At 41.9% G+C, this 72,089-nt stretch overlaps 2 protein-coding genes across 2 annotated transcripts; both read right to left on the reverse strand.

The window, feature by feature from the left end:
• Positions 1-5,312: 5,312 nt before the first annotated feature.
• LOC130837218 (protein kish-A-like) lies at positions 5,313-19,857 on the reverse strand. The gene is made up of 2 exons (XM_057710036.1): positions 19,840-19,857; positions 5,313-5,615 (listed from the first exon to the last, which is right to left on the reverse strand). The coding sequence occupies exons 1-2, from the start codon at positions 19,855-19,857 to the stop codon at positions 5,313-5,315; spliced, it is 321 nt and encodes a 106-aa protein (XP_057566019.1).
• Positions 19,858-20,228: 371 nt separating this feature from the next.
• On the reverse strand, positions 20,229-59,844 carry CD70 (CD70 molecule). Its single transcript, XM_057710037.1, is given in 7 exon segments — positions 20,229-20,617; positions 22,813-22,846; positions 23,849-24,049; positions 24,052-24,176; positions 24,179-24,337; positions 53,255-53,305; positions 59,835-59,844. Coding segments are annotated over 7 exon segments (969 nt in total).
• Between the last annotated feature and the right edge of the window lie 12,245 nt (positions 59,845-72,089).

A 72,089-nucleotide genomic window follows, 5' to 3' on the forward strand; every position in this document is an offset into this window, starting at 1 on the left:
GACATATATAATGTAGGGGAGGAAAAATTCTCTACCCTTTTTGGGGTGTTACTTCTAGCAGTTTTAATTACACATATTAATTAAAAATCTTAACTCTTAAAAACCTTAATTTCGAGTGAAAACTAGGAAGCAAGAAGTTATGAACTGTCTGTTACATACCAACCATTCTGTAGATTAACAAATTTATGAATACACTATTTCATATTTCTAGAAGCATATGCTTCCTCAGAGTACAATTTTTCAACATGGCATAAGATGTGTTTACTAAAAGACCTCCAAAATCTTTAGTTCAAACAGGAAGCCTAAAGCAGGTAAACTTAGATTTAGCAATTAATGTTTCAAGACATTATCTTGTTTTTTAAAAATTTTATTTATTTATTTTTTATTTTATTTTATTTTTTGGCTGCACCACGTGGCTTGTGGGATCTTAGCTCCCCAACCAGGGACTGAACCCAGGTCCTTGGCAGTGAAAGCATGGAGTCCTAACCACTGGACCACCAGGGAATTCCCACATTGTCTTATTTGGAAGTGATCTGGATATTTAATGAATAGCCATCATTTAAGTTAAGTTAGTAGAACTTTAAAATTACCAAAAAGATTTTGGAAACTATTGTAAAGTAGACATATTTTATAAAACATCATCTTTGTTGAAAAGTTAAAAATTTCATCTCATATTCATTTAATTTGCTTGTTCTTAACAACTATGTTTAGATTACTCAGGAAAATTTCATGAAACATTAGACAAAGTTAGCCATCATTTTATTTTTCTTGCTGACAAATTTTGTTTTATATATATATATATGGCAACATATGTAATATTAGACAAACATCCAAGACGATTTTGCTGGGAATCTCACAGAGACTTCTAAAAGTCTGTTTGCACATGAAGAGGGAACTTGCAAGTTTTCTGTGTTTTCAGCCTGTATTTGAGCCTGAGAGCCCACACAGCATTTCGGTCTAAAGAAAGCAAGGGCATGTCTGAACTTGCCTCGTTTCAGGGGCCCAACCTCTCTGGGTGTATTTGCATAACGATAATGAACAGTCCTTACAATACAGAGCTTTTTAAAAGGGAAAAAAGAGCCATGCAACTGTAATACCCTGTGATGAGGGGAGAGAAGAGGAAAGTCGGCCTCAGATATGCCAGCATGGATTTTTGCTTTCTCTGGGTCTTGGGTGACGCCCATGGGAATGGATGGAACATGGTGGAGAGTTCGTAGATCAGTTTTTCTAAGACCAAACAAAGACCTGCTGACCTCTCTTAGAATGCCATGTTGGGGGAAATCCCAACTTCCAATAGCTTTAAGTCTCACAGATTTTAATTTCTCCAGGGCTGAGCCTCTGGATATTTATGGGTTCACCAAGAAAGTAACCGTGTTCATAGGTGCACCCCATACAAGTTCAGAGAAATACAGAGTGTGGAGACTCTCTGGGGTCTTGCATCATACTGAGGGATGTGGTTACCCCGAGTGGGGAAATTTGAGCTATTTTTCTTCAAGTGATTTCATTTGGTTCTAGGGTTGGAGAGGTTTACAGGAAACACAGTTTATATACCTATGCCAGCACGGTCTTTGAATCAGAATATAGTGAATTTTAAATAAATATGTTTTCTTCCTCAGCTTAACATATTTTCAGGCTTTTATCATCATCAGAAGAACATGTAGAGAATGTTAAAATCATGAAACATGGAGTCAGATAATTTGGGTTCAAATCCTGACTCTGTGAGTTACTAGCTGGTGACTGTGGACAAGTCTTTAAACCTCTCTGAACCTGTTTCCTTCTCTGTAAAATGGGAAAATAATGGCACCAGCATAACTCAGTTGTTGTAAGGAATGAGGTATGGGCTATAGAGCCATACTGCCTGAGCTTGAATCCCAGCTCTGCTTCTTCCTAGCTGTGTGATTTCTGGCAAGTTACTTAACTTCTCTGTGCCACAGTTTGTTATCTGCAAAATGGCAGTGACAATACAAGTACAGACATCCCTGAATGGGTTAAAGAGGGTAATGCACTTAAAATGATAAACATGAGCATAATGCTGCATGGATTTTACTGTTATTATCACAATGCAGGTAACATTTTTACACTTGTACCTCAATAAATGCTTTTGCTAGGCTAGGGGGTGGGCTGAAAGGGCAAGGTCTGAGAGAAAAAAGGGAACTGGGACCAGAGGGTAATGATATCATTTTACAAGGAAGGGGGGCAGAGGAGTCATTCACAGGACAACTTTCAGAAGTTGTGGAGTTTCATGAGAATTTCAGGCTGGGGACCATTTCCCTGAAGGTCCTAAGTTCTAAATCTCTCTGTAAAGAGCTATTCTGCCCATGGCTTCTTTTTATTTTTCATTCAAAAAAAGGTTTATTCTTTTTATTTCTATGGGAAATGAATAGCTGAGAACAATAGCTAATTAATACTATCTATAATGGGCAATTAAAAATTTTATTTATTTATTTGACTGTGCCGGGTCTTGGTTGCAGCACGCGGGGTCTTCATTGCCCAGTGTGGGATCTTTAGTACTAGCATGTGGGTTCTAGTTCCCTGACCAGGGATTGAACCTGGGCCCCCTGCGTTGGGAGCGTGGAGTCTTAACCACGGGACCACCAGGGAAGCCCCCATCAAGGGCAATTTTTAGCTAAGAAGTTCTCCTTAGCTTTGAAATTTTAACTGGATTTTGGTTGAGCCTTAAGCAATGTTAACCATAAATGTGTAATAACTGCTTGACTACAAAATTTATGTCACATTTCCAACGTTCCTCTTGCCTCTATGAAAATTACTGAAGGTTTTCCTTTATCATCAAAACTCAAAGACATTTATGCATGGCATAGGGTAAATAGATTTGAAAACTGTTTATCATCACTTTACTAAGTTACACAAGATTCCAGAGCAAGCTGTTAGGCAAGACATGAACTAGATTTTGTCAGCTATAAATTGGAACTTGCCATCTGCCTGTACAAAAATTAAATCACTTTGTGCTGCTGTAGCTACTGACCTTCCACATCCCTTGAAGGGAATTCAGGGTGGAGACCAGGAATGAGGCACTCTGTGCTTTGGAGGATGGGTGGAACAGGTCTTCAGATAGTTAGATGTTTTCAGGAGCTGATTTTATGAGCCCAACGCTTGCATCTCCTCATATCTAGAAAAGCACTAAATCCCTACATGGTGACATCAGCTCCTCGTGACTAGCAGAAACCCCCGACAAAAAAGTGTGTTTGATTGCATGTACTCCTCCTTTACCAAGAATACATATATACTACTCCTCCCCCCTGCCTCTTTGGAATAGTTTCTCAGAGCTATCTGGGATGCTGTCTCCTGGGTTGCGGTCCTAATTTTGCCCCAAATAAACTCAACTCGCAACTCTCACGTTGTGCAATTTTTTTTTTTAAGTTGGCAATTTAAAATGCTGTATTAAAAAACAAAAATGCAGTTTGCATCTTGAGGTAATTAAAATATAGAGACCTAACACTAAAAAACAATGAAAAACACATTAACATTATCATTCTGTAATTGTTCTGTTTAGCTCTTTTTACTTTAAGCGTGTAGCCTTATTTAGAGAATGACAGTTAGCTGCTCAGATTTATGTTTAAGACATTTATCCATACCTAACCAGAGGTTTCAGAGACAATAACACCAGTCAGGTATACTGAATTCTTTCATGCTAAATAGGAATATTTTCTCAATAGTACTCTAAAGTCACATCTCATTTATCTTCCTCCTTAAGAACTGCATAGTTAGTTTATTTTATTTTAAAATTTATTTATTTATTTATTTATTGGCTGTGTTCAGTCTTCGTTGCTGCACATAGGCTTTCTCCAGTTGCGGCGGGCAAGGGCTAGTCTTCATGGTGCATGGGCTCCTCATTGCGATGGCTTCTCTTGTTGCGGAGCATGGGCCCTAGGTGCGTGGGCCTCAGGAGTTGTGGCACACGGGCTCAATAGTTTTGGCTCACGGGCTTAGTTGTTCTGTGGCATGTGGGTATCTTCCTGGAGCAGGGATTGAACGCGTGTCCCCTGCATTGGCAGGTGGATTCTTAACCACTGCACCACCTAGGAAGTCCAAGGCTTCTTTTAAATAGCTTAAACACCTGTAATAAACTACAGTTTGCTAAGACTAGAGGTACTCCGGTCAATGATCAGAATGATGTGGCTTTATTAAATATGAGTGCAATCCTTACCAACACAAATGGAACCTTTTTTTTTTCAATAATAATGCTAGTCCAAAAAAAAAAAAAGTCTATATTCTATAAAGATTTATTGTTTCCCAATCACAGTGAAAAGAATTTGAGTAATTTAGCAATTTTTTTGTTTTGTTTTTTAAAGAATTTGGATTTTTTTTTGTAGACTAGCAAATATTTATTTTACTCCTACCAAGGATATGGTACTGTGCTAGATCTTGAATTTCCATATGTGATTGTATGTCTGTGCTTCCAGGTGTGCGTGTCTGTTTGCAAACATGAGAATGTTTCACAGTGTGTACATACTTTTCTGTGTCTCCCTCTCTTTCTTTTTTTTTTCTTTCAATATTTATTTATTTATTTGGCTGTGTTGGGTCTTAGTTGTGGCACAAGGGCTTAGTTGCCCTGTGGCATGTGGGATTCTATTTCCCCGACCAGGGATTGAACCCACGTCCCCCTGCATTGGAAGGCAGATTCTCAACCACTGGACTACCAGGGAAGTCCCCCAATTTTGTTTTCTACTATGTGCCTTAAAGATACCTCACTAAAAACTGGTATCTGACACAACGGAATGACATATGCAGAATGTAATACTGTAGGGACAGTCCTGAGGCTGATTGTTGCAGACATATTTAAACTCTGCGTATTAAATGGTTACATCCTAATAATTTATATAGAACATTGGTCTGATAACAAAAACAGAGAACGGCAGCTGAAACTTTATCTCATTCAATGTTCAGAGATAAAAAGGTTAACCATTCTTTCCAATATTTTCTGCAGAGAAGCCTTTTTTTTTTCATATTTAAATCTGATGGTAGGGGCTTCCCTGGTGGCGCAGTGGTTAAGAATCTGCCTGCCAATGCAGGTGACACGGGTTCGAGCCCTGGTCCGGGAAGATCCCACATGCCACGGAGCAACTAAGCCCGTGTGCCACAACCACTGAGCCTGTGCTTTAGAGCCCAGGAGCCACAACTGTTGAGCTCTGCAACAAGAGAAGCCACTGCAATGAGAAGCCTGTGCACTACAATGAAGAGTAGCCCCCACTCTCCGCAACCACAGAAAGCCCCCACACAGCAACAAAGACCCAACGCAGCCAAAAATAAATAAATAAATTAATTAATTAAAAAAAAATCTGATGGCAACTGAATTATGGCATTTTCCCAAGCTCCTGTATGAGGAGTGTGCTGCAGGCCATCACAATACAGCGCACTGCAACATAAGGACAGTTCTGTTCACCTATTCTGGCACACTTCCAACATACACCCAACAGCCCACTTTTATTTCTGTCCAGGAGGCTGGGTGCCAAGGATGGAATATAAGCACAGGTACCTATAAGCAGCAAGATTACAGTCAACAGACTCTGAAAATTGAAAATGGCAGACACAGGGAGGCCGGGGAAGCCCCAGCCACATCCACTCCTTGCTTCTTTACACTCTTGGGCCAGTTTCTGCTGTACAGCAAAGTGAATCAGCTGTATTTATACATATATCCCCATATTCCCTCCCTCCCGCATCTCCTTCCCACCCTCCTTATCCCAGCGCTCTAGGTCATCACCCATCATCTAGATGATCTCCCTGTGCTATGCAGCAGCTTCCCACTAGCTATCTATTTTACAATTGGTAGTGTGTATATGTCAGTGCTACTCTCTCATGTCGTTCAAGCTCCCCCCCCCACCATTCCTTAAGTCTGTTCTCTACATCTGTGTCTTTAATTGTCCCTGCCACTGAGGATATAGTACCATTTTTTTAGATTCCTTATATATGTGTCAGCATACAGTATTTGTTTTTCTCTTTCTGGCTTACTTCGCTCTGTATGACAGACTCTAGGTCCATCCACCTCACTACAAATAACTAAATTTCATCCCTTTTTATGGCTGAGTAATATTCCATTGTGCTTCTTAATGCTCTACTTCACTTGCATGGGATTGTTGCCTTAAAGGAAGACACACCATATAAGAGTTGTGAGTTTAAGTTTTCTTCAGGGTCTTACTAAGGACTCTAGCCCAGGAGACAGCTACTCAGCTCGGAGGAAAATTCTCTGACGAGGCAGGGGAGATGTCAGTGCATACGCGATTTTTGGCTAGAGAATACACATGGTCAGGCATACATCTTGGTGAAAGATGACTGCTGGTCACAAAGAACAAATATCTCAGGTAAATGCATTTAGTGCTTTTCTGCATGTGGGAAGATGCAAGAACATTAAAATTTAAAATTAATTAAAAAACTCTTAACCTTAAAAAAATTGTTCCTGAGATACTAAAATTCTTCCTGAGATATATATCTGACTATCTGAGGGATCTGCTTGCCCAAAGCACGGAGTGCCTCATCCTGCTTTCCATCCTGAATCCCTCTCAGGGTGTACAGTTGGTCAGCAACTGCAGTGGTTTATGACTTCATCCTGGTAGCAATGAGTGGTGAGCAAACTCTTTCTTCTTTATCTACATACGTCTCTGCTTTAATATCTCTTTTGGCTGCTCTTGGTCTTCTCAGCTGTGCTCAGGCTTTCTCTAGTTGTGATGCGTGGAGGCTGTTCTTCGTTGCAGTGCACGGGCTTCTCACTGCAGTGGCTTCTGTTGTTGCGGAGCACGGGCTCTAGGTGTACAGGTTTCAGTAGTTGCAGCACTCAGGCTCAGTAGCTGTGGCACATGGGCTTAGTTGCTTCTTGGTATGTGGGATCTTCCCAGACCAGGGATTGTACCTGTGTTCCCCACATTAGCAGGGAGAGTCTTAACCACTGTGCCACCAGGGAAGTCCCTCTGCTTAAATATCTTTTCCCCATTCCTCCCTCCCTCCCTCCTTTCCTTCCTTCCTCCCTTCCTTCTCTCTATCCTTCCTTCCTCCCCTCTTGTATTTATTTTTTTCCTGTTACACTTGAATTAAGAACAATTTATGAACTCCATGGACATTTCTCATAATCCAGAAGTTCTCTTTGTAATTCCTAGACGATTTTATTTTCACTAAAAGCGTAAATTCTGAATACCTCGTTACAGGATGGGGTTGGTGGATAAAGAACAGTTTTTTAGCCTGTGACCTAGAATTAGCTATATTACAGCTGGCTATACTTTATCTGTGTGTAAGTCACTGGACTTCATGTTGATTCCCCTCCCCCTTCCAGGTCCAGAGTCATTGACTACTAAAGCTGGAGGTCATCCAATCCAGTCTTTTTATTTAGTAAAAACTGAGACTAGGCAGGGACATCCCTGGTGGCACAGTGGTTAAGAATTCGCCTGCCAGTGCGGGGGACATGGGTTCGAGCCCTGATCTGGGAAGATCCCACATGCCACGGAGCAACTAAGTCCAGGCACCACAACTACTGAAGCCCATGCACCCTAGATCCCACGTGCCACAACTACTGAGCCCATGTGCTGCAACTACTGAAGCCCGCATGCCTAGAGCCCTGCTCCATAGCAAGAGAAGCCACCGATCCGAAAAGCCCCAGCACCACAACGAAGACCTAATGCAGCCAAAGATAAATGAAACAAAACAAAACAAAATAAAATGTCAACTGCAATTTAAAAAATGCTCTTCATTTAAAACAAACAAACAAACTGAAACAAGAGGTAAAGAGATTTTCATTGCAGCAAAGTTGTCAATTTTTTCCAACAGTGAACATGACAAAACAAAACAAGAATAGAACAGGCTAACAAATAGCAAAAGGGTCCAATTTTTGTTTTATCTCCCTTCTTAATTTCTCTGCCTCCTTTCACCTCCCACACTGCGGTGAAAAGCTCAAGAGGTGAGAAAAAAGAGGAAAGAAAGGGAGAAATAAAAACTGGGTTTTGGATGCCTGAAAAATTGAAACTTGGATATCATAGATAAATTTCAGAACCCACACATCTGAAACATCAAGCTTATAGCATATGACAGCACCTTTTATGCTTGGTTTTATTTATCTTTTTAATTTTTTTCAAGATCTGTGAATTTTATTCTTTTTTTATTTTTAAAAAATTTTATTGGAGCTGTTTTACCACAACTGGCAAAACCTAAGCCATTCCAGAATAATGCTACTAAACATCGTTTTTACAAAGGGTGTTTTTTTTTTTTCAGTGATTTTTTTTTTTTCATTTTTTTCTTGAGGTATCTTATATACAGGAAAGTGTTAAGATATTAAATGCACCAGTTGATGAATTTATACGCAGTTACATCCGTGTAACCAACTCCCAGATTCAAGATACAGAAAACATATTGTAACCTAGAAGGATTCCTGTGTTCCCTCTTAAGAAACACATCTCTCTATCCTCTATCACCATAGTTTCCTCTTGCTGGTCATTGTACTTTATATAATTAAAATCATACAGAATAGAAAAAAATTTTATTGGAGTGTAGTTGATTTACAATATTCTGTCCCCTCTTTTATTTTTGTGACAACTTTATTGAGATATACGCATACCTCACATACTACACCAGAAAATCCATCCATTTAAAGTGTATAATTCAGTGTCTTTTAGTACATTCACAGAATTGTGCATCTATCACCATAATAAATTTTAGAACACAGTCATCATCCCCCTCCTGAAACTCGGTGCCCATCAGCCTTTAGTCCCCAGTACCTCCTCCCTCGGACCTAGACAATCACTGTGCTGGTTATTTTTACATATTGACTTGACTGGATCACAGGGTGCCTGGGTATTTGGCTAAACACAATTGCAGGTGTGTCTGTGAGGGTGTTTCTGGATGGTGTTGACATTTGAATCAGTAGACTGAGTAAAGCAGATTGCCCTCCCTAATGTGGGTGGGCCTCATCTAATCAGTTGAAGGCCTGAATAGAAAAAAAAAAAGCCTAGTAAGAGGAGACTCCTCCTGCCTGACTGCATTTGAGTTGGGATATTGGTTTTTTTCTTGCCTTTATTTTTATTTTTAAATTTCCTGCCTCTATACTCAAACTGAAATATTGGTTCTTTCTGTTTTCATACTCAAACTGAAATATCAACTCCTCCCACTGACTGGAGACTGTGGGCCTTTGGACTGAACACCATGAGTCTCCTGGGTCTCCAGATGACTGCAGATCTCGGGACTTGTTCAGTTCCATAATTACATAAACCAATGCCTTATAATAAATCTCTCTATTCTGTACATCCTATTGATTCTGTTTGGAGAACTCTGACTAATGCAGCCACTAACCCACTTTCTGTCCCTATGGATTTTTCTACTGGGGACATTTCACATAAATGGAACCATGTATTGGATTTTGTACCTGACTTCTTTTCCTGAGCATCGTATTTTCAAGATTCATTAATGTTGTGCCATGTGTCAGTACTTTATCCCTTTAACTGCCAGATGATCTTCCATCATACTGATGTATCACATTTTGTTTATCAACCATTGGACAGACATTTGGGTCATTTCAACTCGGGACTATTGCTAATAATGTTGGGGTGGACATTTGTGTCCAAGTGTTTGTGTGGACATAGGTTTTCATTTCTCTTGGGTACATACCTGGAAGTGGAATTGCTGAGTCAAGTGATAACTCTATGTTTAACTTTTGAGGCACTGCAGAACCATTTTCCACTGATGCTACACCATTTTATTTATTTATTTATCTTAAAAATATTTATTTACTTATTTATTTGGCTGCGCTGGGTCTAAGTTACAGCACGCAGGATCTTTGATCTTTGTTGCAGCATGCGGAATCTTTAGTTGTGGCATGCGAACCCAGACCAGGGATTGAACCTGGTTCCCCCTGCATTGGGAGGCTGAAGTCTTAGCCACTGGACCACCAGGAAAGTCCCGCTACACCATTTTAGAATCCCAGCAGCAGTGTATGAGGGTTCCTATACTAGCTGGGGTGTTCTAGAGAAACAGAACCAATAAGAGATGCATATTTATAGAGATTTATTATGAAGAGTTGGCTCGAGTTGGCTCATGTAAATTTGCCCCATGACCTGCCATATGCAAGCTAGAGTTCCAGGAGAGCTGATGGTGTAATTCCAGTCCAAAGGCCTGGGAACTAGGGCAGCTGTTGGTGTGAATCCCAGTCCAAGGGCAGGACTCAAGCAGGCATGCAGGAAGGGCAGGCATCTTCCCTTTCTTCCCTTTCTCTGCTTATGTTCTGTTCAGGCCCTCAACACATTGGATGATGCCCACTGACACTGGTGAGGGCAGAGCTATGCACTCATTCTGCTGATTCAAAGGCTAATTTCTTCCAGAAATACCCAGCAATATTGCTTAACCAGACATCTGGACATTCCGTGACCCAGTCAAGTTGGCACATAGAATTAACCATCACTGTTCCAATTTGTCTCCATCCTTGACAAAATTTTTTATTGTCTGTCTTTTTGGAATATAGCTATCCTAGGGGGAGTGCAATGCTGTCTCTTGATGGTCTTGATTTGCATTTTCTTGATGACTAATGATGTTCCTTCTTTTCTTTTACAAGCATTTCTCCTTTCTTCTCTGTTATTATTACACTCATTCCCATGCCATACTGTAGACACTCTAACGCCTGAAGTAAACAAGGCCCGCCTAGTCTTGATAGAGAGTTAGCAAATATCTCCGTGTACAGCTGTTTAATTGTAAACAGTGCTGTGAAGGAAAGTACCAGTAGTGATATGGGTGCAAGAGGAGAGAATTTGATCTAGTCCTGGGGTTGGAGAGAATTATGTAGAAGGTTCCTTGTAAAACTATAAATCCAATCGGGTCCCTCCTCACTCTAACACCTTCAATGGCTCCCTCTTACCTGGGCAATAAATCCTCAATTCTTAGCCTGGCATTTTAGCTCTGAATAACCTGGTTCTAGCCTTATTTTCTATTTTATTATTATTATTATTATTATTATTATTATTATTATTATTATTATTATTTTTTGGCCACACCAAGGCATGCAGGATGTTAGTTCCTTGACCAGGGATCAAACCTGTGCCCCCTTCAGTAGAAGCATGGAGTCTTAGCCACTGGACCACCAGGGAAGTCTTCATTTTCTACTTTACAACACACATGAGCATCCACCACTTCTGCCATACTGGGGCTCATGATCCTGACAGGGGTCCTTTGCTTTCAAGTTAGGTGGCATTTCTGGAAGTGGATGATGGTCCTTTTGTTAAAAAAAAAAATCTCTTGATGGGTTCTGGTATACAACTTTAGTATGATTGTTGAGAAATGTGAAGTTCCTTAGGCATTGATAAAGGCAGATCTCAGGTGCTCTGTGAAAGAAGAGAGTCAGATCTATGAAGAGAGGTGAAAAGGGGAGAGATGCAGGGGCTAGTGAGAAAATGGAACCCCAACCACTATGGCGAAGAGGAGGAGTTCCTTGTGGCTGCTGTGAAAAATGACCACCAACTTTGTGCCTTAACACAACACAAGTTTATATTCTTATAGTTTTGAGTGTGAGAGTCTGAAATGGGCCTTGATGGGCTAAAATCAAGGTGTCGGTGGCACTATGTTCCTTCCAGGGTGAGAATCCATTTGCTTGCTTTTTCCAGCTTCAAGAAGCCACCATGTTTCTTGGCTGGCGGCCCCTTCCTTCATCTTCAAAGCTAGCAGTGCAGCATCTCCTGTCTTTCTCTGACTATGACCTCTGCTTCTATCATCACATCTCTTTCTCTGACCCTCCTGCCTCCCTCTTATAAGAACTTGTGGTGACATTGGGCACACCTGGATAATCCAGGCTCACTTCCCCATCTCAAGGCTTAATTGTATCTGCAAAGTCCCTTTTACTATATAAGGTAACATATTCACAGGTTCTGGGGATAACCTCTGGGTTACTCCCAGCTCAAATGCCACCTTCTTTTTTTCTCTTCTTGTTTCTGTGTCTTCCAAGGAACTCAGAGTACAGTGGGGGAAACAGCTGCCTAAAAAATTGATTGATGTGGAATCTAGAAAAATAGTACAGATGAACTTATCTGCAAAGCAGAAATAGAGACGTAGATATAGAGAACAAACTCATGGATACAAAGAGGGGAAGGGAAGTGGGCAGGATGAATTGGGAGATTGGGATTGATGTATATACACTACTATGTATAAAATGTATAACTAATAAGAACCTACTGTATAGCACAGGGGACTCTACTCAGTGCTCCGTAGTGCCCTAAATGGGAAGGAAATCTAAAAAAGGAAATCAGTTATATGTATAACTGATTCACTTGGCTGTACAGCAGAAACTAACACATCATTGTAAAGCAACAATACTCCAATAAAAATTAAAGAAAAAAATCTTTTGAAATACTGCGTGGTAAGTAGTTGATTTTGGAAGCAGAGAGAGTCAGCCTGAGTGCTCAGGAAACACCATGAAGATGTGAGATGTGTAGGATAGTCTTGTGAGGGATGACTTTGATATCTGGCAGACCTGGGTTTCAATTCCAGCTCCACCGCGGTTAGGCGGTCTTAGGGAAATTGTATAATCTCTTTGAATCTCAGTGAAGTATGCTAAACCATACAGACTTGTCAGCATGTGACCAATTTGCCATTTCATATAGGTTGACCTAAAATTGTGCCCTGGGCTGGACTGCAGTATTCAATTTGCCATCTGTGTATCTCATCCTGGCACTTGGCAATTTTCTTTTTTCTTTTTTTCTTTTTTCCCCCCAGCTCAGTTTCTTTCTCTTTCTTTCTTTATTTTTTTCATTTTAAAATTTATGTATTTATTTATATATTTATTTATTGGCTGTGTTGGGTCTTTGTTGCTGCATTTGGGCTTTCTCTAGTTGTGGTGAGTGGGGGCTACTCTTCATTGCAGAGCACGGGCTCTAGGCACTCAGGCTTCAGTAGTTGTGGCTCACAGGCTCTAGAGCACAGGCTCAGTCGTTGTGGCGCATGGGTTTAGTTGCTTCACAGCATGTGGGATCGTCCCGGACCAGGGATTGAACCCATGTCCCCTGCATTGGCAGGAGGATTCTTAACCACTGCGCCACCAGGGAAGTCCCTGGCGATTTTCAATTTGCAACACTGCAGTTTTCAACTTGCCATTTCACATACCTCAACCTACAGCCCACCCCATAGATTTGCTGTCACGTTTGTATAAAACAAGGTTTGTATAGTGGTCAACTGCTATGGGTTTAATTGTATCCCCCGAAAATTCACATGTTGATGTTCTAACCCCCAGGACCTCAGAATGTGATGGTATTTGGAAATAGTTTGTTGCAGATGTAATTAGTTAAGGTGAGGTCATACTGGACTAAAGGATCCCTAATCCAATATGACTGCTTCCGTATAAAAAGGGGAAATTTGGACACAGACACAGAGGAGACTGCTATGTGAAGATGAAAGCAGATATCAGGGTGGTGCTTCTATAAGCCCAGGGACACCTAAGATTGCCAGCAAACCACCAGAAACTGGCAGAGTGCCATAGAACAGTCTCTCTCACAGCCTTCAAAAGGAACCAGCCTTACCGATACCTTGATCTTGGACTTCTGGCCTCCAGGATGGTGAGACAAAAAATTTGTTTTTTAAGTCATCTAGTTTGTTGTTCTTTGTTATGACAGCTCTAGCTAATTCATACACCAGTACACAGAAAGCTCTATATACAAAGTAGCCATTCTTTCAGTTGTTAGGAAATGGCTCTGCTGAGATTTTTTAAATTATAGTAAAATCCACACAATACAAAATTTACCCTTTTAACCATTTTAAGTGTATAGTTCAGTGGTTTTGCAACCATCTCCACCATCCATCTCCAGAACTTTCTCATCTTCCCAAACAGAAACTCTATTCCCATTAAACACTAACTCCCCATCCCCCTCCTCCAGTCCCTGGCTCCACCATTCTACTTTTTGTCTCTATGGATTTGACTTCTCCAGAGACCTCTTATGAGTGGAAGGACACAGTATTCTGTGATTGGCTTATTTCACTCAGCATAATGTCCTCAAGGTCCATCCATGTAGCATATGTCAACTTTCTTTTTCAGCTTGAATACTAGTCCATTGTATGTATATATCACATTTTGTTTATCTGTTCACCAATTGATGGACACTCCAGTTGCTTCCACCTCTTGGCTATTGTGCATATATAGTGCTGCTATGAACATGGTTGTGTACAAATATCTCTTTGAGTTCCTGCTTTCAATTCATTTGGATCTATACCCAGAAGCGGGATAGCTGTGTCCTATAGTAGTTCTACTTTTAATTCTTTTGAGGAGATGCCTTACTGTTTTCCATAGTGGCTGTACCAATGGATATTTCCACCAACGGTGCACAATGATTCGCTTTGCACCACATCCTAGCCAATATTTGTTATCTCTTGTCCTTTTGGTGATAGCCATTCTAGCAGGTGTGAGGGGATATCTTGTGGTTTTTCTTCTTCTTCTTCCAGTTTTATTGAGATATAATTGACATACAGCACTGTAAAAACTTAAGGTGTGAAGCATAATGGCTTGACTTACATACACCATGAAATACTTATCACAATAAGTTTAGTGGACATCCATCATCTCGTATAGTTACAAATTTAAAAAAATAGAAAAAATTTTCTTTGGTATGAGAACTTAGAATTTACTCTGTTAACAGCTATCATATATGATGTACAGCAGTGTTAATTATGTTCATTGTGTTGTACATCACATCCTTAGGATTTATTTATCTCATAACTGGAAGTTTGTACCTTTTGACTGCCTTCCTCCAGTGCCTGCTGTCCTCTCCCCCGCCCCCCAATCTTTGGTAGCCACAAATCTGATCTCTTTTTCTGTTTGTTTGTTTATTTTTGAAGTATAATTGACCTGCAACACTCAGTTCCTGGTATACCACATAGTGATTCAATATTTCTATACATTTCAAGGTGATCAACACTCCAAGTCTAGTTATGAGATGTCACCATACAAAGATATTACATAGTTATTAGCTATATTCTTTACACTGTATTTCATAACCATGACTCACTTATTTTGCAACTGAAAGTTTGTACCTCTTAATCTCTCTCACCAAATTTATTTCCTTCCCCCACCCTGCTCCCCTCCAGCAACCAACTGTTTGTTCTCTGTACCTATAACTCTGTTTATTTTCTGTTCTATTTGTTTATTTGATTTGTTTTTTAGATTCCACATGTAAGTGAAATCACACAGTATTTGCCTTTCTCTGTCTGACATATTTCACTTAGCATAATACCCTCTAGGTCTATCCATGTTATCCCAAATGGCAAGGTTTGATTCTTTTTTTTAATGGCTGAGTAATATTCCATCATCTATCTATCTATCTATCTATCTATCTATCTATCTATCATCTATCTATCTATCTATCTATCTATCTATCTATCTATCTAATCTATCATCTATCTATCATCTTGCCATCTATCACATCTTCTTTATCCATTCACCTATTGTTGGGCACTGAAGCTGTTTCTATGTTGGCTATTGCAAACAATGTTGCGATGAACATAGGAGGTGCATATATCTTTTCTAATTAGTGTTTTTAAATCTTTGGATAAATACCCAGGAGAGGAATTGCTGGATCATATGGTAGTTCTGTAACAGGGAAGAGCTAAATCAGATTCCATGTTGGATCTGTTCCTTTGTCTTTAACCTTTGCTTTTTGCTACTTTTGTTATCATGGTTATATGTGATGGCCAGCCTCAGGGAACCCTGCCCCTCTGCCTGGATGTTAAACTGAAGTGCCTCTATTCAGCTCACAGGCAGACAATCTGCCCTGCCCACCTGTGTGAATGGCTGCAGAAAAGAAGGAATTAACACATCCCGTCACCGAGGCTGGTCATTCCCAGAGATGTCTTGCAAGACTGATGGCCATTTCACTTTACTTCCTCACAGCCTATCGCTTTCTGATTCTATAAAAGAAACTGGCATCCAGACCCCAATAAGATGGTTTTTTTTGAGACACTAGTCTGCCATCTTCTCAGTCTGCTGACTTTCTGAATAAAGTCATATCCCTTGCCACAACACTTCATCTCTGATTCATTGGCCTGTCTTGTGGTGAGCAGAGCAAGCTTGGATTCCATACTGTTTTCCATAGCAGCTGCACAAATTTACCTTCCCATCAACAGTGGATTCCACTTCTCCACATGATTATGGACACTTGTTATTTGTTGTCTTTTTGATAATTGCCATCTGACAGCTGTGATGATTGTGGGTTTTTTTTAATTTTATTTAATTTTTTTAACTTTTTTTTTCCCCCAGACCTTTGTTGGAGTGTAATTGCTTTACACTGTTGTGGTTTTGATTTGCATTTCCCTGATGATTAGTGATGCTGAGCACCTTTTCATGCACCTGTTGGCTATTTGTATGTCTTCTTTGGAAAAACATCTATTTAGTCCCTCTGCCCATTTTTAAAATTGGATTCTTGGGGGCTTCCTAGGTGGTGCAATGGTTGAGAATCTGCCTGCCAATGCAGGGGACATGGGTTCAATCCCTGCCCCAGGAACATCCCACATGCCACGGAGAAACTAAGCCCGTGCGCCACAACTATTGAGCCTGCGCTTTAGGGCCCGTGAGCCACAACTATTGAGCCCATGTGCTGCAACTACTGAAGCCCATGTGCCTAGAGCCCATGCTCCACAACAAGGGAAGCCATGGCAATAAGGAGCCCGCGCAGCACAATGAAGAGTAGCCCCCACTCGCCGCAACTAAAGAAAGTCCGCGCACAGCAAAAAAGACCGAACACAGCCAATAAAATAAATAAATTAATTAATTTTAAAAAATTGGATTCTTTTGTTTCTTTTTCTTTCTTCCCCCCCGCCCCGCTATTGAGTTGTATGAGTTCTTTATACATTTTGTGTATCAACCCATTGTCAGATATATAATTTGCAAATATTTTCTCCCATCCCCTAGGTTGCCTTTTCAGTTTGTTGATGGTTTCCTTTGCTGTGCAGAAGCTTTTTAGTTTGATAAAGTCCCGCTTGTTTATTTTTGCTTTTGTTGCCTTTGCTTTTGAGGTCAAACCCAAAAAAAATCATTGCCGAGACCAGTGCTAAGGAATTTACCACTCTGTTCAGGTCTTTAGTCCATTTTGAGTTTATTTTTGTGTATAGTGTAAGGTAGGTATCCAGTTTCAGTCTTCCATATGTGACTGTCCAGTTTTCCCAGCATTGTTTATTGAAGAGGCTATCCTTTCCCCATTGTATATTCTTGGCTACTTTGTCATAAATTAATTGATCATATATGCATATATTTGTTTCTGGTCTCTCTATTCTATTCCATTTACCCATGTGTCTGTTTTTATGCCAACACTATGCTGTTGGATTACTATAACTTCATAATGTAGTTTGAAATCAGGAACTATGTTGCCTGCAGGTTTGTTTTCTTTCTTAAGATTGCTTTGGCTAATTGGGGTCTTTTGTGGCTCCATAGAATTTTGGGATTGCTTTTCTACTTCTGTGAAAAGCACCATTGAAATTTTGACAGGGATTGCATTGAACCTATAGATTGCTTTGAGTAATACAGACATTTTGACCACATTAATTCTTCCAATCCATGACCATGATATATCTTTCCATTTGTTTGTGTCCTCTTCAATTTCATCAGTGTCTTCTTGTTTTCAGGGCACTGATCTTTCACCTCCTAGATTAAATCTTTTATACAGTTATAATTGGGATTGCTTCCTTAATTTCTCTTTTTGATAGTTCACTGTTAACGCATAAAAACAGAACTGATTTTGTATATTGATTTTGTATCCTGCTACTTTACTGAATTTTTAAATTAATTCTAACAGTTGTTTTTGGTGGCATATTTAGGGTTTTCTATGTATAAAATCACGTCACCTACAAATAAAGACAATTTTTCTTCTTCCTTCCTGATTTGGATGTTTTATTTCTTTTTCTGCCTAATTGCTCTGGCTAGGACCTCCAGTACAATGTGGAATAAAAGTGGTGAGAGTGGGCATCCTTGTCTTGTTCCTGACCTTACAGGAAAATCTTTAAGCTTTTTACCACTGAATCTGCTGTTAGCTGTGGACTTTTCATATATGTCCTTTATTATCTTGAGGTACCTTCCTTCTATATCCAGTTTGTTGGGAGTTTTATCATGAATGAATGTTGAATTTTGTGAAATGATTTTCCTGCATCTATTGAGATGATCATATGTTTTTTATCCTTCGTTCTGTTAATGTGGTGTATTACATTGATTATTTGCATGTGTTGAACCATTCTTGCATCCCTGGAATAAACCCCAGTTGATCATGGTATATGATCCTTTAAATGTATTGTTGAATTTGGTTTGCTAATATTTTGTTCCTTCCAAACCCAGAGGAAAATGAAGATGGCAGTTTTTTTTTTAAATTTTATTTATTTATTATTTTTTTGGGGGTACACCAAGTTCAATCATCTGTTTTTATACACGTATCCCCGTATTCCCTCCCTTCCTTGACTCCCCCTCCCTCGAGTCCCCCCCACCCTCCCCACCCCAGTCCTCTAAGGCATCTTCCATCCTCGAGTTGGACTCCCTTTGTTATACAACAACTTCCCACTGACTATCTATTTTACAGTTGGTAGTATATATATGTCTGTGTTACTCTCTCGCTTCGTCTCAGCTTCCCCTTCACCCCCCGCCCCCTCCCAAACCACGAGTTCTCCAGGATGGCAGTTTTAATAATTCAAGATGATTAAATCTTGAATAATCTAAGTCAGCATAAGGTCCTAGGATCAGACATTCATTGGTTAGATGGTTGCCATGGTGATGGGAGGAAAGTAGGGAAATGATTGACACCTTTAACCCCATTAAGTTGCATAAGCTTATGATGACCATAAGTTTCCAAAGATCTTCCAGCTACAAGGTCTCTGCCTCCTACTGAGGAGGAGAAGTTATTCGAAGATCTCTGAGGATTTTGTGAGCAGGCAACGGGTGGGCATGAGGTTGGTTTCTAGTGGCTGTAGCAGAAGGAATAAAGGGGTGATTGTTTTGAAGAAGAGAAGAGGGAAGAAAATAAATGTGGGAAGGAAGAGGTTAGGAGAAGTTTGGCAATATCTGAGAAGCCAGAGCTCTGTAAGCCCAGGTGGTTTTTATTTAATTAAATTAATTAAATTATTTTGCAGGGAGATGTTGGGGAGGGGTAACCGTGAAAATGCCAGGACAGAGCTTAGGTCTCAGCCTGCACGTTTCAAGCCAGGTAAAGTGAGAACAATTTTGAGCAGTGTGGAATTTTGGAGGGTGTTGTATCAGGAAATCCACAAGCCATTAAAGAAGAAACAGATATTTACATACAAGGATGTAAAATTAAAAGAATGCATAGCAAAAAAAAAAATCATAGACAACATCAAAAGTTAAAAGACAAACTGAGAAGATATTTGCAACTCCTATTATAAAGGGCTAAATTCCTTAACATATAAAAACTGTACAAAACAGTAAGCAAAAGGGTGATGACAATTAAGAAGAACTGGGCAAGGAGTGGACACACTGCAAAACTATTTGGTGGTTTCTCAAAAAATATATATATGTATTTCACATTATTTCATATTGTTTTCCATTCTGGTTTATTACAAGATGTTGAACATAGTTATGTGAATGTACTAATGCCATTGAACGGTTCACTTTAAGAGGGTTAATTTTACATTATGTGGATTTCACTTCAATTAAAAAAGAGTGTATACTCATGATTTTACAGAAAAGAAAATACAAATGATTGAAATGACTCTGAAGTACAGGGTGTGTGTGGGGGAGTTAGGCTCCTCTTTTACTAGAAATAAGACAAATGAAAAGCTTCCTTCCATCCCACAGATTAGCCATGCTCACACAGATCAGATTAAAAATCTAAATTGTTTCAACTCCTGTGGGGGCCGATTCGTTGACGAATATCAAAATTATAAACATACCCTCTTGGACCCAGCCATTCCACATCTAGGAATTTATCTTACAGAGATGGGTGCAAAATGAGATATGTATTGTACAAGAAGTATCAGATGTGGAAAGGAAGAAGTCACCCTTTATTTTTATGAGGTTTTTTTTTTTTTAATACTTTAACCAAAAACTGTTGTATTTAACAAACAGATTTAGTAAAGTAAAAAAAAAACCCCAAAACCCAACAGCCCCCATTAGCAATACACTCTCAAGGTGGTCCAGTGGTTAAGACTCTGCCCTTCAAGCGCAGGGGGTGCGGGGTCACTCCTTGAATACAATACAATGTATCCAAAAATAATGAAATACTTACAAATAAATTGAAGATAAAACAAAGAAAAAAATCTGGGCCGGGGAAGCGCAATGGTCAAGGGCACACCCACTGAATCCCAAAAAAAGTCTCATCAGCATTTCTGGAGGGCAGCAGAGGCAGAGTAAGGTTGGTGCAGAGAATGTCCCCATGGGCTAAGAACGTTAGGCGCTGGGAGGCGACCGAGCAGCTGCGGTGAAAGTTGAGGCGTAAAAGGCTGATGCTGTGGGCAGTGGGGGAGCAGATGGCCACAGTCAGGGTGGCGCTATGGGGCTCGGCGGTCCACGTGGAGGAGGAGCAGTTGGTTAAGGTCACCTGGATGTGCAGTCTATAAATGCCATCACGTTGGATACGCAGCTGCCCGTTGTCCAGCTCTGGCCCATGCACGAAGGAACGGCCCAGGGCTGGGCTCCCCTGCCAACGCAGCCTGGGGTCCTGCCGTGATCCTGGGAGGGTTGTGGGAGACGGGTGGAAGGATGGAGGTTTAGGGAAACTGAGTGCTATAGAGGGAATGCCCCAAACTGACATGTTGAAACCTAACTCCCAAAGGGATGGTATTAGAAGGCGAGGCATTGGGAGGTGATTAGATCATGAAGGTGGAGCCCTTATAAAAGAGACCCCATATCCACTGATGGATGAATGGATAAAAAAGATGTGATACATATATATATACACACACATATATGGACACACATACACATGTATTGTGCCTGCATATATATATGTATACATATATACACACACACCATACACACACATATATATAAAATGGATAATGATGTGATATTATATATATAATATATAGTATATATGTGATATTATACACATATGTGTGTATATATATTATTCAGCCATTAAAAAAAAAAGGAAATTCTGTCACTTGTGACAACATGGGTGGACCTAGAGGTCATTATGCTAGGTGAAATAAGTCAGACAGAGAAAAACAAATACTGCATGACTTCGCTTATATATGCAATCTAAAACAAAACAAAATCCAAACACATAGAGGCAGATACAGAGAACAGACTGGTGTTTGCCAGAGGTAGGGAGGGGAGTGGGCAAAATAGGTGAAGGTGGTCGGAAGGTACAAGCTTATAAAATAAGTTAGAAAGCAGGTCCTGGCGATGTAATGTACAGCACGGTGACTAGAGTTCACGATACTGTGTTGTATATTTGAAAGTTGCTAAGAGAGTAGACCTTACGAGTTCCCATGGCAAGAAAAAAAAAAGTAACTATGTTAGCTAGACATTGTGGTGATCTTTGTAATATATACAAATATAGAACCAGGTTGTACACCTGAAACTAATACAATGTTATATATTAACTATATCTCAATTGAAAAAGAGAGAGGGATTTCCCTGGTGGTCCAGTGGTTAAGACTCTGCACTTTCAATGCAGGGGTGAGGGTTCTATCCCTGGTTGGGGAACTAAGATCTGGCATGCCCCGTGGGGCGTGGCCAAAAAGTTAAAAAAAAAAAAAAAAAAAAAGGAAAAGGAAAAAAAGAGGGAGAGAGAGAAAGAGCCCGGAGAGCTCTCTCCCCACCTTTCCACCATGTGAAGACACAGCAAGAAGATGGCTGGCTAGGGACCTCCCTGCTGGTCCAGTGGTGAAGACTCCGCGCTTCCGATGTAGGGGGCGCGGGTTTCATCCCTGATTGGGGAGCTACAATCCCACATGCCTTGCGGCTAAAAAAACAGAAGCAATATTATAACAAATCCAAAAAAGACTTTAAAAAATGGTCCATAAAAAAAAAAAAATCTTGAAAGGAAAAGAAGATGGCTGGCTGTGTACGAACCAGGAAGCGGGCTCTCACCGGACACCAGATCTTCTGGTGCCTTGACTTTGGACTTCACAGCCCCCAGAACCATGAGAAAGAAATGTCTTGTTTATGAGCCATCTGGTCTCTTATTGTCATAGCAGCCCAAACAGAAAGCACCCAGAGAAAAAAAGACAAGAAATGGAATAAACACACACCCAAACCTCCGTTACAAAATGGAATAAACACACACCCAAACCTCTGGGGATGAGTGTGGGAGAGACCCAAAGAGGAAGACGGTTAGAGAGAGGCTGGGAGGGGACAGTCAAATGGCACCCTCCCTCACATTCCTTCACGTCCTTGCTTTCGAGCCCCTTTCTCAGGGACGCCTTCCCCATGATCCCGTTTTCAAGGGCAAACCTCAACCCTGTCCTGCCCCTTTCCCCTCCCTCAATGACTCCCCAAAGTACCAGGTGCGTGTTTTCCTCTACTCGGCACGCTACACTCTTCACTTGTTTAGTTACTTATTTTCTGATCCCCTTAGTAGAAGGGAAGAACGCACAGGACAGGGATTTCTGTCTGTTCTGTTGGCTCTTGGGGCGCCCAGAACAGGGATTGCCTCACAATAGTGGGTTAGTTCATGTTTGTGGCCAGAACGCGGCATGTTAGTGATGGCTGTTAGCTTGGTTTGGTTGATCTGGGCTCGCCCAAGAGAGAAAATAAAATGGCGAGCAGGGAAGCAGGCACTCAGAAACAGACCACCATATCTCACTCTCTTTCTTTCTTCTTCTCGGCCTTTTTTTTTTCAATTTCTATTTCGCTGTCTCCCTCCCCCACCCTCCTCCTTTTCGCTTTCTCCATCACACACGTGCATCTCTTTTTACCTGTGTGATTCAGCTGGAGCTCCGCTAAGTCCCACTGGAAGAAAAGAAAAGAGGGCTAAACACCTAAGCACCGGGGTCCGGAGTGCTCCCCCCATCCTTCTATCCACCCCTCATTCCACCCGGCTGACTTGGGACCTTTGTGAAGCGCTCTTAAAGAGGAAATAGGTTTGAATTAGCTGTGAGCATAAAGAGAAGACCTCCTGAAGAACTTCTTAGTTTCCAGGATATAACTAACACGGGGCACCTCGGCACATCTGCCTCTCTCCCCTGCAAAGCAACCCCCCCCCCCAACCAACTCAGCCCCCAAAGCCCGACCCCATGGTAGGTGTCCAGGGTTCCTTCTGTCCTTGGAGGTCCCGGAACCACCCCTTCCCAGCTTCGTGAAGCCCCCAGCAGCCTCTGAGTCAGCCTGCTGGGGGAACACCGAAGACGAGTCATTTTCCAAGCCCGTATGGGACGTATCTTTCTCAGATGCCTTCTCCACCCCGGGATCTCCACCCGGGATTTACCTCCTGGTGGAGGCAGAACTGACTATCCCAAGCAGGAGACCCCCGGGGGCAGCCTTGCCCGCTCCTTACCTCCCTGCTCTGGTCTCTCTCTTGCTCTGTTCTTTTCCACCAGATCTTTCTTCCTGGCAGATTTTTTGTTGCTGTTTTTTTTTTGTTTTGTTTTTTTTTCTTTTCTTTTCCTTTCTTTTTTTGGCTGCACCGCTGGTCATGCAGGATATTAGTTTCCTGACCAGGGATGGAACCCGTGCCCCTGCATTGGAAGCACGGGGTCTTAACCACTGGACCTCCAGGGAAGTCCCCCTGGCATATTTTTAATCCATCTCATGCTCATTCTTTCTTTTCTTTTTCTTTTTTTCTTTTCTTGGTCTTGCGTCTGTTCATCTGTGCTCTAGCTCACCACCCCGCTGCCCTGACTAATTCTTTTCTCAGTTACTCAACTGCCTTGGTGCCGGCAACCCCTCCCCAGGGTCCGGCCCCACCTGGAGGAGGCGCGTGAATGTCTCTCTCAGCCTCCCTTATGGACTTACCCCAGTTGAATCCAGCTGCTGCTTTGGGGTGACTCGCAGATTGCAGGCCATCAATATGCCAAGAAGAACCAGCAACAAAGCCCCCCATCGGATGAACATCCAGGGCAGGCGGGGCACCTGGCAGCCCGTGGCCTCCTCTGCCATCATGACCCTCTGCAAGCACTTCATTAGCTGTGTGGCAGGGCAGACGGTGCGCAGAGGGCAGGCAGGAAGAGGGAAGGAACTTCAGCTCTCACGCAGCTACAGGGCCCCTCTCTGCCTGTCTGAACCTGCCAGGGACCAACAGTGCCCCACCCTGGGGATGTCCGGCAAAGGGAGGGACCAGACTTGTTCTACAGTATAGGGAAGTCCCCTCCAGCTTCTGCCGGTCCCCAGCCTGCAGAATAGGTGGGCCAGGGTGCCCCACAATTTTTCTATTTCCCTCCCCACTCTCAGTCTCCTCATTCAACAAAACTTCACTGAACACCCATGTATGGACCAGATGCTCTGCTGGACCCCAGGGGTACAGCCACAGCACCCAGGGATGGAGGAGGGGTCCCCAAATATCTATGTGCTCCTCTCCATCTTTTCAGCCTCCCTGGCACCCAGTGGTGGGACCAGCCCTAATGGGGTCCTGTGACTGACCTGCCCAATAGGAAGAGAGTAGATGCTGACGAAAGGTCACTCCCATAGCCTGGTCTTGTAAACGTGGCACATTGCCTTTCAGTTCTGTTGCCTCGTGGTCTTGGAGGACACCGGTTCTTAATGACTGGGGTGGCTTGAATATGTCACCCCCAAACTCATGTCTGCACAGAACTTCAGCACGTGACCTCATTTGGCAATAGGGTCTTTGCAGAGGTAAGGATGAGGGTGGACCCTACATTCCATAATGTCTTTATAGGAAAAGGAGAGGACACACAGAGACACAGAGGGAAGTTGGAGGCAGACCTTGGAGTGAGGCAGTACACACTGAAGAACCCCAAGGATTGCCGGCAAACCTGAGAAGCCAGGAAGAGGCAAGGAAGGATTCTCCCCTAAAGCCTGTGAAAGGAGTGCAGCACTTTGGACACCTGTATTTCAGATCTCTGGCCTCCAGAACTGTGAAAGAGTACATTTCTGTTGTTTCAAGCCACTAGTTGGTGGTCCTTTATAACGCCAGCCTCAGGAAACCAGTAACAATGGCGTAGCTACAAGATGAAGAGAGACTACCTGGGCTTTGTAGGGTTGTGACAATACTTTGTTAGTATCAGTGAATCAAACCACTCACGAGTAGCACGAAAGCTGCCATGGACCGTATATGCCAAGTGCACATGGCTGTGGTCTAAGAAGCTTTACTTGTAGACACTGAGACTTGAAAATTTCATTCCAGGGTGAGGAGTTATAGTGGCCTGGCCTGGGGTGGGGGTGGTGGGGGAGAGAAGAAGGTGGGTGTAGAATAGATTTCAGAGCTGGCGCTACCTGCGTTTGCTGATATGGGAAGGCAAGTAGAAGAAAGAGGGGAGGCAAAGGTGTCCAGAATTGCTGGGAGCCAGGTGATTGTGTACACCCTGAGACTTCCAGCTACACAAAAAATTTCCTTTATGAAAGCCCTAGGATTTCCATGCCTGGGGATTCAGCCAGAAGCACCCTCAAAGGGACCTCAAGCTCTCCTGGGCTTGGGGATGTGATCCTCAGGACGGTCCCCAACCTTTCTTTTTCTTTTTTTAAAATTAATTAATTAATTTTTATTTATTGGCTGCCTTGAGTCTTCGATGTGGTACTTGGGCTTCTCAGTGAGATGGCGTCTCTTGTTTCAGAGCACGGGTTTTTGGTGGGTGGGCTTTTGTAGTTGTGGCACGCGGGCTTAGTTGCTCTGAGGCATGTGGGATCTTCCCCAGCAGGGATCGAACCCATGTCCCCTCCATTGGCAGGAGGATTCTTAACCACTGCGCCACCAGGGAAGCCCCTTAAGCGCCTTGTTTGTCGTCCTCTGCTAGAATGCAAATTCCTTCCAGGCAGAGGAGGGACTTCTGCATTCAGATTATTTAAGCTTAGAATTTCATTCTCTAATTTTAGCTCTCCGTTATTTCTAACATGAAATTTGTCATCCCAAGCTGTAAAATCAAGCCAAAAATAAGTTTTTAAAATGTTACAAAAAAAAAAAAAAGGGCTGTGAAATACAACAAATGACTGAACATAACATAAGAGAAGCAGACTCACAGATAGAACAAACTCGTGGTTTCCAGGGTGTATGTGGGGGTGTGGGAAGTTCAAACTGTTGGGTGTAAGATAGGCTCAAGGATGTATTATAGAACACGGGGATTATAGCTGATATTTTGTAATAACTGCAAATGGAAAGTAACCTTTAAAAATTGTATAGAAATAGAGACACAGATGTAGAGAACAAACATATGGACACCAAGTGCGGAAAGTGGTGGTGGTGGTGGGGGGGGGGGGGGGTTGAAGTTGAATGAATTGGGAGCTTGGGATTGCCATATATACATTACTAATAAGAAAAAAAAATCAAATTGTACACTTTAAATATATTCAGTTTATTGTATGTCAATTGTATCTCAATAAAAGTTCTAAAAAATTGTATAAAAATAAAAAATTAAAAAAAAAAATAAAATGGGCTGCAATGAGATTTTACAGAGAGATACATGCAAGGCCCTTAGCGTAGCACAGGCACACAGCAAGTGGTCAGTAAAAGCTAGCTTTTTTCTTTTAAAGAGAACTTTTTCTATTTATTCACTTATTTTTTGGCTGCATTGGGTCTTCATTGCTGCACGTGGGCTTTCTCTAGTTGCGGTGAGTGGGGGCTACTCTTCATTGTGGTGTACGGGCTTCTCAGCGTGGTGGCTTCTCTTGTTGTGGAGCATGGGCTCTAGGTGTGTGGGCTCAGTAGTTGTGGTGCACGGGCTTAGTTGCTCTGTGGCAGGTGGGATTTTCCCGGATCAGGGACAGAACCCATGTGCCCTGTGTTGGCAGACGGATTCTTAACCACTGCACCACCAGGGATGTCCAAGGCCAGCATTTAACTTTGCTATTTCCCCCCAGGAAAAGCTCATCAGAACAGTGGGAAAGGGCACAGACAATTCACAAAGACGCTCAGGTGGCTGATCAACACAGAAAGATGACATTAGCCGCTCTTGGCGATACAACGCAAATTCCCTCACTTTCACAGCCACGGTTAAAAGATGGCTAAATCCAAGGTAAATTCCAGCTGGATCACAGATTTAAGCGAAAAAGAAAAACAAAAAAAGCCTTGAAAGTGAAATGGAGCAGGGCCCTATGGTCCTTCTGCCCCACGTCCTCTGCCTGCCCTTTGTCTGTAGAAAAATTTTATCCAAAGAATAAATTTCATCAGAGAAGTGAGAAAGTGCAGAAACAAAGGAAAACTGTCCGATAGGACTAAATAGTAATATTTTAGTCAATAAACAAAGTCAAGGACTTTTAGATCCATCTTGTGGGCTATAGATAATATTCCGAGGCATATCCTGTGAGCTGTCTTATAGAAACTGAAACCCCCACCAGGTGAAGTTAACTATATGGTGACCAGCCTGCAGCCATGACATAAACTGCCACAATGGTGAAAATTGGCTTCAAGGAAATGGGAACAAACTGACTCTGGAACTGAAGATTAACTGTACTTAAAACAGTCAAGGTGACACTGGTCAGACCACTGATGACAAATTTCAAAATGACTGTCAGAACTGACCGTGCTGTTTCTGCATGTAGCCCCTTCCCTCCATCTATAAAAGCTCTTGCCCACTGAATGTGGAGGGAGGACTAGGCCTTTGGACAGGAGTCTGCCCTCTTCCTCCTGCCACCACCCCTCCCCCATTGCCGGCATCTGAAATAAAGCAAACTTTCCTTTCTAACAACCTTGCCTCTTTATTGGCCTTTGAGCGGCAAACAGCCGGACCCCAGTTTCGGTTATGAAAGTACTGAAAGTAGGATACGTTCATAAAAATTCATCTGGGTGCAGTGAAGACTTTTTAAGTATGTTAGAAAAAAACTAAGTCATAAGCGAGAATGTTGCTATGTTTCACATATAAATTAATAATATCCCCATTAAAAATATCTTCCAAGTTAAAGGCATATACATACACACACAAGCAGCGAGACAGAAAAAAAAGAAAGGTTTGCAAGGCCAAAGATAGACAAAGCCGTTCTTCTTAAGATATAAATAACTTAGAATTTAAGCAATTAAGAGGTGACTAATACTTTCTAGAAAATGAAGTGAATATGAGATCAGGTTATAAAAAGAAATGCAGTTGAATGTGAAACACGATATTGTCTCCGTTCCAAATAAGATAATTAAAAATTAAAAGCACATGGAATACAACTTTTCTTTTGCACCTGTCATAATTTGGTAACTGATCAGAATGTTGGATGAATTTGAAGATTCATGGTGTTGCAAGCGTGTAGGTGAAAAACGTCCACTATATCTGGATGCTGGGATTTGAATGGATCCAGCCTTCGGAAAGGACAGTTTGGCAAATCAATCAAGATCCCCAAATGCACCTCCGCTCATGTCAGTCAGTTTCACTTCAAGGATTTCATTAGCACACTGCATGAGTCACAAAGACAGATGTACTGCACATAAATTCAATGTGGCACCTGTTGTGGTAACAAAGAAACAAAAAACCCAAAGACTCATTCACTATCCAGGGCTTATTCCCTTGCTCTGAACTGGGCAGGTATCAAGTTTTGGAATCTTCAACCAGAGCCCCAGGAACTGGGTGATGCTGTGATTCCCATTTTCCACTGAAGCAGGCTCAGAGAAGTATCAGCTGAATCCACACAGCAAAGAGCTGATGGCAGGATGTACCTGGCTTTCATTTCACACTTGCATCACTTGCCTGGGTTTTCCCACTGCCCAGGATTACTGGGCTGGGGACCATAGGGGGGCTCCATTGATTGATTGCTCTCTAGACTATGCAGCTCTGCTTAGGGTGGCTTGCGGTGTTTGAGGAAGTACTCAAACCAGAGCTTCCTCCACCTGCAAGCAAGAAGAGGCTGCGGGGAGGGGATGTGATGGGCTCCCTTCCCCTTGCGAGCTAATTTTCCCCCTTTCTCACGACTTCTGAGAAGCCAGGGGAGTCCGGGCACAGTGTCGGGGAGGGGATGGAGGGGAGCGGCCCCGGCGGCGGCGGCGGCAGCGGCCGTGGGGGTAGGCGTGAGCGTGAGAATCTGGACGCAGAAAGTAAGATCGCCCCTGGGAACTGCCGGCAGCTTGAAGGTGCCAAATCGTGTATCCTTTTTGTCCAACTCGTCTGCCCTTTTGCTGTCGCTTTGCTGTAATTGTCCCTAGGTGGCCCTAGGGCCATACCGCTTGGTGCTGTCTTTGCCAGAGTCCTAAACAGGAAGAGAGGAAGGTCTCTCGGCTTACAGCTCCCCCTTAAGGACATATCTTCCCACTTCGAAGATCGCACCTGGGAAAGGGGACATCGGGACACCTCTGTCTTAGCACTTGTTTCCCCTACTCTGTTCCTGTCCCCTTCTCCATGCTATGAACTAATCTCGGGTGGCCTTGGCCTGCAGCAACTTGAAGCAGGATTTTGGTACCCCAGCCAGAGACTGAAGTCAGGCTGTAGCCACGATAGCACTGAATCCTAACCACTAGACCACCAGGGACCAGTGGCCAGTGATAAGGCTTTGGTCCATCAGCTGTGAAGAAATAAATTTCCACAAAGAGATGGAAAGTAGCGAAACAAGGAAAGTGTCTATTAGATGGAAAAAGAGTACATGTGGCTAGACACACGGTGGGCTCAGAGAGAGTCTCACCCTTGTGGTAGTTTGAGTCACTCACGTGGGGCATTTTTTCTGGATTTCCTTTGGCTAATCTCTCTCTTCTTTTTTTCCCCTGCACCACGTGGCTTGTGGGATCTTAGTTGCCCGACCAGGGATCGCACTAGAGGCCATTGCAATAGAAGCTTGGAGTCCATGGGACCACCCTGGCCATCATCTTGCTTTGCCTGGTTGTGAGTCTGTATGTGGTGTATCTCAGGGTCCTCCCATGTGTGCACGCGCATCTCTTAGCCAAGATGGATTCTAGCAAAGAGGCCTATGGGGAGTTGACATCATTTACTATGAGGTGACACCCCCTCCCTTTTGACCTTCAAGGAGCCTTTCTGCACATGTGTAGTTGGGAAGATCTCCTTGACTTTGAGAATGCGGAAAGTGTGGTCTTTTATCTGGGCAGGACCCAGCCTCCTCTCTCGCTCCTGCTGTTATGCAGTTTCTGTCCACAGGGCATGGACTCCAGCTGCTCAGCCTGGGGCCCATCTATCTCCTGCCTCAAATCCCCCCCAAGAGATGTGAACCCTAAGAAATCTTTATTGGGAGGATGAAGGGCAAAGGTCTGTCTTGTGGAGCTTCTTCGGGCTGGCAAGGGGCTTGTAGACCTTACCTAGTTGGGGTCATGGAGCTCTTGCCTTGTCTCGTTAAGGAACCCAGGGTGATTTCTGTTGTTATTCTGGCAGAATCTGTTCCAAGGAGTGGCTGGAATCTCTGCACCTGTCACCTTGTCTGGAAAACCCTTGTGTCCTTAGAAAGAACAAATTAGACGAGTAGATTAAGAAGGCAGGGGCCAAAGATCAGTAAAAGAATTATTGTAACCAGGCACCCAAGCAGGAGTAAGAACCAGGTTACATTTGGTAGCAATTTTGGTCCTGGTCCAGATAAGAGTCAGCCTCTGGGTTACCCTGTCCAAAGGAATGGAGCTATTTGGCATGGTCATATACATTTTTGATGTCCACTTCTATTAGCCCAGTGTGATTGATGTAGGTGTTACAGAGCCAGTTAGAAGTAGTTGAAGGAGTGACATCCTGAATGTTAACAGAAAAAATAGATCTCATTTCTTTTCAGGAGAATAAGCCTGAAACCCAGTCTGAACCTGGCACTTTGGGGAGACTTGTAGCCAGTTGTCTAATTTTATCTAAGTAGGTTTTAACTTTCAATGTGGTATTAACACAAAGATAACAGGTGCTATTGGTCACTACACATGTGTTTTCTTGAAAACATACAATCTAAAGCAGTTTCATTGTCTAAAAATATAATATTTACAAGAAGACACCTTTAAAAACTAAGGATGTAGTCACCAACTGCCTGCAGACATTGTTTTGAAAGTGGCTGGTGGCATCCCAAGTCTGACACAGCTCAGAAAACTCAAGTTCTTAGCAATACAAGGACTTGTCTGAAATCACATACATAGTAGCACCTAGTTATTTCCTTGGATGTCTGAACCACAGCTACTCCATTTTGACATTTAAAAAAATTAATTAATTGGCTGCAATTCATTGCTGCACATGGACTTTCTCTAGTTGCGGTGAGTGGGGGCTACTCTTCATTGCAGTGTGTGGGCTTCTCACTGTGGTGCCTTCTTTTGTTGTGGAGCATGGGCTCTAGGTGAGGGGGCTTCACTAGTTGTGGCACGTGGGCTCAGTAGTTGTGGCTCACAGGCTCTAGAGCTCAGGTTCAGTAGTTGTGGCACACAGGCTTAGTTGCTCTGTAGCATGTGGGATCTTCCCGGCCCAGGGATTAAACCCATGTACCCTGCTTTGGCAGGCAGATTCTTTTTCTTTTTTTTTAAGAACTTTTATTGAGATACAGTTAACATACAATAAACTGCATATATTTAGAGTGTACAATTTGGTATCCCAATCTCCCAATTCATTCCCCACCAACCCTCCGCGCTTTCTCCATTTGGTGTCCATATGTTTGTTCTCTACATCTGTGTCCTATTTCCACCTTGCAAACTGGTTGATTTGTACCATTTTTCTATAGTCTGCATGTATGTGTTAATATACGATATTTGTTTTTCTCTGACTCACTTCACTCTGTATGACAGTCTCCAAGTCCATCCATGTCTCTAGAAATGTCCCAGTTTCCTTGCTTTCTACAGCTGAGTAATATTCCATTGTATATATGTACCACATCTTTTTTATCCATTCATCTGTTGATGGACATTTAGGTTGCTTCCATGTCCTGGCTATTGTAAATAGTGCTGCAAGGAACATGGGAGTGCATGTGTCTTTTTGAATTATGGTGTTCTCTGGGTATATGCTTACCAGTGGGATTGCTGGGTCATATGGTAGTTCTATTTTTAGTTTTGCAAGGAACCTCCATACTTTTCTCCACAGTGGCTGCATCAATTTACATTCCCACCAACAGTGCAAGAGCGTTCCCTTTTCTCCACACCCTCTCCAGCATTTACTGTTTGTAGATTTTCTGATGATGCCCATTCTAACCGGTGTGAGGTGATACCTCACTGTAGTTTTGATTTGCATTTCTCTAATAATTAGTGATGCTGCGCAGCTTTTCATGTGCCTCTTTTTTAAAAATTTTATTTATTTATTTATTATTTTTTGGGGGGGTACACCAAGTTCAATCATCTGTTTTTATACACATATCTCTCTATTCCCTCCCTCCCTCGACTCCCCCCCACCCTCCCTCGATTCCCCCTCACCTGCCCCATCCCAGTTCTCTAAGGCATCTTCCATCCTCAAGTTGAACTCCCTTTGTTATACAACTTCCCACTGGCTATCTATTGTACAGTTGGTAGTATATATATGTCTATGCTACTCTCTCACTTTGTCTCAGCTTCCCCTTCACCCCCGCCCCCCCAAACCTCGAGTTCTCCAGTCCATTCTCTGCATCTGTGTCCTTGTTCTTGTCTTGTCACTGAGTTCATCAGTACCATTTTTAGATTCCGTATGTGTGAGTTAGCATACAATATTTGTCTTTCTCTTTCTGACTTACTTCACTCTGTATGACAGACTCTAGGTCTATCCACCTCACTATATATAGCTCCATCTCATCCCTTTTTATAGCTGAGTAATATTCCATTGTGTATATATGCCACACCTTCTTTATCCATTCATCTGTTGATGGGCATTTAGGTTGCTTCCATGTCCTGGCTATTGTAAATAGTGCTGCAATAAACATTATGGTACATGTTTCTTTTCGAATTATGGTTTTCTTTGGGTATATGCCCAGTAGTGGGATTACTGGATCATATGGTAGTTCTATTTGTAGTTTTTTAAGGAACCTCCAAATTGTCTTCCATAGTGGCTGTACCAACTTACATTCCCACCAACAGTGCAGGAGAGTTCCCTTTTCTCCACATCCTCTCCAACATTTGTTGTTTCTGGATTTTGTGATGATGGCCATTTTGATTGGTGTGAGGTGATACCTCATTGTGGCTTTGACTTGCATTTCTCTGATGATGAGTGATGTTGAACATCTTTTCATGTGTTTGTGGGCCATCTGTATGTCTTCTTTGGAGAAATGTCTATTTAGGTCTTCCGCCCATTTGTGGATTGGGTTATTTGCTTTTTTGGTATTAAGCTGCATGAGCTGCTTATATATTTTGGAGATTAATCCTTTGTCCATTGTTTCATAGGCAACTATTTTTTCCCATTCTGAGGGTTGCCTTCTAGTCTTGTTTATGGTTTCTTTTGCTGTGCAAAAGCTTTTAAGTTTCATGAGGTCCCATTTGTTTATTCTTGATTTTATTTCCATGATTCTAGGAGGTGGGTCAAAAAGGATCTTGCTTTGATGGATGTCATGGAGTGTTCTGCCTATGTTTTCCTCTAGGAGTTTTATAATGTCTGGCCTTACATGTAGGTCTTTAATCCATTTGGAGTTTATTTTTGTGTATGGTGTTAGGAAGTGTTCTAATTTCATTCTTTTGCATGTTGCTGTCCAATTTTCCCAGCACCACTTATTGAAGAGGCTGTCTTTTTTACATTGTATATTCTTGCCTCCTTTGTCAAAGATAAGGTGCCCATATGTGTTTGGGCTTACTTCTGAGTTCTCTATTCTATTCCATTGATCTTCCTTTCTATTTTTGTGCCAGTACCATACTGTCTTGATCACTATGGCCTTGTAGTATAGTTTGAAGTCAGGAAGCCTGATTCCACCAACTCCATTTTTCCTTCTCAAGATTGCTTTGGCTATTCGGGGTCTTTTGTTGTTTCCATATAAATCATAAGATTTCTTGCTCTAGTTCTGTGAAAAATGCCATTGGTAATTTGATCGGGATTGCATTGAATCTGTAAATTGCTTTGGGTAGTACAGTCATTTTCACGATGTTGATTCTTCCAATCCAGGAACATGGTATGTCCCTCCATCTGTTTGTGTCGTCTTTGATTTCTTTCATCAGTGTCTTAAAGTTTTCTGCATACAGATCTTTTGCCTCCTTAGGCAGGTTTATTCCTAGGTATTTTATTCTTTTGGTTGCAATGGTGAATGGGAGAGTTTCCTTAATTTCTCTTTCTGCTCTTCCGTTGTTAGTGTATAGGAATGCAAGAGATTTCTGCGCATTAATTTTGTATCCTGCTCCTTTACTAAACTCATCAATTAGTGCTAGCAGTTTTCTGGTAGAATCTTTAGGGTTTTTCCATATATAATATCATGTCATCTGCAAAGAGTGACAATTTTACTTCTTTTCCAATTTGGATTCCTTTTATTTCTTTTTCTTCTCTGATTGCTGTGGCTAAAACTTCCAAAACTATGTTGAATAATAATGGTGAGAGTGGACACCTTTGTCTTGTTCCTGTTCTTAGAGGGAATTCTTCCAGTTTTTCCCCATTTAGAACGATGTTGGCTTTTGGTTTCTCATATATGGCTTTTATTATGTTGAGGTAATTTCCTTCTATGCCCATTTTCTGGAGAGCTTTTATCATAAATGGATGTTGAACTTTGTCAAAAGCTTTTTCTGCATCTATTGAGATGATCATATGGTTTTCATCCTTCAATTTGTTGATATGATGTATCACGTTGATTGATTTGCGTATATTGAAGAATCCTTGCATCCCAGGGATAAACCCCACTTGATCATGGTGTATGATTTTTTTATTGTGCTGTTGGAGTCTGTTAGCTAGTATTTTATTGAGGATTTTTGCATCTATATTCATCAGTGATATTGGTCTGTAATTTTCTTTTTTTGTGACATCTTTGCCTGGTTTTGGTATCAGGGTGATGGTGGCCTCGTAGAATGAGTTTGGGAGTGTTCCGCCTTCTGAGATATTTTGGAAGAGTTTGAGAAGGATAGGTGTTAGCTCTTCTCTAAATGTTTGATAGAATTCGCCCGTGAATCCATCTAGCCCTGGGCTTTTGTTTGCTGGAAGATTTTTAATCACTGGCTCAATTTCCGTACTTGTGATTGATTTGTTCATAGTTTCTATTTCTTCCTGGTTCAATCTTGGAAGATTGTATTTTTCTAAGAATTTATCCATTTCATGTGCCTCTTGGCCATCCATATGTTGTCTTTGGAGAAATGCCTATTTAGGTCTTCTGCCCATTTTTTGATTGGGTTGCTTGTTTTTTTGATATTGAGCTGGATGAACTGTTTATATATTTTGGAGATTAGTCCTTTGTCTATTGATTCATTTGCAAATATTTTCTCCCATTCTGAGGGTTGTCTTTTCGTCTTGCTTATAGTTTCCTTTGCTGTGCAGAAGCTTTTAAGTTTCATTAGGTCCCACTTGTTTATTTTTGTTTTTATTTCCATTACTCTAGGGCGTGGGTCAAAAAAGATCTTGCTGTTATTTACATCAAAGAGTGTTTTTCCTATGTTTTCCTCTAGCAGTTTTATAGTGTCTGGCCTTACATTTAGGTCTTTAATCCATTTGGAGTTTATTTTTGTGTATGGTGTTAGGGAGTGTTCTAATCTCATTCTTTTACATGTAGCTGTCCAGTTTTCCCAGCACCATTCATTGAAGAGGCTGCCTTTTCTCCATTGTATATCCTTGGCTCCTTTGTCATAGATTAGTTAAGCATAGTTTATCTCTGGGCTTTCTATTCTGTTCCATTGATCTATATTTCTGTTTTTGTGCCAGTACCATACTGTCTTAATCACTGTAGCCTTTTAGTATAGCCTGAAGTCAGGAAGCCTGATTCCACCAACTCCGTCTTTCCTTCTCAAGATTGTTTTGGCTATTTGGGGTCTTTTGCGTTTCCATACAAATCATAAAATTTCTTGTTCTAGTTCTGTGAAAAATGCCATTGGTAATTTGATGGGGATTGTATTCAATCTGTAAATTGCTTTGGGTAGTATATTCATTTTCACAATGTTTGGATCTTCCCAGCCCAGGGATTAAACCCAAGTCCCCTGCATTGGCAGGCAGATTCTTAACCACTGCGCCACCAGGGAAGTCCTTGACTTTTTAATTGTCATTTTCTCCTTATTAGCCAAAGCAGATGTCACCATTAATGACTTCAGTGTTTCCCTAGGTATGAGAAGATGCAAGAATTTGGGCTCATGAAATCTTCTCCTGAAAATATCTAACTATCTGAAGCCCTGTTCTGCCAGTTTTTCCCAGAGCACAGTGTGTCTCATTCCTGATTTCCACCCTGAAATCCTTTCAGGGGGTGTTGAAGGTCAGCAGCTGCAGTGGCCATGATTTAATCTTTGTAGAGGTAGATGGCAAATGCCAGTTTCCAGTCAGCAGGGGCTCTTCCTGGTCATAAATTCAAGCATAGTTTGGGGGTCATTTCTTGACCATTTTTTTCCCATAGTGCTAGGAATGCTCATTCCCAGGCCTGGTGAAGATTTGTCTGATAGGCTACTCAGTGTGCTATTACTGGACTAGGCCTTCTAGTAGCCAGAAGTCTCTGGACCACCTATCTTACTAGTCTCTTATGGTCCAGGAAAATATTCCTTCTTGTTGCTTCTTCCCATATCTAGAGTTACAGTATTACCATCATTGATCTTATATGGAACTATATATCATCATTTTATAAGAGACTCAGTTGCACATTTGGTAATGTAAGAAACAATAATTTTGTAAAACAGGCAAAATACAAATAACATAGCTAGCAGTATTAGTAAGGTCAAAAGTAAGAATTAAGCCAAGAACTTCCATTAGGTATGGCCCAGTATATCCCAGGTCGTCTGACTTCATCTGTTCTGTACCAATCCAGATCATTCAGGGAAATTATATATTGGCAGTGTCCCTAAGGCACCCAGACCAGTTTTCTAGTGTTACTAGACTGATTATCCTTAGTATGATTTAGTCATTCCCAACATAGAGAAGCCTTTAAACTTAAATTGCCATAGCCTGGTGTTAACTACATAAATCCATCCCATAATTGTGGGAGGTTTTATTCCTTGGCTGAAATTTTGTTTGTTGTACTGATGGAGCTTGAGAAATAGAGAAAATTCATATTTATGGCCAGGGTCAGAGCAGGCATTATTATTTGGCCAGGGGAAGACCATCTGATAATCTCAATAGTGGTCTGAACATTACTACAATTTTTCTTTCAAAGTAAATTTGTTAAGGACCAAACAAGTAGAGCTTTGGAGTGGACAAATCCACTCAGGTAACCCAGAAGTACTAGACACAGGTAACTGGCTACAAACCCAACAATTGGATTGATTTTTAAAATTAGCATAGGATCATGCCCATAATACAAAAACATTTTTTAAAATAAATTTATTTATTTATTTTATTGGCTGTGTTGGGTCTTTTTTGCTGTGTGTGGGCTTTCTTTTTTTAGTTGCGGTGAGTGGGGGCTACTCTTCATTGTGATGCGCAGGCTCCTCATTGCTGTGGCTTCTCTTGTTGCAGAGCACGGGCTCTAGGTGCGTGGACTTCAGTAGTTGCAGCACATGGGCTCAACAGTTGTGGCTCATGGGCTCTAAAGCACAGGCTCAATAGTTGTGGTGCATGGGCTTAGTTGCTCTGTGGCATGTGGGATCTTCCTGGAGCAGAGATCGAACCCGTGTCCCCTGCATTGGCAGGAAGATTCTTAAGCACTTCGCCACGTAGGAAGCCCAGAAAAACATTTGATTCATATGCAAAGGTCCTAGAAGTTGAGATAACATTATCAATGATCATATGAGTCCGGTCCATGATCTTGGGTAAACTGTCAATCTGATGTCGTCCTCTTCTTGTCCTGTTGTGTGTGCAGTTTCTCCTCTGAGCATCGTTTTAAGGTGATTTTGAGGGCAGCCATTCTCTCTATAGGCCAGTCTATTGCAAGGGCCCTTTACAAGTGGGAATTAATCCAGGAGTCAATTAATCCAAGAGTCAATTCCCTTCAGTTTCACTGTGCATGAGCTAGTTAAGAGTACCCGATAAGGGTCCTTCAGTCTAGGATGGAGATAGTCCTTTAAATTATGTCTTTTCCAGTATTTGTAATCCCCTGTTGCAGGTTGTGGGGCACCTGATCTTCGTCCAAAGATAGATTACTGAGATAAACTTCAGAAATAAACTTAGAGTGTCCTTTAAAAATTCAATTGTATTACTATAACATAACAGCAAAGAACTATCTAGGAAGTGAGTCTTAGTAAATACAGACCTCCATTAGCAAAACTGGTATTTAATATTCACTGGAATATAATATTTTTCTCTCTGAAATTACCCTCATTTCTACTGAAGATAGCCAAATTAAGACTAATTTGTTTGCAAAATAAGTCTGGTCTCAATAAACTTGGCCTGATGGTTTATATAACTATAATTGATCATATAGGCTTTTTGCTTGCTGAAAATTTTATAAAGAGTGTTAGACTGAACATTTAAAAGACATCTCAGGGCTAGGAATTCACACCAAAAGCTTATCACAGATTGTGCCTAACGGATTTAGGTGAATTCCTCCCTTTTCAAGGTCCCCAAATACCTTGAGATTTCTGTACCTCTTAGTGAGGTAGCCTTCCTAAATTATCTGATAAAGCTGCTGGGAAACTGATAGTTTGCAATCTCTGGAGGGAGCAGATAGAGAGAAAAGATAAATGTTTCAATTCTGCTTACAAAAGCATAATTTACTAAATTACTGTAAGTCATAATTAGTTTGACACAGATTTAAACCAGTAATTTTTCAGATAGAAATAATAAAAATTATAACCACATTCACCAGTTAACTCAGTCCTATGTAACTAATCCTTTTTGTTAAATTTTTATGAAGCTATCAGATTTTTCATTAGAATTCTTCAATTTCTTACCCAGTTCAGCATTACAGTCTGAAAGTCAGAGGATTGTATTTATTCAAAATCCGTTCTATAAATCTTTTTGAAGAGGAAACATTTTTTGCAAAGGCATTAGGGTGAAACCATAAGTGTCTGTAATGACAAAAGACTTAAGAAACCACATTTAAACTTTGACCACAATGCAATTGACAAAGAAACTTGGTTATTTCTGTGACATACAATACTTTCAGATAATAACCAGAATTATGACTGATAACATTTTACCAGGACATGTGAGAATTGTAGAAACTCCATATAATTTCTAGAATATCTATATTAATTATATTTACCATACAATATAAACTAAGAAGATTTTTACTTATTTGACAATACTTCGCATGTAATTGAGCACACCAAATGAACATAATTACCTTAACATTTCTCTTCAGGATGGTTCAGGGACACTTTGAAGCATCCCCAAGTTAGTTAGAGGTCAAAAGGACTTCATTAGAACTTGATTTAGGAAGTTTTGTCAAAAAATATCAAAAGAATGTAGAACACTCAGTCAGATAGGATCATAGGTCACTGTGAAACAATAGTTATTCACTTAATCAAAGTAACAATAAAAAACTTCAAAGGCAAATACAGGTCACTTAAAAGGTAAAGAAATGTAAAATCTATTATCAAAGGCAGTTTAACATCTTAAGAAAACTTGTCCTCTCAACAGAGAGGAAAGCCAAATTCAAGTTTTGCACCAGCTTGCTCTTAAAATTCATTTACTCAATTAAATTTATTCTAAACTTAGTCAATCCTGACTCTACACAAACCCTTTTCTCAGGGTCCACTTTCCAGAAAACTTTCATCACTTTCTGTATCAATCACTTTATTCTTTCATCCAGAAACAGCCAGCTCTAAGTCAGTCCTACATCCTTTTCCATTAATAAAATGCAATTTCATTCCTCATACCTTCTTTACTGAAAACACACATCCTACTTTCCTTAAGCAACCATGAACTGTCCTTTATAACAGCACTCTGTAGATTGATGAACAAAAATCCAAATAATAATTTTCTGAAAAATGGCCTTTCTTATAGAAAATATCTCAGGGTGGCACCAAACATATTTGTTAATAGTTCTAAGCCTTTCCTTTCTCTGTAGAAGGAAGCCAATATTCAGTAATTAACGTTTCAGTACCTTATTTTATTTGGAAATGACCTAGCTATTCAATTAACTTCTGTTATTTAACTTAATTTAGCACAACTCTAACCTTCAAGTTGTTGACTATCTGGAGGGATTATTCCTAAGTAGACAATCCTAAAATGTAATTATTCCTAAAAACTTACCCAAAGCTCTTATCTTGTTTGCATTTTCTTAAGTTTCTTCACATCCAATTACTTTCCTTGCTGACAAATTTGTAACATATATAACAAGATTTTATTTAGCTTATATTAAACCTAGGCACAATAAAAGTATTATACTTAATGTTGATGACTCTAAAAACATGTCTATATTAATTAGATCAACAAACTTAAACATTAATACCAAGTATTAATTTAATACTGAATATTTTCCAGTTCATGTGAACCTGAAATTCATTTAGCTTAATTCCTCTTGCATTTAGAATTGTTTGATTTGTAAGCACTTACTTTAAGTCAATTAAATGGAGCTCATTTACAAATTAATCCCAGCAATATTATCCAAAGACAAAGATACATACTGAGACACACATCTATCCAGACACAACGAGAGATCTAACTTCATTTTCTAAACTTAGTCATGAATCAGATATCACAATGTAAAACTCAATAGTTTAAAAATAACACTTGGAATAAATAAAATTTTAAATGGCTTCTTCCCATTTTTTCCTCAGTCTCAGGAATTAGAGATGATCTAGCTAAGATAAGTGTTCCTGAGGGCCATGGTCTCAAGACATTGGGAGGGAAAAGCAAGTTCTCCTAGCAGGACTTGTTCCTAAGGGTCAGAATTCTGAAGAAAAAAAAAAGAGTACTTTAACATGCTAGCTTTCTCTAATTGTACATGCAAGAAAGAACTGGTTTTGCGATTTCAAAAAAATTTTATCTTAACCAATTTTATCCAGAGTCTAAAGAATATTGTGACAACACTGTCAAAAATCATCTTTCTTTTTATGCGGTCACAGTTTCATAGCAAAAATTTAGACCAGATAGTGCTCAAATTGGCCCTGATAACAGGGGCAGACTGGCTGATAAAATGTTGTCCCAGCAGGGATTGTCCTTCCAGGGAGGTGGGGTCTTAGTTTGATCAGAAGAATCTGAAGGAGTAAGGGAACTTGCAGGAACTGGGGAGGCTTGGTTTTCCCCCGAGAGTTGGGAGAAGTTAGAAGGGGATTATTTAGAATGTCAGGAGAGATTTCCTCAGTCCATTTTTCCATCCTATGGCAGTAAAGATCTAATTGTAAGAGACCCATTTTTTTTAAAGAGAATATTTATTTATTTATTTACTTACTTACTTATTGTTTTTTGGCTGCATTGGGTCTTCATTGCTGCACGTGGGCTTTCTCTCTAGTTGCAGTGAGCAGGGGCTACTCTTAGTTGTGGTGTGTGGGCTTCTCATTGCGGTGTCTTCTCTCGTTGCAGAGCACGGACTCTAGGCGGGTGGGCTTCAGTAGTTGCAGCATGCAGGCTCAGCAGTTGTGGCTCTTTGGCTCAGTAGTTGTGGCTCATGGGCTTAGTTGCTCCTTGGCATGTGGGACCTTCCTGGCCCAGGGATTGAATCTGTGTCCCCTGCATTGGCAGGCAGATTTTTTTTCTTTCAGATCTTTTATTGAGATACAACTGACATACAATAAACTGCATATATTTAAAGTGTACAATTTGATATTTTTTTCTTATTAGTAATGTATATATGGCAATCCCAATCTCCCAATTCATTCCCCACAACCCCCACCCCCACCCCTGCTTTCCCCACTTGGTGTCCATATGTTTGTTCTCTACATCTGTGTCTCTATTCCTGCCTTGCAAACTGGTTGATTTGCACCATTTTTCTGTATTCCACATATATGTGTTAATATATGATATTTGTTTTTCTCTTTCTGACTCACTTCACTGTATGACGGTCTCTAGGTCCATCCATGTCTCTACAAATGACCCAATTTCATTCCTTTTTATGGCTGAGTAATATTCCATTGTATATATGTATCACATCTTCTTTATCCATTCATCTGTTGTTGGACATTTAGGTTGCTTCCATGTCCTGGCTACTGTAAATAGTGCTGGCAGGCAGATTCTTAACCATCATGCCACGAGGGAAGTCCCTAAGAGACCCATTTTCAGGCCATTTTCCTTCCCCAAACTTAAATAAAGTTCAGGCAATGTTATAGCAGGACCTAAGCTTTCCCTTTTTCAGCCTGTCTGGCTTAACCGTGCTCCTAGAAATGAAGTCCAGTGTCCTGGAAACATTACTAGGAGGCACTTGAAGGAGATTCAGAATGTCCACTGAATTTCCTTCAAATCCTGAACTTGATGGAATTTTGAGTGCCCTCCACTCTCTCATCGATCCCTGACCAGATGTCTCTGGTCCTTCTTTGAGTGGTCCCCAATAGGGGATGTTTGCACTGCCAGGGCTGTCCTTGAAGGGGAGCATTGTGGTCTGTTTGAAAGTAGCCAGTCCAATAGGCTGCCCATTGCATTGTATGGACTGCCAAGGCCTGGAGCGAAGGAGGGAACTCCTGGAGGAACTGGAGTTGGCTGCAATGGAAAATGCCATGGGTGTCAGGACCTGAGGGCCTGAGGGGTGGGACTTGAAAAGAAAGTGAAGCAGAGAGCAAGAGAAAGAAGGCAACAGTGAAAGTCAGAGGCCTCAAGCCATAGCTGGGCGAAGCCCATGGTTTACCTTGAATTCCCAGGTTTTGGCACCAAATACGATCTCAGGTGGCCTCGAGCTGCAGCAACTTGAAGCAGGGTTGAGGTTCCCGGCCACAGATTGAAGTCAGGCCATGGCACTGAGAGTGCTGAATCATAGCACTAGACCACCAGGGACCAGTGGTCAATGACAAGGTCCTGGCCCATCAGTTGTGTAGAAATGAATTTCCACATAGAGATGGAAAGTAGTGAAGCAAGTAAAGTGTTTATTAGGAGGAAAAAGAGTACGTGTGGCTAGACACACAGGCGGGCTCAGAGAGAAAGTCGCGCCCTCATGGTAGTTTGAATCACTCACGTGGGGCATTTCTTCTGGGTTTCCTTTGGCCCATTCATCCTTCTTCTTTTTTTCTGCACAGTGCAGCTTGTGGGATCTTAGTTCCCTGACCAGGGATCGAACCTGGGTCCACAGCAGTGAAAGCCCACGTCTTAACCACTGGACCACCAGGGAAGTCCCTGGCCAACCATTTTGATTTGCCTGCTTGTGAGTCTGTATGTGGTGTATCTCAGGGTCCTCCCATGTGTGCACGCGCATCTCTTAGCCAAGATGGATTCTAGCAAAGAGGCCTATGGGGAGTTGACATCATTTACTATGAAGTGACACCCCATCTCTTTCGACCTTCAAGGAGCCTTTCTGTGCATGTGTAGTCGGCGGGGGGCGGGGGGGGGTCTCCTTGACTTGGAGAATGAGGAATATGTGGTCTTTTATCTGGGCAGGTCCCAGCCTTCTCTCTCGCTTCTGCTGTTATGCAGTTTCTGTCCACAGGGCATGGACTCCAGCTGCTCAGCCTCGGGCCCATCTGTCTCCTGCTTCAGGACCCCTATGGAGATTTGGGATTGTGTGACCCAGAGTCTAAAAGCTCAGATTCTGGGACTTCCCTGGCAGTCCAATGGTTAAGACTCCATGCTCCAATGCGGGGGGCGGGGATTCGATCCCTGGTGGGGGAACTAAGATCCCACATGCAGTGCAGTGTAAATAAAAAATTAAAGTAAATAAATAAATAAATGAATAGCTCAGATTCTAAAGCCAGCCAGCCTTGCAGAGTGAGATAAGTAAGGCGGGCACTCAGGGACAAAATTCAAGGGGGTACCCCTAAACCCAGCGATCAAGATAAATAATATTCCATATAATATTTTATGTTTGTTTGTTTATTTATTTATTTATTGGCTGTGTTGGGTCTTCATTGCTGCACACAGGCTTTCTCTAGTTGCAGCGAGCAGGGTCTACTCTTCACTGTGGTGCGCAGGCTTCTCATTGCGGTGGCTTCTCTTGTTGTGGAGCATGGGCTCTAGGCACATGGGCTTCAGTAGTTGCAGCGCATGGGCTCAACAGTTGTGGCTCATGGGCTCTAGAGCTCAGGCTCAGTAGTTGTGGTGCATGGGCTTAGTTGCTCTGTGGCATGTGGGATCTTCCTGGAGCAGCGATCAAACCTGTGTCCCCTACATTGGCAGGTGGATTCTAAACCCCCATGCCACCTAGGAAGTCCAACATTTTTAAAAATCAAAAAATTAGGGCAAAAAAATACATGATGAACCCAATGTTAATTTTTTTTTTTTACATTTTTTCTTGTGATGAGAACTTTTAAGATCTTACTTTCTTAGCAACTTTCAAATATACAATACAGTATTCTTAACTATAGTCACCATGCTGTACATTACATCCCCATGATTTATTTATTTTATAGCGGGAAGTTTGTAATTTTTGAACACCTTCATTCAAAATGTTTCAAATAAAGATTGGATCTGACTCTGTACTAATGACTCATTTTTCTTACCTTAGTTATGAACCCTGAGCCTAAATTTGAATTCTGACTTTATCACTTACCAGCTCTGTGACCTTGAGCAAGTTACTTAACCTCTCTGTACCTCAGTTCCCTGAAGGTAATAATGCTGTCTATCTCATAGACTTGCTATAAAGATTAAAGGAGTTAATATTCATAAAGTCTTTAGCACAAGGTTAGCTGTAGTAAGGAACTAGTGGCAGCTATTTTTACACTATCACTATTATTATTATTATTATTGGCCACACTGAGCAGCTTTCGGGATCTTGGTTCCCTGACCAAGGATCAAACTCGATCTCCGGCAGTGAAAGCACGGAGTCCTAACCAGTGGACCACCAAGGAAGTCCCTGTGGGCAGGTTTCTGTGTGAACGTAAGTTTTCAGCTCCTTTGGATAAATTCAAGGAGTGTGATTGCCAGATCATATAAGAGTATGTTTAGTTTTGCGAGAAACTGACACACTGTCTTCCAAAATTCTCCCAAACTTCTTTACTTGGTGGCTGAACCCCAAGATGGCAAAAATGGAAGCTGCCAGTTCTTCTAGGACCTAGACCCTAGAATAACTGTGTTGGGACGGCGTTACTTCCATTGTATTCTTTTGGGCAAAGTAAATCAAAAGGTCAACCCAGATCCAAGGAAATGGGAAGTAGACCCTACTTCTTGACAGGAGAAGTGGCACCTGTGTGCAAAAATGGGAAGACTGATTGAGGTCATTTCTGTAGGCAGTCTGCCAGAAAGCCAAAGTTCAGTCCTGAGGAATAGAAACTAACGTGGTTTTTAAATTTTTAAAGATTTTGTTTCCCCAGCTTTGCTGAGGTATGACTGACAAAAGTTTCACACATTAAGGTTAACATGATTTAAAAAAAGATATATGGGGTTTCTCTGGTGGCGCAGTGGTAAAGAATCCATCTGCCAATGCAGGGATCACAGGTTTGAGCTCTGGTCTGGGAAGATCCCACATGCCGCGGAGCAACTAAGCCCATGCACCACAACTACGGAGCCCATGTGCTGCAACTACTGAAGTCTGCATGCCTAGAACCTGTGCCCTGCAACAAGAGAAGCCACTGCACTGAGAAGCCCGCACACCGCAACGAAGAGTAGCCCCAGCTTACCGCAACTAGAGAAAGCCCATGTGCAGTAATGAAGGCTCAACACAGCCAATAAATAAAAATAAAACAAATAAATAAATTAAAAGAAAAAAACAATTTGGAGATCTTAAAAAAAATTCTTTAAAAAAAATAAAAATAAAAAAGATATGTGACCTCACATTCAGTGTTCTAGATCTGTGAAAAGCTAGACTTCCCCTATCCCCAGTCAGACGGTTTCCTGAAGAATCTGAAGCCACTAGTATGCCATCTGTGTGATAAAGTTGGGGTAAGCAGGCCAGCTGCGAGTTTGGAGGGTCAGTCTCCTGGGCGTTATCTTCAACGAAAAGGAATTGGAAAGTTGACCAATAGTGGTCACTGTGGAGCCCTACGGCAAAGACACAGAAGAAAAGAAGTCCCTAGATTGAGTCCAATAGCAGCTGTTGACAAGGGCTCTCTTGACCTTGGTGGAACAGCCCCACCCCCCAAGGCTTTGGCAGAACAGCCCCCCAACTCCTTACTAAGTAGAATATCCAACATCCAGCAAGCTGACCAATCACCTGAGGCCACCCTTCTAGTTGGAAACCTTATCATTTTGAGGGTATAAAAATTGGCTGCAAGCCCAAGAAAGGGTTGGCTCTCCCTGGTCTGCCAGGAAGTCATCCCACTGTCTTTACAGCAGCCCTCACTCAACTCTGTTCTTTGTTCCGAATAAAGACACTCTCTTCTGAAATGTTGCATGTCTGGAAATTCTTTCCCAACCCACGCTTGGACCAGCGACAGTTACTTTTTTGGACAAAAGTACAGTCAACCCTTGAACAACTTGGGTTTGAACTTCATGGGCCAACGTACGCATGGGTGCAGATTTTTTTAAATCAGAAATACTACAGTAGAGAACGGAGATGGGCTCCAGGCTTGGCATTTACCACAAGTCTCCTGTTTGCATTTCCTGAAGAAGGAGGTAGGTGGGCTCTAGGCTAGATATTTACAACTAGCCCCACGTTTGCACTTTGAGATGGAAATAACGACAAGAACAGGGTAAATAGCTGGACTTTGCCTCCCGTGGACACGCTCAGATAACAGTCATGGCAGGGACAGAGAGGGGCTAAACCCTGCCTGAGTAAAAGATCAAGAGGTCATATATTTCCCATCCTTGGGGCAAGCGGGACACTGCACATGTGCAGACAGGGTCTTTGGGGGTCAAAAAAGAGCAGATGCCACCCCATAATAGGTGATGCCAAGGCCTCCCATAGGCCTCTGGGCTGGTATCCATTTTGGAAAAAAGTTCCACACACATGTTGGGGAGGGTCCTAGGGCAGGTCAGGTGTGGAGAAAGAAACCAGATAATTGGCCAGAGATAAACAAAGACCTGGAAGAACTGCCCTATATAAATGATTTAAAAGCCTCTTTAGTGTGCTCCTCCTCATTAGGGAGGATGCCCACATCCTTTCTCTCCAGGTGTGTGTCTCTACCTTGCTTCCGTCTTCACCAAACAAACTGTTTCTCTGTGTACCCTCCCATTTGTGGTGTACCTCTAATGATAAACTTAGTACCTGTTTTTGCAGTTTTTGCCTCCTTGAAACATTCTTGCTTTCAAAGGGAGGCAAAAGCCAGGGAAAATTTGCTTCTAGCCTCTAGCTCTTGCTGGACTAGTGGCCAGGATTCCTGGTTTTCATCCAGGCTACCCGGGTTCAGTTCCTGGGCAGGGAACTAAGATCTCACTCCGAGCCACTGCTCACTGCTGTTTCTCCGAGATCAGTACAACACAATCAGAGAGAGGTTGGTTGAATCTGCGGATGTGGACCCTCAGTTATGGAGGAAACCCCTGTACTGAAGGCTGACTATAGGTTATATTCAGATTTTTGACCAAGTGAAGGATCAGCACCCCTAACCTTCAGGTTGTTCAAAGGTCAACTGTATAGTAATTTCCTCACAGAATAGGGTGTTGCTGACATGATTTAGCTACTCAATGAACTCATCGGTACTCTTATTTTCAGTTTTTGCCACCATAAATGTGAAGGTTTATTTTTAATTTAGGTATGATTATACATATATATGTATGTATATTGGCTGCATTGGGTCTTTGTTGCTGCATGCGGTCTTTCTCTAGTTTTGGTGAGCGGGGGCTACTCTTCATTGTGGTGCATGAGCTTCTCATTGTGGTGGCTTCTTTTGTTGCGGACCATGGACTTTAACTGCATGGGCTTCAGTAGTTGTGATGTACAAGCTCAGGAGTTGTGGTGCACAGGCTTAATTGCTCCACGGCATGTGGGATCTTCCCAGACCAGAGATCGAACCTGTGTCCCCTGCATTGGCAGGCAGATTTTTAACCACTGCACTACCAGGGAGGTCCAATATGTTAATATATTAGTCCATTTTAAGTGTAGAGTGTGATGAGTTCTATCAAATATGTAAGGTCATATAACACCACCATGATCAACTTCTAGAACATTTCTGTCACCCCCAAAAGTTATCTCATGTCTGTTTTGCGGTTATTCTCTCTAATCCATCCTGAGGCAACCATTGATCTACCTTCTGCCACTACAGTCTTGCCTCTCCTAGAATTTTGCATACGTGGAATCACACAGTATGTAATCATTCATGCTTGGCACAGTCCTCGTAGCATAATGTTTTTGATTTGTCCATTGTGTTATGTGTATCAATGTTCTGTGCCTTTTTATTGTTGAGTAGTATTCCAAAGTGTTGATGTTTCTTCATTTTCTTGTATGTTCATCAGCTGATGGGCATATTTGTGTTGTTTCCAGTCTGGGGCTATTATGAATAATGATGGTATGAACATTGTGTATAGGTCTTTATGTGGACATATGTTATCATTTCTCTGGGGCAAATTCCTAGGGATTGCAGATCATATGGTAGGTGTATGTTTAACTTTGTAAGAAACTACCAACTATTTCTCTATCAAGAGTGCATGAGAGTTCCAGTTCCTCCACATCCTCAATGATACTTGGTATGGTTCGTGACATTAGTTTATTCATTTTTTTTAAAACTTGCTTAACTTAGTTATTAGTTCTAGTAACTTTAATTTTATTTATTTATTTTTATTTATTGGCTGCATTGGGTCTTCGTTGCTGTGCATGGGCTTTGTGTGGTTGTGGAGAGTGGGGGTCACTCTTCATTGCAGTGTGTGAGCTTCTGATTGCAGTGGCTTCTTTTGTTGCAGGGCATGGGTTCTAGGCATCTTAGTTGCTGAGCATAGGCTCAGTAGTTGTTGCTCTCAGGATCTAGAATGCAGGCTCAGTAGTTGTGGTGCATGGGCTTAATTCCTCCATGGCATGTGGGATCTTCCCAGACCAGGGATCGAGCCTGTGTCCCCTGCATTGGCAGGCAGATTCTTAACCACTGCACCACCAGAGTAGCCCAGTTTATTCATTCTTATGGTAATTTATTGTTTTTTAATTTGCACTTCCCTAGTGACTAGCAATATTGAGCAACTTTTCATGTGTTCATTTACCATCTGTATATTTCCTTTTGGGACATATCTATCCCATTTTTAGACAGTTTTTTTCACTGAGGTTTTGTCTTCTAATTACTGAGTTGTAAGAATTTGTAAAATACATTCTGGGTACAAATCCATCTCTAGATGCGTGATATAAAATACACGAATATTTTTCTCTCTCTGTGATTGAGTTTTCATTTTCTTAATTGTGTATTTAGAAGAGCAAACACTTTTAATTTTTATGAAGTCCATTAGATCATTCTTTTATGGTTCAAGTTTTTAGTGTCCTGGTTAAGAAGTCTTTTTTTGTTTGTTTGTTTCTTTCTTGGTTGCTCCACGCAGCTTGTGGAATCTTATTTTCCTGACCAGGGATTGAACCAGGGACCTTGACAGTTAAATTGTGGAGTCCTAACCACTGGACAGCCAGGGAATTCCCATGGTTAAGAAGTCTTTACTTAACCCCTTATTGTTTATCTCCTCTCAGGGAATCATTGTCCTGAGAGGCCTGCTGTTCAATGTCTTAAAATGATCTTTTTATATATTTTGAACAGTGCTTTAGTTGTTTAAGGTGAGAGGGTTAAAAAATCTGATCCCTGTTGCTCTATCATGGCCAGAAACAGAAGTGTCAACTTTTAGCCATCTAAATTAATCAAATTCACAGAAGCAGAGAGTAGACTGGGAGTTGCCAGGAGCTGAGAGGTGGGGGAAATGAAAATATGTTGGTCAAATGAAACAAACATCCTGTTATGAGGAAGTCGTGGGGGCCTAATGTACAGTGTGGTGAGAGTTGGTAACAATACTATAATTATATACTTGAAAGTTGCTAAGAGAGTAAAAAATATTCTCATCACGCAAACAAAAATTGTAATTATGTGAGGTGATAGATGTGTTAACTAACCTCATTGTGTTAATCATTCTGCAATATATATGTGTATCAAACCATCACCTTGTCTACCTTAAGCTTACGCAGCTTAAGGTAGACAAGGTGACGCTTTATATTGCCAATTATATTTCAATGAAGTTGGAAAAAGCTTTCATCGAAGCGTAACTTACATACAGAAAAGTGCATCTATTATAAGTATACAGATTTGATTAATTTTCACAAACTGAACACATTTATGTCACCAACACCTAGGGCAAGAAGCTGCAGAGCATCAGCACCCCAAAGACTCCTCACAACGCCTTTCTACTGCTCCCAAACCTTGGACAACTCACAAGGATGCACAAATATAATTTCAAGTCAGCTCTATACTGATCTATTGACAAGAAGCCACAACTGTATCAAAATTGCCCCTAAATGTGTGGAATCTGATGCTGCCAGAAGTCACAGATACTATTGAAGATTCAGAAAGCCTTGAGCCGTGTAAACTGCCATTTAGAAGGGCAAAGGGGATTACCCTGTGGCGTTGAAGGCGAACCAAGGAAAGAGCACAGTAGGAAAACAACCTCAGCCATGATGAATTAGAATACTGGACCAATCTGATGGTGAGATGCATAACCGTCCTTCTTTCTTTTTTTGGTTGCACTGCGTGGCTTGTGTGATCTTAGTTGCCCAACCAGGGATTGAACCTGGGCCCTCGGCAGTGGAATCATGGAATTCCCCATAACCATCTTTATAGTGCTCACTGTGGTTCATCATTTCTCACCTTGTCTACCTCCTTCAAGAGTCTCTTAAATTGATGGTGACTATAATAGATTGAATTGTGTCCCTAAGAAGGATATGTTCAAGTTCTAACCCCTGGTACTTGTGAATATGACTTTATTTGGAAATAAAGTCCTTGCAGGTATAATAAAAATGTAAGATTGAGAGCCCATGAGAATGGGCTTTCAATGCAATCAGGATGGTATTCTTATAAGAAGAGAAGAGAAACAGATTGTGATATTGTGTTTCATGATAATATATATAATTTGGTTTTCATCCCCGTTCCTGGCACAAAACTCCGAAAATCCCTTGGAATTTCCTAAGTGAGGGATGTGATGTAGGTGTCTTTAGTTATTAATGAGGTGACTTTTGGAAAGCCCCAAGTGAAGATGCTGGTTGCCAGGAAATCCAACTGCATAATTAGAAGGTTGAAATTTTCAATCCAATCGCTGATCTTTGCGAAGGAGAGAGAGACTGGAGGTTGAATCAATTTCCGATGGCCAATGATTTAATCAATCTTGCTTATTAACACAACCCCCATAAAACCCAAAAGGCTGGAGTTCAGAGAGCTTCTGGATTGGTGAACACGTGGAGCTTGGGGAGAGTGGTGTGCTTGGAGGGGACTTCGTGCTCTTTCCCCATACTTTCCCCCATGCATCCCTTCCTTCTGGCTGCTCCTGAGTTACATCCTGTATAATAAACTTATAATCTGGTAAGTAAAATATTCTTCTGAGTTCTGTGAGCCACTCTAGCAAATTAATTGAAACCAAGGAGGGGGTTGTCGGAATGTCTGATCTATAGTTGTGTGGTCAGATGCGCAAATGACAGCTTGGACTGAAGTTGAGAGGGGGGCTATTCTTGTGGACTGAGCCCTTAACCTGTGGGACCTGACCCTATCTCTGGATAGAGAGTGTCAGAATTGAGCTGAATTGTCAGACAGTCAGCTGGTGTCCAAGAATCGCTCGGTGTGGGGAAAACCCACATATCCGGCATCAGAAATGTCGTTGAGTGTGATAGTGGTGTGAGGTTAAAGGAGAAAGAGGAGGAAGGCTGAGTTTTCCCTAAATACACAGACACACAGACACACACACACAGACACACACACACACACACACACACACAGACACATACAGGTGAAGAAAGCCAGAGATTGGAGTGATGCCGCTACAAGTGAAAGAATGCCAAGGATGGCCAGCAGAAGGTAGGAGAAATGAGGAAACAGCCTCTTCTACAATCTTCACAGGCACCATGGGCCTACCAACGTGTTGATCTTGGACTTCTGGCCTCTAGAACTGTGAGAGGACAAATCTCTGTTGTTTTAAGCCACCGAGTTTGTGATACTCTCTTACAGCAGCCCTGGGAAACAATGCAGTACCCAGCGGTTGCAAAGACATATTTATAGCCCAATCAGTATGCAGCCATAAATGTATCAATTTCCATAACCACAGGTTGGGTACAATGACATAATTAGTCTTTCCACAATCAATAGAATTTCACATTAGTTACAAGTCTCAGTCTTAAAAGTTTCAAGTAACAGAGGGATCATTAATATGTTCCTCTGTTGATATAGTTTCACAGCCTATCTTTGCATCTTCAGTGTGATACACTCTTCTGTTTTTTGGAATGAACACTGAGCCTTGCCCTGCTTCCCCCAAAATGTACATTTCGATCCTTTTCAAATGTAACAGTCTTTTGAAGTTGACTTGTGAGTGTAAGGCTCTCCCCTCCCTGTGGACCCCAAAGCAAACCTGAAAAAACATTTTGAGACTCTAGTTTTGGGAGTTAAAATACTGAAGTATGGGGTTCCCACTTTTCTTCTTGTGGCTCTTTTATTTTTATTTTTTTTAAATTTATTTTTTTGAAGTATAGTTGATTTTCAATGTTGTGTTCCTGTGGCTCTTTTAAATGGCATATTCTGGTTTCAATGTTTGGAGCCTGTGATTTTTTTTTTTTTCCCTATCAGAGCAGCTAGAAAATCTGGACAGCATATATAAAAATAATCTGTTTGTATAATTGGGAGGACTAGCAAGACTGGGAAAATTTGCAGAACCAAAATGTGGCATTTTTCAGAGGTCTGCAGCTGCTTTTCACACGGGGTTCGATCAATAAGTTCTGCCAGGGATGACTCAGAGGTGGAGGAGGCAAGCAAAGCTTTCAACATACTTGTGAAGCTGGAGGGACAAAAAATACAGTTTTTTCCTCCTACCACTTATGAAACTGGAGGGACAAAAAAATGGACTTTTTTTTTTTTCTCCCACCAAGGAACACCCAAGACATGTGGTAAAGTGAGAAAAAATCCAGAAATACACCAGTTCTCACAGAGATTAAAGCCCAGTGTCAGATCACCTCAATCCCTGGGTGGATTAGGGGCTCCAATTTAGCTGCCTAAAAGAAAGAAAAGATGATCCTCTCTGGAGATGGGTTATTACATCTCCCAGGGCCTCACATTTCCTCTAATTTTTCATATGCAAGCTTTGGCATTTAACCAAGTTACAAGAAGCCAAGATGGCGATTGAAAAGTGCGAGCCACGCAGCCGTTCAAATGAGGCAGAGAGAGCCAAGCTGCTAGATGTCCACGTAGCCCATTAAGGTGAGTTAAAATGAAAGTAACAGTTAAGGCTCTAATCACTTACTGTGATGTGAGAAAGAAGCTATGAAGCAGAAAGCACTGACCTTCCGCTGTTCTCCGTTCCCCAGGAATGGCGAGCGCCGGTGGAGAGTCAGCTGGAACAGCACAGATGTAGGGGTTGTCTCACAGCTCTGGGAAACCTAAACAAAAGGTTTGTGCCTTTTATGGACCCAAGGTCTGGGGGAGGGAAAGGGGAAGAGATAGAAGCAGAATAGTACGATTACTGAGCCAGAGTGGAGATGTGTCCTCACGATTTTCCCTGTCCCCTGATATATGAATAGCTATGTTTATTAAGAGCAATTATCAGATCTATTTACAAGGAAAGTACCTGGGCTAGGAATGCAGTCGTGCAAAAGAGTACAGGCCGGCAATGCATTAGCTGTTCAGCAGCTATGGTGTGAGAAGGGCCACCTTGACCCTGATACTTTTGCTCAACTGTGTTTCTTTGAAATCTGTCCACACTAGTGTGGGTAGCTGTGATTCCTTCTTTTGGATGCTATGTAGGTGTAGATTCCTTCATGCTCTTGCTGTTCTGGTTTCCTTCCAAATTTCATGTAAACCAAAAATAATCGAACCACTGCAGCTTGGCTACAGACACGTGACTCCCCTGAATAGCTAGTGTTGACTTAAAAAATATGCACAACCTGAAAGCTGAACATCGTGTTTTATTCGGCGGGAAGTTTTAGGACTCCAAGCCCGGGAGGTGGCATCTCAAGTAACCCTGAGAGAACTGCTCTGAGCAGGCGAAGGGGGAGCCAGGTTATACAGAAGTTGTGCAACAAAGGGCAGGTAGTCTGAATATCAAAAGATTATCGTTAATGAAAGGAAAACCAGAAATCTCGAGTTAAGGAATTTAGTGCTTTGCTATATGGGAAGATGCAAGAGTCTGGGCTTATTGAAATCATTCCTTTGATATACACCTCATCTATCAGGGTGAGTCAAAAATTATCCACACTCTGGCTGTAGAATTTACAGAAATTTTAATATAACTGGAGTGTGGATAATTTTTGACCCAGCCTTGTGTCTAAGGCCAGTATCCCATGTTTTCACATCCTAAGTTTCCTCAGGGCTCACCATAGGGAGTGGCTGCAGTCTGATGGCTGCTAGATGGCAGATATTCTTTCCTTCCTGAGTTCCCTCAAGGTTCACCAGCTCACCTTAGACTGTGGCTGCAATCACTGATGACTGTGACATCCTTTGTTTACTGATATGGCAAGAAATATTCCATTTTTCAGATCCTCTTCTTGGTCAGGAATTCAACTAATATTGGGGAGACATTTCATGACCAAATTTTGTCCCATAGCACTGGGAGGCTCCTTCCAGATCAGGCAAAAATTCTTGTTGACGTGTCACTCCTGGTGCTAATTTCTGGTTTAGACCCTGTTGATAATTAAAGATTCACTGGATCCTCTGTCTTACTAGTCTCTTATGATCCAGGAGATATTTTCCCTTATTGCTTCTTCCCATAACTTGAATTGATCTCAGGTGGCCTTGGCCTTGCAGTGGCTTGAATCAGGGTTTCAGTTCCTGGTTAGTGATTGAGGTTGGATCACAGGAGGGAGAGCACCAAATCCTAGCCACTAGACCACTGGTCAGTGACAAGGCCCTGGCTCTTTGGCTTTGCAGAAAAAGAGTTCCCACAAAGATGGAAAGTAGCGAAACAGGTAAAGTATTTATTAAGAGGAAAAAAAGAGTACAGTGCGTGTGGATAGACACATGGGTGGGCTCAGAGAGAGAGAGTCACACCCTTGTGGTGGTTTAAGTCACTTACATGGGATGTTTCTTCTGGGTTTCCTTTGGCCAATCATTTTGATTTGCCTGGTTCAGAGTCTGTATTTGGTATATCTCAGGATCCTCCCATGTGCCCGAGTGCATTTCTTAGCCAAGATGGATTCTACCAATGAGGTCTATGGGTAGACTTAGCACCATTTACTACAGGGTGGCACCCCCTCCCTTTTTGACCTCCAAGGAACTTTTCTGCGCATGTGTAGTTGGGGAGGTCTCCTGACTTCGAGAATGAGAAATATGAGGTCTCTTATCTTCTATCTGGGCGAGGCCCAGCCTCTTCCCTTGATTGTCCTGCTATTTTCAAATTGGAGTATCAGTCCACAGAGAACAAACTCCAACTCTTTGCCCTGGGGGCCCATCTACCACCTGCCTCAAATCCCTCGAGAGACATAAACCCCAAGAAATCTTTATTGGGATGATAAAGGGTGAAAGTCTGTCTTCTGTAGCTTCTTCACGCTGGCATGGGGCTCATAGACCCTACCTAGTTGGAGTCAGGAGTAATGGAGCTCTTGCCCTGTCTCATTAAGGGGCCCCAGGTTGACTTCTGTTGTTATTTCAGCAGGATCTGGTGTGGGGAATGGCTGGAGCCCTTGCATCACCATTGTCCTGTGATGCCCTAGAGAAAACAAACCACATAATTAGATTAGAGAAGCAGGGGCTAAAGATTAGTAAAAGACTATTATAATCAGAGACTCAAGCAAGGGTAGGAATCTGGTTATACAAGGGCAGCATATCTTTGTTAATCTCAGGCTTAAAATTTAGAACATTTCTCTGTTTCTAAAATGAAAGGTCTGAACCTGTTTGTCCCAGGCCTCCTTCTTGGACTGAAAGGTCTAAGTTGCAGATTTACAGCAGCATGGAAGACAACAGAGCACTAGGCAAAATATAACATAAATCAATACAGCTGAAATGAAGAAGGTTATAAGAAAATGGAAACCTCCTGTCAGAAAGATTTTGATACCTTGTAGAATCCAGGAGAACAAGTTAGAAAGCCAGTTTTCAATTTCCCCACCCATACTGAATAGTGAGGATTGGTGGTTAACTGCCTGCTAAAGCCAGGTGGCTTGTTGTCAAATTTTCTTAATGTCCATCTCGACCTGGGAAGAGGTGTTACTGTATGTGCAACAAGAAGTGTTGGCAACTGCACATACCCCTCCTTGTTCTGCCAACAGATAATCTAGGGCCAATTGGTTGTCAAGTACCACCTTGGCCAGCGAATCTAGAGACTTCTGTAAATTAGTAAGAGAGTTAGTGGTACTGTTGGCTATGGCAGTAAGAGTATGAGACAAATTTTGAAGGACATGTTGGTGGGCAGCTTCTCCCCACCTTTGGTAACAAGGTGTACTCAAAGAAATAGGCATCTCCATCTGGGATGCCACCAGGTAAATCTTGAGTCAATTGAGTAAACAGTTTTAATGAATTAGCCCAGTGCTTGGATTCATTTAAGGAGTGGATTGAGGAAGGAGTAATCAAGGTTCCCAGTATACACTGCATGGGTGTGGAGTTATTGGATAGGCAATTAGGGTCCCATGGTTTCTTATTTACCTGGCATACAAAAATGTATCTTGGCAGGACATAATAGACTAGGGGGCTTAAGGTTTTAAGTCTCAGCCATTCAATTCCATTGTTATGAAAATGTTCTCCAATCATAAACCCAAAGCTTTCCATCCATGTCCATCCTGATACTTGTTTCTTTGATGTGGATCCTTCTTCCTTTGGGTAGTGAGTTAGGAGTTTGAGAACAGATAGCTAAGTGGAATTCTGGCTTAGAATGGGCCGTTATAAAGTGCTGGGTGCCTTAGTGCCAATTCTTTGTCCTCCCGGTTTGACTTCATATTCTCCTTCTGTTGCTCAGGGGAGGGTTAGGCAAGAGACATTACAATTTTCTTCAGTAGGAAAATGAACAATTCTGACCCTGTACATTACCATTCTGAGCCTTGGGGCTCTGGTAGAAGACCATTTTCCATTAGATCATTATCCATTGGCTAAAATTCCTTACAGGATGGACAAGGGGGTCACTCTGGTCCATGATGGACTTAGCTCGGGGTAAACAAATCCAGCATTCTGTCAACAGAATGAAGGAAGCAAGAGTTTGTGCAGTGTGAACCAGAGAGTCATCTGTCCATCCTGTGGATGAGGGAAATAGGCATAGAAAAGCTAAGCTTCATAGAAGCACCAGTCAGAGTCATATTTAAGTCACCCAGCATGGGCAGAGAGTTCAGTGAATTCTGAAAGCAAGGGTGAGAGTGAAGAAGACAAGAGCTATCTAAATCTACCAGAGCATATCAATGATTAGGTAAGTGCACTGGCGTGCAGGAAGGCAAAAGGAAGATAGTGGTTATGGGTACCTAGCCTAGGGTCTACAAAATCTTTTGTCCTTTTTGAGTAAAAGCTTCAAGTCTTGGAGTGGCTCACTCATCCACCTGGAATTTGCAGGCTGTCCTGGGTCTTCCGGATCCTGTGGAGACTCAGAGGAAGGGGTGGACTCACAGGGATGGCTGGAATGTGGGTCTTCATATTCCTGTAACATACCAGTGGAGAGAGGTTTCATCCTGGACAGATGAACCCATCTGGGGACACCTTGGAGTTTAGCTGCTATAGGAGTGTTCAGCAGGACTTGGTAAGGACGCTTTCCTTGTGCAAGGTCACCAGGGGACTAATTTTTCCAGGTCTTTAAAAGTCTCCAGTCCCCAGGGTTCACAACAGGGTGACTGAGACTGTCATCTGAAGAGCGCTGTACTTTGTTGCCATATTTTTGTATAGCCTTCTGGACCTGGCCTAGGTTTATAATGTATCTAAAATAAGCCTTGGTTTCTGGGTCAGTTAGCATTTCCAGAGTAAGGAATGGCCTTCTGTATGTCATTTCAAAAGGGCTTAACTTAGTCGTTGTTTTAGGAGCTGCCCTGACCCTTAAGAGGGCTATTGGTAGCAGGTGATGTTTCCTGACAGAGTTTGCCCAGGGTTTTCTTTAGGGTATGATTAGCCTGTTCTACTTTTCCCAAGGACTGAGGTCTCCAGGACAAATGGAGGTGGTATTTAATTCCTAAAGCCTGTTGCATGACCTTTGCTACAAACGAAGGTCTATTGTCAATCTGAAGGTGATGGGGCAACTCGAATCTAGGAATAATTTCCTTTAGGAGCTCATTAGCCACTTCAGTTGCCTTCTCTGTTTTAATGAGGAAGGCCTTTATGGATCCAGTAAAAGTATCTATAAAGACTAGTAAGAATTTGAAGCCCTGGAAAGAGGGCACCTGAGTGAAACGTATTCGCCAGTCCTCTCTTGGGTAAGTCCCGCGTCTCTGGACTGGGCTAATGAGAGGGGAAGGCTTGAGGTTGCCTCCTGGATTATAAGTGGTGCAAAGGGCACAGGCTCAACTAACTCTTTTAATTATCTCCAAGAGCCCTTTCCCTGTAAGAAGTCAGAAAACAGTTTAGATATTGCATCTCTCCCCAGATGGAGAGAATCCTGTAGCCCTTTAATAATTTTCCGTTGGTCAGAGAGAGGGATGAGCAATTTCTGATCTATGTTTCACCAGCCATCTGCTCCCTTAGGTCCCCCTCTCTCTCATGCCCAGTTCTCTTCGGAAGTTGGGTACCTGGGTATAGAGTTAGAAAGAGTAAAGGATGGCATTAATGCCATTTTAGTTACGGGCATCAGGGCTGTTTCTTTGCTTCCTGATCTGCCCTATTGTTTCCTTGGGAAATTTGAGAAGTTCCCTTTTGGTGCCCACGGCAGAGGATGACTGCTACCTGTTTTGGTTATTGAACCACTTCTATGAGAGGTAAAAAAATCTCAGCCCCATATTTTGTACGGGAATTTCTTTTCTTTTTTAAGAACTTTTATTGAGATACAGTTAACATACAATAAACTGCATATATTTAGAGTGTACAATTTGGTATCCCAATCTCCCAATTCATTCCCCCCCAACCCTCCTCGCTTTCCTCACTTGGTGTCCATATGTTTGTTCTCTACATCTGTGTCTCTATTTCTGCCTTGCAAACTGGTTGATTTGTACCATTTTTCTATAGTCCGCATGTATGTGTTAACATACGATATTTGTTTTTCTCTTTCTGACTCACTTCACTCTGTATGACGGTCTCTAGGTCCATCCATCTCTCTACAAATGTCCCAGTTTCATTGCTTTTTACAGCTAAGTAATATTCCACTGTATGTATGTACCACATCTTTTTTATCCATTCATCTGTTGATGGACATGGTACGGGAATTTCTTGTATTTAGAAGTCCTCTCTCTTTCTAGATAGCTGCATGGGCATGTAAAACAGGGAAGGCATATTTTGAGCCAGTGTATGTATTTACAATCTTTCCTTCCTCTAGGGTTAAGGTTCAGGTTGGAGCTATCAGTTCAGCCTTTTGGGCTGAGGTGTTAGGTGGCAAAGGGTTTGCTTCTGTGATGCCATGAGCGCTCATGATAGCATACCCTGTCTTCCTTATTCCATCTTTAATGAAACTTCTGCCATCAGTAAACCATTCTTCCTCGGAGTTTTCTATGGCCTGGTCTGTTAGGTCAGACTTACAGGCATAGACCTGGTCAACGGTTTCCAGGCAAGAATGTGTTAGCTCTTGGCTTTTGGCAGGCATTAATGTAGCATGGCTAAGAGTGTGGCAGGGTTTGAGGGTTAGTTCTGGGGAGTTGAGGAGCAAAGCCTGGTACTTAATAAGGCAGCTTCCAGGTAGCCAATGGTGGCCTTTTATCTTTAGAATCTCTTGCACTTGATGAGGGGTCTGGACTTCCAGTGACTGTCCAAAGGTGAGCTTGTTAGCTTCTTCCACTAATAAAGTGGTGGGAGCTTCTGCCCGGAGGCAGCCAGGCTGACCTTGGGCCATGGCGTCTAGTTGCTTGGAAAAGTAGCCTATAGGTTGAGGGACTTCCCCTAGCTTCTGTGTAAGGACCCCCAGAGCTGTCCTCCACTTTTTTTTAATTAATTAATTAATTAATTAATTAATTAATTAATTTTATTGGCTATGTTGGATCTTTTTTTGCTGTGCACAGGTTTTCTTTTTAGTTGTGGTGAGTGGGGGCTACTCTTCATTGTGGTGCACGGGCTCCTCATTGCTGTGGCTTCTCTTATTGTGGAGCACAGGCTCTAGGCACGTGGGCTTCGGTAGTTGCAGCACATGGGCTCAATAGTTGTGGCTCACGGGCTCTAAAGCACAGGCTCAATAGTTGTGGCACATGGGCTTAGATGCTCCACGGCATATGGGATCTTCCTGGGAGCAGGGATTGAACTCGTGTGCCCTGCATTGGCAGGCAGATTCTCAACCACTGCGCCACCTAGGAAGCCCTGCCCTCCAATTTTCAGCCACATACAAGATGAATGGCTTTTGGGACTTCCCTGGTGGTCCAGTGGTAAAGAATCCACCTTCCAATGCAGGTGACGTGGGCTTGATCCCTGGTCAGGGAACTAAGATCCCACATGCCACAGAGCAACTAAGCTCATGTGCTACAACTGAGCTTGCACACTTCAACTAGAGAGCCAGTGTGCCGCAAACTTCACAGCCCAAGTGTTTGAGAGCCTGTGCACCACAACTAGAGAGAGCAGCCTGAGTTCCACAACAAAAACCCAATACAGCCAAAAAAAAAAAAAGAATGGCTTTTTCACATTGGGGAGACCCAGAGCAGAGGCTCTGGTAAGGGCTTGTTTGATATCATTAAAAGCCTTTTTCTGTTCCCCATTCCAAAGTAATGGTTCTGTATCTGGGCCTTTAGTGGCTTAATGTAAGGGGTTAGCCATTAGCTTGAATCCTGGAATCCAAATTCTACAAAATCCTGCCATGCCCAAAAAGGTACGGAGATGTTTCTTCATCTTTGGAGCACTTAGGTCTAATACAGCTTGTTTTCTATCTGGAGATAGCTGTCTACTTCCAAGGTTTATAATATATCCCAGATATTTAACTTATTGCTTTGAGATTTGTGCCTTTTTCTGGGAGAACTTGTAACCCTGCGTTCCAAGGAAATTAGGACTTCAATAGTATTTTGACCTGAGATTTGATCCCACTCCATGGTAGGACTACATATTAAAATATCATCTACGTACTGTAGAATAGTGCCTTCTTTTAGGTGTATTTCCCTTAGCTCCTTTCCTAGGGCCTGGGCAAACAAGTGTGGGCTGTCCTGAAATCCCTGAAGCAATATGGTCCAGGTATATTGTTGCATTTGGCCTGAGTTGGGGTTAGTCCACCAGAAGGCAAACAGATATTGTGATGAGGGAGGTACTGGGTTGCAAAACAGGACCTTGCTCTTTTGGCTGGTCCATCTTAGTCAGAGCCAAGATAAGGGGCTGCTCAGGGACTCCTAACTGGAGTATGGCCCTAAGGGAGCTCAGAAGGTCTCTCCCCAGTAGTGGGGTGGGACACTCAGGTACAACTAAAAAGCCATGTGAAATCAACCACTGCTCAAATTGACAAGTGAGAGGTCTTAAAGAAATGGATGTGAGGCTTTCCATTGACATTAGTCACAGTACAGCTTTGGAGGAAAGAGGTCCAGCATAAGAAATTAAGACAGAGTAAGTGGCTCCCATATCAACTAACAAATTGATTTTCTTACCTGCCAAGTCAAGGAGTACCTGGAGCTCCTTGAAGGAGATAGACATCTACTGGGGGGAGCTGCCAGAATCCCCGGCATGCCTCAGTCATCCAGTACGGCCATCTTGGGAGCGGGAGCCCCCCGTTCCCCTTCAGGACTGAGGCAAGTCCCTCTTCTAATGGCTTCTTTGTTTGCAGGCTGGGCATGGCCTGGAGGGCTCTTTCTGGCAATCTTGGGCCCAGTGGCCAGTCGACTTGCATTTGTAGCACTCCCCCTTGTTTGTCTTACCTCCAGACAGATAGTTCGACTTCCTGGGCCCCCTTGGGTTGTCCTGAGGTTGCAAGGCATGGCTGACAGCAACGGCTATCAGGTTTGCATGTGCCTTGGCCTGTCTTTTCTCACGTTGGGTTCTCTCTTCCTCCTCAGCTTGATCTCAATTATTAAACACCCCAAAGGCCACATCTAAGAGTTGGGGCATGGGGGTTTGTGGACCAAATTGTAAATTTTGGAATTTCCACCTAATATCAGGGGTGGATTGGCTGACGATGTGCTGTTCCAGCAGGGACTGCTCTTCTGAAGTGGAGGGGTCTATGTTGGTATACTTTCTAAAATCCTCCGCAAGCTGCCTGTCAAAAGGGCTGGATTTTCTTTTTCTTCTTGGGTCACTCTTTTAACTTTTTCATAGTTAACTGATGTTTTGATACACTTTCTCATCCCTTCTAATACACATTGGATCATGTGCTTCTGTTCCCATGCAGGAATTATAATTCCAAGGGGTTCCTGATTTGGGACTGCATCTCCACCCATAGCATAATGTTGGGGTTGGTCTCTGGCAAGCTGGTCAGTGTGCCCCTGGGCTGCTGTCCAGATTCTCTGTTTTCCCTCAGGAGTACAGCAGGTAGATAGAAGTGCTTGGACACCCTTCCAAATGAAATCATAGACCAGAGCTAGGGCATGAAACCCTTCAACAAACTTATTAGGGTCTTCAGAAAATTGGCCCGGTTTCTGTTTGCATTGGGCTAAGTCAGTTAAAGAGAAGGGCACATGTACTCTGATTGTCCCTTTGCCATTTGCCACTTCCCTAATAGGGTGTAATTTCCCTGACCCTGGGTGATAGGAAGCTCCACTGCAAGTTATCCCAGAGGGACTAGCTTCTCTTTCTTGGGGTAATGGAGGGTATGGAGGGACATAAGGGGGTGGAGTTTGAGGTCAGTCAGAGGGAGTGGAAGAAGTAGGTTAGGGCTCTGGAGAAGGAAGTGGCTCTGGAGAAGTAGGGGTACTGTCAGCAGTAGGAGGAGCTGGGTTTCCCCCCTGAGAGATGGGAGAGCTGAGAGGGGATCATCTAAAATGTTGGGAGAGTCTTCTGGTTCCCCAGGTTTTGAATTACAAGAGCTGTATAGGGCAGGATTTTGGTAAAGGACCATGAAAACCTGAATATTAGGGACCCTCACTCCACTTTCCCATCCTGTGGCAATAAAGATCCATTCACAGAATGGTATTGTAATTTAGAGACTGGTTTTCAGGTCATTTTTTTCCATTCCCCAACTTATACAAAGGCCAGGCACTGCTGCAATAAAACATAAGTTTTTCCTTCCTTAGCCCTTCTATTTAAAAAAAATTCCAACTCTTAAGGATAAACTCCAGAGGTGTCTCTTCTGGCTTGGAGGGGGATCCCCCCATGTTGAGTAACATGCAACGAAGAATGAGAGAGTGCTCCTCGAATGGAATCTGGTGTCAGAAACATTTACGGGGAGGCTTTAACCTAAAGGGGTTCAGGGCATCCCCCAAATTCCCTTCACACCTGATGGGGTTTCAGATGTCCTCTACTCTCCCATCAATTTCTGAGCAGATGTCTCTGGCTTCCTTGGAAACTTGCGCAAGGTGTCTCCCCCAACACAGCTGGGGAGGACATTTGAACTAGTGCAGACTGTTTGCCAGGACTTTCCTTAGGAGGGATCCATTGTCTATGGAGCTTATGTCCTATGACTGTTATTGAGTCCAAGCTTGCTCTGCAGCATGACAGGCCAATGAATCAGAAACAAGGTGTTGAGGAAAGGAATACAACATTATTTGGAAAGCTGGCAGACCGAGAAGATGGCAGACTAGTGTCTCCAAAAAACCATCTTATCAGAGTCTGGATGCCAGTTGCTTTTATAGAATCAGAGGGAGAGGCAGAAAAGAAAAGTAAAAGAGTGTTATCAGTCTTGCAAAACATATCCTGGAATGACTAGCCTCAGGGAAGGGATGTGTTAATTTATTCTTTTCTTCTCCCATTCACCTGTGGGCAGAGTTCCCTGAGGCAATTATGTATAATTATAATAACAAAAGCAATGAAAAGCAAAGGGTAAAGTAAAAGAAACAGATTGAACACGGAGTCCAATTTAGCTCTTCCCTGTTACAATTCCCCACTGTTAATGTCCAGTCCATAGTCTTGTGGGAAAAAAAGGGGTGACAATGTTCTAACTGTTCCATCAGATGGATCTTTCTGGGAGTGTCCACCATTGGTGTCAGTGTCCCAAATGTTGAGATTTGTCTTTTGTTCTGATTTGGAAGTATCTACTTTCTACCTGTAGACTTAAAAATATTCACACCCCAAAAGTTGAGAGTTATCAGGAATTTTGAGGGCTTTAAGCCCAGGAGGCCTCATCTCAAGTTAAGGAATTTAGCATTTTCCTATGTATGGGAAGATGCAAGAGTCTGGGCTCACTGAAATCATTTCTATTTTTGATATGTACCACAGCTGTCTGGGGCCTGTATCCTATATTTCCTCAGGGTTTACCAGCTCATGTTTGAGGGCTGCAATTGCTGATGACTGATCCTCTCCTCTTGGCCAGGAATTTGACCAATATTTGGAAGACATTTCTTGATCAAATTTTGTCCCACAGTGCTGGGAGGCTTATCCCAGGTCAGGTGAAAATTCTTTTTTTTTTTTTTTTTTTAAATGTAAGGGTTTATTTCTAGACTCTCAATTCTATTCCATTGATCTATATTTTTATCTTTAGGCCAGTACTGCACTAGCTTAATTACTGTAGCTTTATTTATTTATTTATTTATTTATTTATTTATGGCTGCATTAGGTCTTCATTGCTGTGTGTGGACTTTCTCTAGTTGCAGATAGCGGGGACTACTCTTCGTTGCAGTGCACAGGCTTCTCAGTGCAATGGCTTCTCTTGTTGTGCAGCATGGGCTCTAGGCATGTAGGCTTCAGTAATTATGGCACATGGGCTCAGTAGTTGTGGCTCATGGGCTCTAGAGCACAGGCTAAGTAGCTGTGGCACACAGGCTTAGTTGCTCTGCGGCATGTGGAATCTTCCCAGACCAGGGATCAAACCTTTGTCCCCTGCATTGGCAGGCAGATTCTTAACCACTGCACCACCTGGGAAGTCTGAACATTCTTGATATGCCACTCCAAGTGCTGATTTTTGGATAAGGCCCTATTGATAATTAAAGATTCTCTGGATCCTCTGTCTAATTATAATCCAGGAGACACCTTCCGTTGTTGTTTCTTCTCATACCTAGAATCACATCACTACAATTATTTTGGTCTATTTCCTGAAGATGTTTATCTATAGAAGTTTTGTTGGAGTCCTGGTTACACACTGGGTGCTGTAACAGGATATAAGTGATGCAGCTAATAACATTGACAAAGACATAGGGCAGCAGGGAGACACAAAGCACAAACAATTGGGAAACAAAAAACAAATTAAAACAATGATTAGCATAATATCAAGTCCACAGGAGAGCCAGCTGGAGACAAATTCTGGCAGGATCAGGTAGAGAGAAAAAGATAAATGTTTCGTCTTTGTTCACAAAGACATACTTTATCAACTTTTTTTGTAGGTCATAGCATAAGACAAAAGGTTTTTCTGGAAAACAAGGATTAAAGCCAGTATATTTCCCAAAGTCATAAAGTTATAAATTGTGACTTCCCTGGTGGTGCAGTGGTTAAGAATCTGCCTGCCAATGCAGGGGACATGGGTTCGAGCCCTGCTCCAGGAAGATCCCACATGTCACAGAGCAACTAAGCCCGTGTGCCACAACTACTGAAACCCACACACCTAGAGCCCATGCTCCACAACAAGAGAACCCACCTCAATGAGGAGCCCACACACCACAATGAAGAGTAGTCCCCACTGACTGCAACTAGAGAAAGCCCATGCACAGCAATGAAGACCCAACACAGCCAATAAACAAATAAAATAAATAAAATACATTTATAAAAAAATAAAGTTATAAATCATATTTACAAGTTCGCTCAGTCCCATGTAATTGATTTCCTTTGATCTGGATGAAATAATCAGGTTTACCATTAGTTTTGTCATTTGTTACCCAGTCCGGTGATATTATCTAAAGGCTTCAGAAACTTGTATTTGTTAAAAAGTTCCTTTCTATCAGTCTTCTTGAAAAATCTTCATGTTGTAAAAGCATCAGGACAAAAATTAAAATAGCATGGTTAAAGATTTGAGTACAATGCAATTAGCAGGAAATAACAATTTGGATATAACATTTTAGAATAACTAACTTTATGGGACATATCAGGACATATCAGATGTTAGGGATTCCACATAAATTTTGGAATATTTATATAAATAACATTTATCCATACACTATAACCTAAGGTTCATCTCCAATCACTTGACCATGTTTTTGAATTTAACATACCAAGTAAACTTAGTTTGACATCTCTCTGAGACGCTTCAGAGACGTTCTTTTGAAGAATCCCAGAGTCAGCTGGAGGCTAAAAAGCTCTAGTCAGATTTTTTTTTATTTTTTTTTTTATTTTTTTTTATTTTTTGGGGGGTACACCAGGTTCAATCATCTGTTTTTATACACATATCCCCGTATTCCCTCCCTTCCTTGACTCCCCCCCCTTGAGTCCCCCCCACCCTCCCTGCCCCAGTCCTCTAAGGCATCTTCCGTCCTCGAGTTGGACTCCCTTTGTTATACAACAACTTCCCACTGACTATTTTACAGTTGGTAGTATATATATGTCTGTGCTACTCTCTTGCTTCGTCTCAGTTTCCCCTTCACCCCCCGCCCCCTCCCATACCTCGAGTTCTCCAGTCCATTCTCTGTATCTGCATCCTTGTTCTTGTCACTGAGTTCATCAGTACCATTTTTAGATTCCGTATATGTGAGTTAGCATACAATATTTTCTAGTCAGATTTTGATATTTGGGAAATTTGTTAAAAACATCAGAAAGGTTTTAAAACACAACAGTATCACAAGTCACTGTGAAACAGTACTCATTCATTTAACCAAAGTCACAAAATGATTAAAAGAAAACAAATACAGATCACCTAAGGGCACAAAAACTCATAAAGTCTGTTATCAAAAAAGAGCATTGTTAACAGATAAAATTCCAGTCTTGTATTAGCTTACTTAACAAAATCCATTTACTTAGTTAAGGTCAATCTAAATTTAGTTAATCCTGACCATGTACAAAATTTCTCAGCAAAATGTAATTCCACTTCTTATACCTTTGTCGACTTAAAAAAATTGCACAACGTGGGAGTTGTGAGTTGAGTTTATTTGGGGCAAAATTAGGACCGCAACCCAGGAGACAGCATCCCAGATATCTCTGAGAAACTATTCCAAAGAGGCAAGGGGGAAGATTAGTATATATGCATTCTTGGTAAAGGAGGAGTACATGCAATCAAACACATTTTTTTGTAGGGGGTTTCTGCTAGTCATGAGGAGAAGACGTCACCATGCAGAGATTTAGTGCTTTTCTAGATATGAGGAGATGCAAGGATTGGGCTCATAAAATCAGCTCCTGAAAACATCTAACTATCTGAAGACCTGTTCTGCCCATCCTCCAAAGCACGGAGTGTCTCATTTCTGGTCTCCACCCTGAATTCCCTTCAAGGGATGTGGAAGGTCAGTAGCTACAGCAGCACAAAGTGATATAATTTTTGTACAGGCAGATGGCAAGTTCCAATTTATAGTTGACACCTTCTTAACTGAAAACATTCTACCATACTGAAATGTTTTATCATTTTCAGTAGCTTTATGTGTGTATTTAAATTAGAATCTCTGACTCTTAAAAACCTTAATTTCTAGTGAAAACCAAGAAACAAGTAATAATTACCAAAATCTGAAGAAACTATTTTAGATGATTTTTTAGAACATAATTATTCTTATAGTTTACCTAAAAGCTTTTATCTCATTTGCATTTACTTTAAAGTTTCATAATATCAAGTTATTTTTCTTGCTGATAAATTTCCAACAGATATAACAAGATTTTATTTAGCTTATATTACACCTAGGCACAATAAAATATTATGCTTAATGTTGATGACTCTAAAACATGTCTATATTAATCAAACCAATAAGCTTAAGACAGCTTCAATACCAGATATCAGTTTAGTACTGAACATTTTCCAGATGACATAAACCTGAAATTCATTCTGGCCAGGTTATTTTCTGAGTATTTATATAAGCACTTAATTAATTTTTTAAAAGCCAATTAAGTAGAGCTCTTTTATGAATTCACTTTTGGCAATACCATACACCTACAACACACATATAGATACATATGAACACACAAACAAACACAGAGGTCTCGTATTTCCCATTCCAAAGTTTTAGCACTGAGTCAGGTACAACATAAAAACCTCAAATTTGGCTTCTAGCAGATGGAAGAAGTCAAGGTCACTAATCTAGATGGCTAAACCCTTTTTACTACCGTTTACAGAAAAAAGCTTAAGATTTCTATTTATCCTTGACAAGTCAAGTTCTAAATTTCTTTACCTCTTTTTTTTTTTTTCAAATTTGCATCTAAAAAAGTTAGCAGAGATAAGAGTTCCTAAGATGACCAGATAGGACATTTGCATCTCAAAGGTACAAACAAGTTCCTCCTAAGATGACTTTGTTTCCCCTTTGTTTAATACTTATACGCCTCTTAAGATAAATAGGGAAGATTTTAGGAGTGGTAAAAGAATTGATGGGCTTTGGATTAGATCAACAAACAAACATTAATACCAGGTATTAATATGATACTGAATATTTCCCAGTTCACATGAACCTGAAACTCAATTAGCTTAATTTCTCTTGTATTTAGAATTGTTTGATTTGTAAGTGCTTACTTTTTTTTAAGCCAGTTAAATAGAGCTTATTATTTATTTATTTATTTTTGGCTGCATTGCATCTTCGTTGCTATGTGTGGGCTTTCTCTAGTTGTGGTGAGCAGGGGCTACTCTTCATGGTGGTGCACGGGCTTAGTGCAGTGATTTTTTCATTCTGGAGCACGGGCTCTAGGCATGTGGCCTTCAGCATTTGCAGCTCACGGGCTCAGTAGTTGTGGTTCATGAGCTCTAGAGTGCAGGCTCAGTAGTTGTGGTGCACAGGCTTAGTTGCTCTACAGCATGTGGGATCTTCCCAGACTAGGGCTCGAACCCGTGTCCCCTGCATCGGCAAGTGGATTCTTAATCACTGTGCCACCAGGGAAGTCCCTAGAGCTCATTTACAAATTAACCTCAGAAATGTTATCCAAGGACACAAGGCACATAAAAACACACAAACAGAGCGGCCTCATAGTTCTCATTTCAAAATTCAGCCCTGAGTCAGATACAGCAATGTAAAAACCCATCAGCTTATGGAAGGTTGAATTAAGATTGGGTTTCTGGCAGATGGAAAAAATGAAGCTCAATTGCCTAGATGGTTAAACCCGTCTTACTAATATTTATGGAAAACAAGTCAAGTTCTAAATTACTGTAGCCTTATTTTCAAAATTTGCATTCTAAAAGATGGCAGAGATAATTGTTCCTGAGATGACCAGATAGGAAATTTACATTTCAAAGATACAGGCAAGTTTCTCCTAGGATGACTTTGTTTCCTCTCTGTTGGTCTCTGAGCAGACAAATCCACCGCAGACATTTGGACCTTTAACATATTTCTCTGAGTGCATTCAGCCTTTTCCCCTATATCCCTATTATCAAATACTGAATAAGCCAATTGGAACAAATCATTCATTGGAGTCTGAGGACCAGCAGTTGCTTTCTAAATTTTGTACCTGATGTCTGGGGCAGACTGGGCTATGAAATGCCTAGCCAAAAGGGGCTGTACCTCAGGTGGGGAGGGATCCACTTTCATTCGGGATCCATGGCCCTGTAGGGTGAGGTCCTGTAGTTGGCCTTCTAGAGGTTGTAAGAACGAATGGTTTTGTACTTCTTCAGGAACTCTCATGACCGAGATAGACTGAGATGTTTTCTGTGCCACCTTCATGTTTACCACAGAATATGTGGCACCCGTATCTATTGGAAAGTCAGTCACCTTGTTTCCCACTGTCAATGTTGCTCGGGGCTCCTGTGGGGAAATCAGAATCAGATGTCCCAAGTCCAAGGAAGTCCCCAGGCCTCTTCACTCATTATCAGAGTGTCCCTCTCTTTTTGCCATATGAGAGCCTCCTGTCCTCTTTTTATTATTCTTTCATCTAGGACATTCTCTTTTTCCAATGCCCTTCCTCCTTGCAGTAAGTACATTGTTCCTTCCCCAATGGTGGCTTACCTTCCTTTAGGTTACTCGCCTTCCAGAACTGCAATGCTGCTGCCAGAAAAGTTGCATTCCATTTTGCATCTTTTTGTTTCTGTTGTTGTTCCCTGTTGTTGAACACGTTAGAAGTAACATCTACTAATTGAGATGGGTTCATTCCAAATGCACCACCTAACTTCTGTAATTTTTCCTTATAGCTGGGATGCTTTGCCCAATGAAAGTCATATTTACTATCCTTACATTCTCAGGTGCCTCAGGGTCTGCATTCATTTAGCATCTATAAGCTTGATAAATTCTTTCTAGACAGTGGCATGGGGGAGGTGGGGACTTGGAACAACTGCTGGTGCAGCCTGCTCAGCCAGCAGGGGAGCTGGTGGGGGGCGGGGTTATGTTCTGGAACAATATATCCCCACTCTTGTTTTCTCTCTCTTCCCATGTAGAATAGGTTCCCCCTTAGGTTTTCTTTCAGATCACTGCATCATAAGGTGGCAGTCCTCTGACTCCTTTTCCTCCTGATGCAATAGCATAAAGGCTTCTACATATGGAATCTCACCTCTTTTCCCTGCTTTTCTGCAAAACACTTCTAACTGCGAGATAGTATAGTAATTGAGTGAGCCATTCAGGGGCCATCGTTCTTCTTGATGGTCCCTGTTACACCACACCCTATTACAATAGTATGTCATGTCTTTCTTAGTCATAGGCTCATGGCTGTGTTTTGCCCATTTATCTAATAGATGCCGCAAAGGGCTGTCCATCAAGATAGATGGAGTATTTTTCACTCTTATAAGTTTGACAACACCCAAAACATAAAAGACACAGATAAATTCCAAAACAAGAGGCACAAATTCTAGCATTGATGCACACAAAATCAAGACAGAACCAAGACAAAAGCCAACAAACTAGTTCCCAGATCAGGTAGGCTTACTCTACAAAAAACCAACAAACTAGTTCCCAGGGAACTGGTTCCCAGAATCAGGTAAAGTCCAACAACAATTCTCCCCTCCAACAGGGTACCCAAACCAGACTGGCTTGTCCCATAAAGGACAAGCCCAGATGGAGGGTGAATATGTTCCTGGTGTGCATGCTGGAGCAACTTACCCTCCAGAATCTAATCGAGTCTGTTGACTTGTAGCCTCAGACGGAACCGAAGTCCCCCAGCTTGGAAATGAAGTTCTGCAGGTTGGAACTGAAGTTCCCAGATGGAACCAGATTCCACCAGATTGGAGCCAAAGGTCCCTAGATTGGAATCAAACTTCCCCAGATGGAACCAAATTTCCCCAGATTGGAACCAAGGTTCCTCAGATGGAACTGAAGTCCCCCAGATTGGAATCAAAGTTCCCCAGAGTGGAACCGAAGTCCCCCAGATTGGAACCAAAATTCCCCAGATGGAACTGAAGTCCCCCAGATTGGAACCAAAGTTCCCCAGATTGGAACTGAAGTTCCCCAGAGGGAACCAAAGTTCCCCAGAATGGAACCAAAGTTCTGCAGATGGAACTGAAGTTCCCCAGAGCGGAACCAAAGTTCCCCAGATGGAACTGAAGTTCCCCAGAGTGGAACCAAAGTTCCCCAGATGGAACTGAAGTCCCCTAGAGTGGAACCAAAGTTCCCCAGATTGGAACTGAAGTTCCCCAGAGGGAACCAAAGTTCCCCAGAATGGAACCAAAGTTCCCCAGATGGAACTGAAGTTCCCCAGAGCAGAACCAAAGTTCCCCAGATGGAACTGAAGTCCCCCAGATTGGAACCAAAGTTCCCCAGATGGAACCAAAGTTCCCTAGAGTGGAACCAAAGTTCCCCAGATTGGAACTGAAGTTCCCCAGAGGGAACCAAAGTTCCCCAGAATGGAACCAAAGTTCCCCAGATGGAACTGAAGTTCCCCAGAGGGAACCAAAGTTCCCTAGAGTGGAACCAAAGTTCCCCAGATGGAACTGAAGTTCCCCAGAGTGGAACCGAAGTCCCCCAGATTGGAACCAAAGTTCCCCAGATGGAACTGAAGTCCCCCAGAGCAGAACCAAAGTTCCCCAGATTGGAACTGAAGTTCCCCAGAGGGAACCAA

The sequence above is a fragment of the Hippopotamus amphibius genome, chromosome 15, assembly GCF_030028045.1.
Source record: "Hippopotamus amphibius kiboko isolate mHipAmp2 chromosome 15, mHipAmp2.hap2, whole genome shotgun sequence".
Taxonomy (NCBI): Eukaryota; Metazoa; Chordata; class Mammalia; order Artiodactyla; family Hippopotamidae; genus Hippopotamus; species Hippopotamus amphibius.